At 40.9% G+C, this 72,089-nt stretch overlaps 1 protein-coding gene across 1 annotated transcript; it reads right to left on the minus strand.

The window, feature by feature from the left end:
* Positions 1-27,808: 27,808 nt before the first annotated feature.
* LOC148032967 (L-type lectin-domain containing receptor kinase S.4-like) lies at positions 27,809-29,321 on the minus strand. The gene has a single exon (XM_087683663.1). The coding sequence runs from the start codon at positions 29,134-29,136 to the stop codon at positions 28,147-28,149; it is 990 nt and encodes a 329-aa protein (XP_087539789.1). The 5' UTR covers positions 29,137-29,321; the 3' UTR covers positions 27,809-28,146.
* Between the last annotated feature and the right edge of the window lie 42,768 nt (positions 29,322-72,089).

Genomic DNA, 72,089 nt, shown 5'->3' on the forward strand with positions numbered 1-72,089 from the left:
GGTATTCATATTAACCAATGATCCAAAAATGAAACCCCATTCATCTTATATATACAGCCACTATAGCCGATATTGTTTTCCTATTTTCCTTGGGTAGTCATATGTCCCTTTCTTTACATTTAGGAGCCTTGGTAGGAGGAGGTCTAATTGGAGGTAATCGTGCCAATTTAGCATCTTGTCACTTAAATCTATGCAAATTTTAGGGACCCAAGGTCAAATTTGGAGCTCTAGGGGTTAGAGAAGTTTTTAGCCATAGTCACTTTTTGAAAGAAGACTTTCTCTTTCCTCTTCATCCACAAGCTACCATGGAATCATAGCCCAAGATCCCTTTAGATTTTTCTTCCTCCTCCTCCAATGCATCAAGGGCATTCATTAATAAACTCTTTGCACATCTAGCTTGAGTTTGAGATGTGGAGTGTGGTGGTCTTGCTAATTTGGGCCTTCTAGGCAACCCTCATAAATTATAGAAAAAATTGTGATGCTACTCACTTCTTAGTTTAGCTCCATTCCTTATTGCATTGATCAACTATGGTGCTTCATAAGGCTTCTAACCGTCATTCCTTGCCTCTTGCTCATTCTTCTTCAACATTTGAGCTCTCTCACTTTTGAAACCACATACATATTATATACTTGGCCATTGTAGCCGATATTGTTTTCCTATTTTCCTCGGGTAGTCATATTTCCCCTTCTTAACATTATAGTAGAAGCAATTCAAAAAAATATGGGTCTTGTTGTTGTGTATGATATCCTTGATTTTGAGGAGAAAAAACAATGTGGACTACTAGTATGCTCCCTATCACCCACATGGCATTATAGAAAAATCATCGGGTGGTACTCTTATTAGCTCCACAAGATGTCGTAGCTGTAGTAGAATGCTTGAGATGAAGCATATAAGCCATAGCTACTTAGTAATGGAGCATTCTCATCATGAAGAGAGCTATCATAGAATGTATGAAAGTCCATGTGGCTTGAAAGCTCCACAAAATGGTGCTCTTCCTCAAGCTTGGGAGGCCAAGAGTTTCTTTCTTCAATCCTTTGTTATTGGTAGATGAGATTCAAGAGAGAGGAAGACATTTCTTCTTGTAGCTTCTATGGAAGCTCTCAAGAATGAAGAAAAAGAACTCTCTTTTGAAAAAATAACTATAGTTAAAACTCTCTCCAACTCTTGTGAGTGTTCTTCAACCAAAAACCCCTAAAATTTTACCTCAAAGTTGAAAATGAGCTGCTAAATTTGACTTGACTACCTCCAATTGGCCATAGCTCTTGTGAGATCTCCAAGAAAGGTTGCTAGCACCTTGTGGTACTCCATAACTACTTCTTATAGCTCTTGTCCCTACTATACTTGTTTGAACTTTTTTTTTTTTTGTAAAATGCAATTGGCTATGAGAAAAGAGAAAGAAGAAGGGACCAAAGGTCAAGATTCTGATACCAACTATACTAAAGGATGTTGAGCAAAGAGAGAGAGAATGAGTAGAAGAGAGAGAAAGAGAGGAAGAAGAGAGAGAATGCCCAAAAGAGGAGAGAGAAGGGAGAGGAGGCCATGAAAGCTAAAGGAGAAGAATACGAAGATAAAAGAGTATTCGTATTAGCTGATGATCCAAAAATGAAACCCCATACATATTATATACCTAGCCACTATAGTAGGAAGTATTGCTTTCCTATTTTCCCCAAGTAGTCATATTTCCCCTTCTTTACACTATGTGCCTAGGTGCTTTTGGTTCTTTGCATTGGTATGGTTTAGGAACACTTCACATTCCAAGACACTTCATGTGGCAAGAGGGTTCTTGCATAAGCATCATGTTCTAGTATTGTGACTTGCACACTAATCAGTTTCATGGCTAACACTCTAAATCACACAAAAGCTATCAAAAGAAATGATATGTATAATATAATATCATGCTTCTATAATAGTTTCATTATAGTTTTATTATACCCATTGCTTGAAGCAGAAGGTAGTGTTTAGTAGTCTTCCACTAGGGTATATCCCAATTACTATCATCTATACTCCAAAAGAATAATCAGACATTGGTCTAATTGGCTGACCCTAGGTCCACCTCATAGTGAAGCACTTGGTCTTGGCCCATGAGGATCAACCTAAGGGTTCCTATGGACCTAATAGTCACTAGTAGAATTCTAGCACTTGATGAGGATAATCACATTGTAATCAACCAAGACAGAGGGTAGATCACTCATCGCACTTGGTTTATAGTGAGTGAGAGATGAGGGGAGTTGGACCCGACCCCTTTTCCCACCACAAGGCCAAATCTCATCTCCATTCCCTAAAATGATGCTTGACCACGTTCTATGACCAAACATTAGGGAAGTCATAGATCAACTTTTGTCCTAAATTTTCCATAATTGGAAAGCACCCAACTAATTGGGTCCACCTAGCCTTTGAGAATCTTTCATTGGAAAAAATTCACTCACCCACTTTCCATTGTAAACATGGAATTCTTTATTTATCTAAACATAACATGCAACAGATATTGTTTAATCACTTTAAAACAACTCTTTGATTAATTGTTATCACAAGGTCCATTTCACATTTTCTTTAGTTTATGTACATAAAAACATGTAAACCATTCCTTTCCAAAAAAAATTGATTGATCTTATTACATTAATAGATCCCTTCATAAGAGTCATGAGTACAAAAAGTTTGCCCTATTGGAGGGCATTCACCCTATCTAAAGCTCGCGCACAGGATGCATTGCTACATTGTAAGCCATATAGATTTCATCCTCTATGATAGGACCAGCAACAAAATTATGATTACTAGACCATATCCCCTTGGTTTCCATGTTGCCATAAGAAGGAAACTTCCATATGAGACCCCATATCTAGGCATAGGTCAAGTGTCCATAGATAGGTCAAAACTAGCTTGGATGTAGGAGTCTCCAGATATTGCCCTTGGGGAGGCACAATGCTAGTTATATCCACCCTTCATCTTGATATAAACTATTATTGGTCAATTTTTAAAATCACGTCCAAGTCTTTGTTCAAGACATATGCCACACAATCTTTCCCAAATAGTATATTATATTACGATCTTTTGAAATAATGTACCACTCTTTAAATGATTGAGAACATTAGCATCTTTTGAAGAGTTAACTACTTAGCACAACACTTGAAATAGATATTCGTTATTCCCATTGACCTTAACCTAACTCAATCTCTCTAGTTTGATTCTTTTGAACTTTATTGATCATGTGAAGGTCTCAATCTTCTATATTTACTATGATTTTTGTGATGAGTTTATAGGCACAATTTATTTGTAGGTGTTTTGCTTAGGAACCCTAGGTATTAATGAGGTCCTAGTCTTCCGATGCTTGCGGCATTCAATTACTTCTTGAGGAGACATTGATACTAGATAAATAATCCATTTTTAGAAATACATTTCTAGGGTTTGGATGTTTATCAAGACCTCATTTTGTAATCATAAGGACTATTCCTTTGCAATGTCTTTCCCAATGACTAATACTTATATCCTAATCTATTTCATATGCTTAAGTATTGAAGAGTTATAGGGAAGTTTATACATACTCGAATCCCCTAATGACATACTTCGTTATCAACTTCTCGATTTGTCTTGGTTTTTCAGAAGGAAATTGTCTCTTCTTCTACTAAATGGATGGGCCTTTAGGTTACAGATCACATGTTTTTCTTCTTATAACTAGTAGCATTTCAGCCACATATATGGTAATGACCACAATACGTACATCACTCTCACATACATAGAGTGAGTTATGAGCTTGTGCTTTGCAAAATCTAATGCTGACAATGTATTCTGCAATCCTCTCATGCCATGCCATGGGTGCTTACTTTAGCCCATACAGGGCCTTACAAAGCCTACATACATAATTAGGATGAGTCTCATCTACATAACCTGCTCCACATAAATTTCCTCTTGTAACTCCCCATGCAAGAAGGCATTTCTAACATTCATTTGATGCATGATCCAAACTTTTGATGTAGCCACTGATATGACAACACTTATAGTGGCCAGTTTAGCCACTAGAGTAAAATCCTCATCATAATCAATACCATGAGAACCAATCATACCTTATAGTGCTCAATAGATCCATATGCTTGACCTTGTACATCCATTTATAGCCAATAACTTTCTTGCCTTTAGGTAAAGACATCAACTCCCATGTGTCATTATCCTTAAATGCATCCATTTCTTCATCTGTAGCATGATCCCAATAGTCATTACTCACTACATCCACAAAATAAGTGGGTTTCACATCCTCCATAACCTTAGCCATGTATGCATAGTGATGAGCTGTGTAGCTATCATATGTTAATTGATGCATTGGTTTTCTTACTCTACTTGACCTGTGTAGACATGGATCACTATTAGATGCTTTAGCATCCTCTTGTGCCTTCCACAAACGAGTTGTTTTAATAGTTGGAATCCCAAAATCCTCATCCAAGCTTGTTTAGAGCCATCCAAATCAACATCAACATGAGAAAATCCTGATGATACATACATCATAATAGGGGAGTCCCCAACTTTTTCTTTACCTTTTCTTGACATTTGTGATGTACTTGGTGGAGTAACCTGTGATCGCAATCTACCACTCCAAGGTTTATCAACAAAACCACGACTAGGAAACTCTTATGGCCTACTCAATATCTATGATTGTTGACCTATTTTTTGCACAACCACACTCTCATGCTCATCAGCCCCGAGTGCATTTTTCACATTACTCTACCAGCTACTCATTTCATCAAAAACAACATCCTTGCTAATTATTAGCTCATGTATAATAGGGTTATATTGCTCAAGAGAATATCCCACAAATATACTTTTTTTGCTTTGAGATCTACTTTATTGCACAACTCATTAAAAATATGCATATAAGTAATACATCCAAATCCTTTCAAAAGGGATATATTTGGCTTTCTACCTATAAACTTCTCTTCGGGTGTCATACCATGTACAACAGAAGTGGGTGTCCTATTCATAATGTATACAATAGTAACAATTGCTTCAACCGAATAGTAATAAGGCAAGTTTCTTTTTTACATTAATGTACAAGCCACCTCTGCAATATGCCTATCTTTTCGGTCAGCAACTCCATTTTGTTACAGAGTATATCTACATGTATACTACCTCTATATACTTTTTTTTTTGTAAAAAAATAGAAAACTCATTGGAGAGATATTCTCCCCCTCCATTTGACCTTTGGTATTTAATATGCTACCTTGTCCTTCTCAACCAAAGCTTTAAAGCTTTTAAAGTGAGTGAACACCTCACTTTTCTCATGCATAAAGTAAACCTATACTTTAAGAGTATGATAATCAATGAAAGAAACATAATACTTGCAACCACTCAAAGTTATAGTCTTTGTATCCTACACATCAGAATGTATCACTTCAAGTGGTTGTATCCTACACATCAAAACGTATCACTTCAAGTGGTGTCTTACATGCATGCCTTTCATATGGAAATGCATGCCTTTCTTACTTTCCAAATTGACATGCTTCACATACTTTATGCATCCCACCAACTCTAAACTTAGGTAAGCTATCCATAATATGTTTTGACTAAATATATTTCAATGGCTATATATTCACATGTGACCAATTATCTTATGCCAAATCTCAATATCATCCATAACACTTGAACCATGTGAAAACTATCCACCAGTAGAAAGCCCAACTGGGTCCTTCCTCAACCCCTAAACATAGCATTTTACTTGTGAATGCACTCCCTCTCAAAGTGACCAAATTGCCCACAATAATGACATGCACCATCTCTATGGACTAGAACATCCTCTACCACTAGAGTAGGATCTCCCCCCTGTCTCTAGGCATAAAAGCATCATGTCCAAATGTGCTATGACCATGTGCAAAGATATCTACACAACCATATGATGATCCTCTAGGTCTAGATGAGATACCACAACCTCTCTAATGATAGAATACACTATCTTGACTTGCATTCTTTCCACTATTAGATTCATTGAGACCCAATTTAATCTCTTCCATAAGTAGCAAAGCAATAAACTCTTTAAAACTAGGCATATAGCCTCCTCTCACAAAAATGGAGATGTTAAGGGGCATGTATGCATGTCCAAGTCCATTTAAAGCAACAGATACCAAATCATCATCATCATCAAACTGGTGCATTATTTGCAACACGATCCTCTACAACCTATTTTATTTCTTCCACGTAGTCATCATTGATGCTTCTATTTTCATACCATACACCATGCAATCTATGCTTTAGCTGTATCTTCCTAGCCCCCGTTCAAGTACCATACATTTTTGCATTGATTTTCCAATCATCTTTGCATATACTAGCCTTTTTAATGTGTAGAATCAATATCTATGAGATGCATATAAATATCCAGTGCAAGAACTTCCAATTTTTACTTGTCCAATCCTTGTACACCTTCTTTTGTTCGTGCACGAGCTCATCAAGAAGTTATGTGCATGCATCTTCACCTATAATGAGGTCCCATAGACCTCTCCCCATCAAAAAATTCTTCATATGGTAGAACCATACATTGTAGTTGTCCTTAGTCAATTTGTCACCTAGAATTTATGTAATCTATGCAGTTTCCAACTTTATGACAACTACAAATTTAAAAAAACTAGCAATGTGTAATGTATCAAATCACTATCCAAGTATGTGAACAAGTCCAAGCATCAATTGCTCAAAATCGAAACCAAAAAGCATTCAAAATGCCTAAGAAAATATACATAAATTGAGTTTCATTGCTATGTCTGTCATACATGTGTCCAACTATTGTCACATGCACCCATACATCATGCCCATATATCAAACATCAGTTGTCTTGCAAGAACAGATAAAAACATGGCTCAAATGGATGGTGCCTATATAACCCAAAGAATCAAAATACATGTCTAAAAATGACCAATTTTCCTACTATTTTTCTATAGTTTTTCATGCTAAGAATGAAGTCCCAGACAAGCTCAATCCACGATACTTTTCTTGGAAATTTTTTGATACTTTTTCCTTTTCAAATTGGCACCCAAAAATGGCATGAAAAATGATCTTCTAACCACAAAACAGCTAGTTCCCCAAGCCTACAATGTGAACATAGAATAGTGAACTAGTTTCAAATTTTAATTAGTTCATTGTTTACTTTAGTGTGAAGAGATATTTAACATAACCAGTTTCTTCATTCAAGTGTGAACACCCCAATGTTTGAACTAGTTCAATCATTTGCTAGTGTCAAAAGGGATAATTAAGGAGGAGTTAATTTAGGCCTTTGTACTAAGGCTTTTGAGCCATAGTACAAATGATCAAAATCCTTTTTGAAAAATAAGCTAATCAAATTAGATGACATCATGAACTGATGGTGACAAATCTAACAAGGTCTTAGGGCTATTCTGTATGGCAATGATTATTGCAAGGATGTCCTCTTGTCATGCTTCATGGAGTCTTTGAGCTTTAAGCTCTCTCTTTTAACCAATACCAAGCTTCAATTCTTCTCTTTGTCTCTTTGGCAGCATAAACTCCCTGCTTCTCAAACAAACAACTCATGTGCTCAGCTCATAAGCTACCCATGTGCTTATGGGTGCAAGCAGGCCCCTTGGTTAAGTTGTTGCAAATCAGAGTTGGAGGCTTGATAGAGTGTGCACAAGGGGGAGAGAGAGAGCTCAAGTACAAGACAAGATCTTGTTTAGTTAGTTGCTCAAAGTACAACTAGTACACTCTCCTCTCAATTGAGTGTGTACTTTAGGCTATTTATATAGCCACTTGAGGAGTTAGGGTTAGGGTTTCCCCTATCCTCTAGCCCTTTTACACCTAGCTACCCTTATCCTCTCTAATGTAGGGAGAGTTCCTATGCTTACCTTTCAACATAAGTAGACCCCAAGCTTAAGCAACCCCCTTGCTTTCGACAATCAATACAGGACTCAATTTAAACTTGAAGACAATCAAAAATTTACTGCTATACATTCCTTTGCAGCCTTCCATGGCTCCCAAAATGCATTCCAAGTGAGCTCAATAGCTCCTAAATCCAATCTAAAATAGTTATTGAATCCATGTACTTGCATTTGGATGGATTAGATGAGGATTTGTACATAATTTAATGACAAATAGCAAGCTTTCAATCCAATGGACACCTCAATTGTCACACCCCTCAATTCGATATTTCGATCCCACACTCCCGCTCTGATACCAATTGAAATAGATATGAATGTGCAACAAAAGAGAGAATGGCACAAGATATGGAAGCTCGTTCAATCTTCTTCTTCTTCATGTCCATTTTTCTTCATCTTCCATTGTCAATAAAGTATACACTAAGTATCTCTCAAAAGTTATAGATACCTTTTTACCTTTAAGTTACTTCACATAGCTTCTACTTTATTTATGCATACATAGGATATAGACTTAGCCTTTGTCTATTTTTCAACAAATAATTACACTAAAATTTTTAAAAATTATACTAATTCAACAAAATGTAGGCAATTAAATTTAGTTTTTTTACAAAATTAAGCAAGGAAATACTAATAGTACATAGATTGAGTAATAATTCCAATTCATGTGTCCAGCCCAACACCATGTTTATGTATAAATTTTGTGTTTCCTTTTTCACATACTTGGAATTTAAAGTTGGTTTGGTTGGAAGCTTCATTTGAAATCGACAAGCTAAACCATGCATAATAAATATGTTAATGGTCAAAAATATCATGGCATGAGGTGTCTTAGTATTATGAGCCTTGATGAGGTGCAATATGATTGATGCACACAAACTCCACGTGGAACCACCTAGTCACTTCTAATTGGGTGTCCATAGGAGTTGAATCCTAGACTATATTGTGAGGTTGAGTCTTGTGTGGGTGGTATCTTACCAATCTCACAATTTGAAGGAGATTCCTTTAATAAGGAATATGGTTGCACTGTTCTCAATTAGGGCTTTTGCATCCTTTATGATGTGCATCAAATCAATTGTAGTCTTCAAAAGGCATACTTCCTCATCTCCTCAAACATGAAAACCCCCCTTGTCACTCTTGTTCCTATCTAGGAATCCCTAAAAAGCCTTGGATAAAGTGATGTGCAAAGAACTACTCTAGTTGTAGTTTATTACTTGCCAATATCTCAAGTATCATAGTACTAGGCACTACTTTTTTTTCTTAGCGTAATCCCTCTTAAATATTATGCTGAACAAGAATCATGTTGATTCTTCATCATGCTATCTAAACATGCACAATTAAAAATAAGAGACTTCTATATTTTTAGTTGTATATAGGTGGGCCAATGTTTTCTTGAACAATGATGAAGAGTTTAGAAGATTGGGTGAATGTTAAGAGAAACCCCTATTTTTTAGTTGTTTTGGGTGAATTTTAGGACAAAATATGTAGGTTTGCATACATACGTACATACATGCATGCATGCATGCATATATATATATATATATATATATATATATATATATATATATATATATATATATATATATATATATATATATATATATATATATATATATATATATGGAGAGAGAGTGTGTGTGTGTTTGTGTGTGTGTGCATGCGTGTGTGTGTGCGTGCGTGCGTGCGTGTGTTGGGGGGGGGGGGATTGCTAATATAGCTCAATCAAATATCCTAAATATAAGCAAGCTCTAACACTCAAACATTGCACAACGAATCAATCCAAATAGTACTTGGCCCCAAGATGGAAAACATGATCAATCTTTCTCATTGTCTATGGATCAATGAGCAAAAAAAGCTCCCTCAATATATATATATATATATATATATATATAAAACTAACTTTAACCTTGGCAACATGGTTATTAGTTCAAAGATTTATGCTTAGTACCTTCATCTTATAAAATTATCTTTGTTTGTTTAATGTCTTCAAATTGTATAATAGTAGCAATTTGTTCCATAACCATTCTCTTTAAACCTTCTTTGTTGTATTTTCCCATGTGCAAGGTGTTTTGCCAAGCCAATTATGTCACCTAATGTAATAAAGACCAACAATTACAATACAAGTACTTGAGGTATGTATGCTGAGTTTGAAGTGGCTTATTTTACTTGTTATTATACAATTATGATTAGCATTTAAGTACAATTTACCTAAGTATTGCACTTGCACATACAACACGAATGTAGAGCTTTAGTCCATGAATGCTCTCTACTCAATTTCAATAAACTATTACTCTTTGTTTGTGATCATGGCTTTTCTTATCGCTTCATTTTGATGCTGTTAACCCTCAAACGAACGAAGGTGGAAAATCCGGAAAAGCTAAAGTAGAAGACAAAGACAAAGGCCAAGGCAAAGAGAAACGGAAGACAAAGACGCACAAGGAGAAGAGTCCTAAATAAGGGAGAAAGATGCACAAGGAAAAGCACAAGTCAAAACTTTTGTAAAAGAGCACAAGCGCATCATGGTTTAATTCGAGGAGCGTCGGGCTCTCACCCGTGCAATTTATAAATGTAGATGGGCGGTGGAAAGGAAGCTAGGAAGATAGAAGGACAATGGGAAAAAGGGCCTAGGCTATAGCCGGCCATGTAAAAAAAGGGAAAAAGGGGATGACCGCCCAAAAGGGATTTAGGGTTTTGTATATAAAGTTGAAAAGTGAATGAGAAGCTCATTCTTGTATGTGGCCAAAAGTAGCTCTCCTCTTCTTCTTCTTCTTCTTGTTCTTACTTGCTTGAGCTTGTGCTTGAGAGAGGGAGTGTGAGAGTGTGAGGGAGTGAGTGTGTGAGGGTGAGGGATCAGGGAGGAGAAGCTCTCCATCTTCTCCTCTCTTCTTCTCTTCTCTTCTCTTCTCTTCTCTTGCTCGCGCCAATGGAGCTTGGAGCGTGGAGCTTGGGGATGGATCTTGCTTGAAGCTTGCACTTGGATCGTGGAGCTACCGGAGTGTGCAGGAGAGGAGGTAACTCGATCGGCATGGAGGTAAGCTCACTACACCCATGGATATGGTTGGCGCGTCGGCTATGTGAGAGGTAGCCATTAGTGCTTGGCTTGGAACGCTTGAAGCAATAAGCGGTCCATGGGTCTTGGCGGTTGAGCAAAAGCTCCCACATTTTGGTTCCATTTGCCGGGACCAACGGATTCAAGCCTTGAGCACTTGCGCACTTCAAATCGAGCATCAAAGTAAGGGCTTTCCCCGAACTGGTGTTTGAGATAGGTAGGAAGTGAGGGGGTTGAAGATGGTATTCGATCTCCTTGGCAAGTAGGTCTTTTGCTTTTTTGAGATTTATGTTGTGAAATGAAGTAGTATAGGTATTAACCTTGTGAATTGGATGCATTAGAGTAGGAGAAAACAAAGAAAAACAAAGAAAATAAGCATTAGGGTTTATTGTTGCAAAACAGGGTAAAACATGGCAAAAATTGTGCAAAAAATGGCAAAAAGCTCGCTTGTGATGCCCAAGATCAGCATGTGAGTGATTGGGGGCATCAGCACCTTACCGGGAAGCGGCATAAGAGCCAAGAGGCCAAGGGAGAGCTCATTTGTGACCATTTCAGTGAGAGAGAGAGAGAGGGAGAGAGAGAGCCATCGCACGATCCGCTCCAATCTCACCATTGAAGAGCCTACCACACTAGTCAGGTACATGAATTCCTTCCCCTATCCCCCTAGATAGGATCTGGAGGTTTGTCCTTGGTATGATTGGGTAAATCGCAAGAATCGGGCAAGATCGACATCGCGCTATTATCGTCGCGCCGCACTTGGCCCGTCCGAGTGGCCTTTTCTGGGCCGAGTCCCAGAATCGGCCCTCGGCCCCTTACCATTCGGCCCACTCGGCCCGAAACCCTAATCGGCGTCCAAGTCCAACATTCAGCCCGTCCAAGTCAAACCGTCTGAGCCTATTGATTCGGCCCTCAGCCCATCCGAGTTCAACATTCGGCCCTCAGCCCATCCGAGTTCAACATTCGGCCCTCGGCCCAAGTGCCTCGGCCTGTCCGAGTCTGCTCTGCCCGAGTCAGGAATTCGGCCCTGTGTCTCGGCCCGTCTGAGTGATCCACTCAGACCCTGCAATTCAGACCAACTGGGCTGAGTGTAAATTTTTACCAAATTCTCAGAAAGTTGACCTGACCCGGCTAGAGCTCAGCAGCGCAAACTGTCGAAAGTCCTTCGAACACTCAGAACCTGATTTTGGCACACGGAATAGACAAAATCGTAGGGAGCAACCGCTTAGCAGCTTGAATTAGGCAGCAGCAAGACCCAGAGACCTAGACGCAAAGTGCTGAGCACTTAAAACCTGATTGGCCAAAAACGAACGCGGCAACATATTAGAAAGGCGCTGAACCCTGTCAAGGCGGCCAGAAAAGTGACCAACAAGCCTATTAGGCCCGAACAAAGCGGGAGTGCATAAGACGCTTCGAGTAGTTTGCTGCACTCACAGCGAATTTCTGCACTTGAATGCACTTAAAGAAATTGAAAGCCTGACTGAGCACAAGTGCACGAGGAGCGACACGCACACTAAGTGACCATAAAGTAAGGGTTGCATTCAATAACTGAAGGAACTCGCTCAGATAAACCACTCAAGGACCCCGTCAGTAGAAGAGGACCCCCGCAGAGGGGGCTCTGCCCCTCCGCACCTCCCCCAAGTAGGTTGGAGAGAAAACGCGCACCGTGACAAATCCCCCAAATTAGACCCTAGTGTAGTAATGGCTCTACATGAACATGAATTCTCACTGACAAAAGAGAAACCAAAAGCCCATACCTGAACCGAGAGAAACAGAGACCCTAGACCCTCAATGGGCCAATCTAGCCAACAAGGGCAAAAAGGCCACACTGCAAAAACACATATGTGTTGCGTTCGGACTGCATCTAGTCAAAGCGGAAAGCAACAACATCAAGCTACAATAGCGAGAATGACTAGATCCTTGAATAGCACTGCACTGACGAGCCAAAACATTAGTGGAGAATCCACATCTGGTCATGCAGTTGGGGACTCAAGGGCGTTTGTCAAAAGGCTTAAATTTACAAGCCAAGACCCGGAATATGAAGACATAGTACCACCTGCCTATCTTAGGGTCAAACTCACCGCAAAAAGAGAGCATACTATCGATGCTTTGATTGATGAAGGAGCAGATTTTAATGTCTTAACCTATGAGGCATGGACCCTACTAGGCCAACCAGAGCTGACACCAACTAATGCAACTCTTAGCCCTTATGGGGGGACCTCCACAAGCACTCATAGGAAAGTGCAATATCCTTGCAACAATTGAAACTGAAAGCTTGCCTATCCTATTTCATGTTCCTCCAAATAGTGCTAAATATGGTAAGGAAACCCTCCTGGGAAGACCCTTCAAAAGGGCAACCAAATGCGAGGCTGACTATGTAGCACAGAGGATACACCTAACATTACCGGGTGTGAGGATAGTCACAACCTTTAGCAAGGGTGACCCCATCAAACCTCGAGGCAAAGACAAGGAAGGTGCTGACGTAACAGTCAAGCCTACTATCGAGAGCAAGGACTTGTTGGAAGAGCTAATACAAGCACAGGTCGAACAACAAGAACCAGTGAGTAAGGCCATGCTTGAAACAAGAAGGTCAAGAGACAATGCCAAGGACGGGCTCTGGACCTACAAATATCGTAAAAGACCCCAAAAGAAGCCCAAGCCTTATAGACGAATGCATCGATGGAGAGTCAGCACAATTCCGCGATGGATATCCAAAGTGTTGCTACGTGCTCAAGGGTATTACGTAGGTAACCGATGGATTTGGGTACCAAAATCCCCTGCTAAACCATCTCTATCAGCTCAAAGTAAGATTGTATCAAAAGCAACAAAGCACAGGAGGAAATGTAAGAGAAACTCTAGGTCCCAAGGCAAGAGACCGGACATGAGTGTTCGAAAGAAAGAGCCTCAGCCCAACATGCTTACTAAGCAAATGTCATGTGTGACAATTGAGCGTGCACAAAGGCCATTAGTACCCAAAGAGCCTTTGATTCTCCAAGAGGATAACAAGCATCATAGTCACGACATTGATCATGGCAAGGCTGATCGTTCAACAAAGCAAATGGCACCATCGTCTAATTCCTCGAGCAAATCATTCAGCTAGTGCCAAGCCCACTAAAGAATCCTAGATCTCCTACATTCTCTTTTTCCAAACAGGCACAAGAAGCACAACAGCGGTCGTCGATAGTGGCTGCTCACTCCCAATCTCCATCTCCATCAAAGCTTCCAGATGTCCAAGAGACAGGACACGACACCACCCTTAGCTCACAACCTAAGGATATGCCTGTGCAATTCACCGTGGCTAGCTCAACTGATGCTCGACCTACGCTAGTGAGGGCTCTAAGGGCAACAAAAGACACGACCACTTCCAATTGCCCTAAGGACTTGACGCCGCAATCCACCAATAGTAGCAAGTCCACTAAAGTAGGTGCTAGTACTTCAAATCAAGAATCACAGCAGTCACATCCCTTGGCCGTGATAATACCCCTGGCAGAACGTGTCCTTAGTAGTGTACCTGTGGAGGAGGTGTCGAACCAACTTCATTAACAACTCCAACACTTCCAAAGCACATAAAGCCTAGACTGGAGGACTTAAACAGAAGGGAAGAACTAGACTCTCCAAAAAGGGAGACAATTGTACCCTCACAACCTGGCAAGGCTATTCAGCAGGCCATGGCTATGTCCCTTGAGGACACGCTAGAGAAAGGAAGTACTAAGGCCCAACCAAGCGCATCAACGGTTGACCTAGTTCAGGGTCCTGAGTCATTAAGAGAGGCACCTTCACTTACCAAAAAAAAAGGAGGAAACAGCGAAAACAACAATAGTTGCTGGCGGTTGTGGACCACAAGAACATTGGGACGCAGAGCGCCGGAGAGCTGATGAATAATGCATCGAGTCCATCCACCAATGAACCCATTAACGCCTCTTCTAATAGCGGTGAAACCTCAAACACATCCATGTGCTCTGAAAAATCAAAGTAGTCATTGCCATCAATGGCTGCTTGCACCACTTAATCCACCGACAATAGAACTTACATTGACCAATCAAGAGTGGATATAACTCTGTCACAACAGGGTGACAAATCTATACCGGTCACATTCAAGAAGAACCATGAAAAAATAGCAGCAAAACCTCAAGAAAAACGTGCAATCCCCGAGAGCATAAGCAATCCTATTGTTGACCAATCTTGCTCATCTAGGCCTGAGCCCCCAGCTATGCTAAAGCCTAGGCAAACTCCTAGAACCTTGCATGAGATAGCAACTAAGCAAGCCCTCGTGGAACATAGAAGTGTCGCAGAATGCTTAACTGAGTTGGATGCTAAGCTCAAGGTGTTTGCCCGTGTCTATGTCCTTGCGGACATGGGCGCATTCCCTAAAGAGCAGCTCGAAGAATACTTGCCAATTCCCTTATCTTGGGAAGAGCAAGAACATCTTGATGAGCACTATACCAGGCTCCTATACGAATGCATGCGACTCATCTCTAGCGAGGAAGCCGACGAACTGTGCTTGACCGTCACATTCAATGATGCACTCTGCCAACCAAATCTCTTAGAGTTAGAGAAATTAAGGCGACTATCAGAGGGCCGAAGTCAATTTGAATTGCGTTGGTGTGAGAACCGCGTTGCAATGGCTGAACTAGGAGCCCAGATCATGACAGTCTCAGAGGAGCGATTGGCCAAATGTCCGTCTCAAAGAGACCCAACCTATGTGGCACCAACTTCCCTTCGAGTGCTGACTGCCATTCGGGGTACGGACTTAGCTGAACCTAGCCAAGAGGACTCACTGTTTGATAAGGTTCTCACTGAGGAGGAGCTACATGTTGCCAATAGACTCGGACAAGGTTCCATGCTACTCAATGTTTCAAAATATCTATCAGTATTGAGTAAGCTGCCACGAGTACTGGATGTGTGTGCCACGCTCCAGTACAACCTGGAGTTCTATAGCTGGTTTTTATCCTCATAAAGCGACATGGATCCATGGATATGTATATAAATAAACAATAACTTTTGTTACCCTGTATAGATACTATCAACACACACAAGCAATAATAGTCAAGCGCAGATAGAAGAGTTGGGGCCAACAGGCTAGGCTCGTCCGGTCCCCCTCTCACATGACCATTTCCACCTCCGGGCAAAGGGCATGCACCCCGCATTGCAACCGTGGAAAGCCTTGACCAACATCTCTGATGATGTAAGCAGGGTGCAGTCCCTTTCTATACACCTTTCCCTTTCCGGTCCATCCTTCCGAGGATGAGCCCTGCCCAAATCCATGACCACCAGCTGATGTAACTCGGCGTGAGCCAAAATCTGCTAATGGCGGGAGGCTAAGTCAATATCATCACAGGGGGCATCCCGCTACAATGAGCATAGCACATCCCACTCCTCCTCTTCTAGTCATATGCATTTGATAACCCACACTATAATCCCTCCTATGCAAACGGTCTTATTCCGTATCAAGGCCTAACCCTTGGTTTGCATATTGCAGGTCCCCCTACAAGAAAAACATGGAGAACCTAGGGCAGCTGGCTTGCAGAGACGCTCTCCGCGGACGACGAGAACATGCAGCACACGCCCCTCCGCCGGTGCGCTACGTGCCCACTCTCAAAAGGTATGCAAAGAAACGAGGTCCTAAGCGACATCGCCCCGGAAGAAGGCCGAAGAATCCCTGGGCCAGGAAAGTCGAAGCTCAAAGAAGTGCGCAAGGTGTGGCAACACCAGTTGCACAAACCCCCAACGTATGCTCGGGAACCAGGTGCTCAAGGGCAGAAAGGGCAACTAGGGACAGGGAGGAATTTAATGAATTGTTCAAAGGCATTTTGGAAACGGTGGCGGCCCGAGACTACACCATTCATGTCCCGGCCGACATGTTCCCTGCCCAACCTCACAGGAGCCCTGCACCAGTAGAGTCCCAGTCGCATAACCACCTGGACTCACCCACCTAGTGCAAATCGACTAAGCCCCTATGATATACAAGCAGTTTAACAAGCCATCCTACCATAACTTTTTGTCTTTTGATGATTAAAGGGGTAGGATCCCCACTTGTACACACTTCCTTTACCTATCGTTAGTATATGCCATGTCTTTAACAAGCACTGGAATAGGCATTGCAATCAGCATCATAGCATTTTGAAAAGTTATGTCTTAACATGATTGCATTTGTTCGATGTACTTGACGCAAGCAAGCATATACTCTCATGAAGTGACAAGTGGATGCAGGATGACACAGGTCTTCGTGCAAGTGTATCCAACGCCCAAATCACCGCAAGACCACCACCGCACAAAGAACCGCAACAAAGCCTTGCTGCTGAACGCAGAAAATCACTCTTGCAAGTGTCCACATAGCACGAGCCACAGCATAGTCATGGGCTACACTCTCTTCTTGGGTCGAGCTCTACAGTGAGCTCACGACGGGTGTTACCTCAATCGCACCAATATTGCAACAACGGCTTCTCTAACAATGAGGCTAGGGCACAATCATCACTGTCATATCCATTTTCTGAGCCTTCGAAGCTTGATATCTCCCAACCCATTGAAAGGCTAATAGCCTCAACATATTGCAATGGTTGTACTCGGGCAAGTCAAAAAAAAAAAAGACAACAAAAGAATGAAAATATAAGAAGCACCCACGATCACAGCACCGCACCTAGGGGTCCTCAAATTAGGTGCGTCCAATGACCTTGGTCGGCTGGCTCCGTCCCTAGTCCCCTAGCCTCCTAGCATCCCACAATAGTTCAGGGCACATCAAGGGCAAGACAGACCTAGGGAGCTTGTCTCGCCTATGGTTAGACCTGTCACCCTGACCCATTCACACAATTCCCTCTCGTGCACTCTGCATTAATACCCTTGCAATCAATTGTGGTAAGCACTACACGAATGGCCATGAAAAGTACAATGTCCTCATCGCACAAGCCCAATATCTACCAGCTACCGATAGTGCATATCCCTGTGTTCTATTATGTTACGTCGTGCAATCACATTGCACAAGATGTCGCGTACACCTTCATATGTACTTCTTCCCACCATGGATGAATTTGCTTCATCCACACGTCGTTATGCAAAACCAGCCTACGGTCTTCTACCTACGTAATATCTAAGTATGCACGAGCACTCACATAATATTTGTACCGAAGTATATACACAGTTTGGGTTCTCAAGTGCAGGACAATACTCTCAGCTTGCTTAGAGTTCGACCTGCCTCCCAAACTAATTAAACTATGTCTTGTGCACGATAAAGAAGATTAGCACTACCCCTAGGGAGAAACCACCTATGAGAGGTTTTCAATTACAGGTATTGAAGACCCCAACGAAGGTGTCGTTTTCTCTTCATCAACACTCAACTCTGAATTCCTATCCTTATCACCCTGTAAGTCTGCCAAGAATCATCATGTACAGAATCCCCAACAAACTGCCACTTGTACTCCATCAGTGCAACCCCTCCAAAGAACAGCCTACCACCAACTCCCATTGCCCTACCACCTTCCACTTAACCCACCAACGTGCCCCCAACATCCTTCCTCCCCACCACTACCAACACTCCACCATGGCAACCACAGACGTCCTTGCCACCCACGTCTTCGATGCATGCTAATGCCTGCTACCTACGACGGTGAGTGCCATGGGACTGGCATTCGTCTAGGAGGGGGGTAATGTTAACCCTCAAATGAACGAATGTGGAAAATCCGGAAAAGCTAAAGCAGAAGACAAAGACAAAGGCCAAGGCAAAGAGAAACGAAAGACAAAGACGCACAAGGAGAAGAGTCCTAATAAATAAGGGAGAAAGGCGCACAAGGAAAAGCGCAAGTCAAAACTTTTGTAAAAGAGCGCAAGTGCATCATGGTTTAATTCAAGGAGTGCCGGGCTCTCACCCGTGCAATTTGTAAATGTAGATGGGCAGTGGAAAGGAAGCTAGGAAGATAGAAGGACAATGGGAAAAATGGCCTAGCTGGCCATGTAAAAAAAGGGAAAAAGGGGATGACCGCCCAAAAGGGATTTAGGGTTTTGTATATAAAGTTAAAAAGTGAATGAGAAGCTCATTCTTGTGTGTGGCCAAAAGTAGCTCTCCTCTTCTTCTTCTTCTTGCTTGCTTGAGCTTGTGCTTGAGAGAGGAAGTGTGAGAGTGTGAGGGAGTGAGTGTGTGAGGGTGAGGGATCGAGGAGGAGAAGCTCTCCATCTTCTCCTCTCTTCTTATCTTCTCTTCTCTTCTCTTCTCTTCTCTTGCTCATGGCAATGGAGCTTGGAGCGTGGAGCTTGGGGATGGAGCTTGCTTGAAGCTTGCACTTGGATCATGGAGCTACCAGAGTGCGCGGGAGAGGAGGTAACTCGATCGGCATGGAGGTAAGCTCACTACACCCATGGATATGGTTGGCGTGTCGACTATGTGAGAGGTAGCCATTAGTGCTCGGCTTGGAACGCTTGAAGCAATAAGCGGTCCGTGGGTCTGGGTGGTTGAGTGAGAGCTCCCACATATGCTATTAGGTTGTTGTTGAGGTCTAATGTGTTACTTAAGACCGCTCAACTTGAAACAAAATTGCTATTAGAAATAGTTCAAACAAGGAAGGTCTCCATATTGTTAGGTTTGATAAAATAAGAAAAGAAACAATGTCAATCATTAAAATCCGTATACATCAAAGTAGTTTAACTCTGCTTGTTGACAACTAATATTCTAGCCTTGAGCAATCTATTTTGCATCATTGTTTTATTTGTGCATCCTTGGATTTTTAGCTTTAGTCTAACCAAACATCAATTAAGCCCAACAAGACCACTACAAGTGTCTGCCTAGTACTAATGATTCAATACTAGAACATAAATTTCATATAGCAAAATATGGCTTTTATAGAATACACTCATATAAACATAAAATCAGGTAATTTCAAAATCATGTAGATCCAACCTTTTTAACTCTTATAATAAAATGGTAAAAATGATTAATACTATGTTATTTTTAAAAAACATTATATATGTATGATTTATATATATGTGTGTGTGTGTGTGTGTGTGTGTGTGTGTGTGTGTGTGTGTGTGTTATTTTTAATTAATATTTTTTTAATATAAATAGAATTAAATATTAAACATACTAGCATATTTAAGAGTGTGGTTCCTCTCTCCCCCTCCCCCTCCCCCTCCCCCTCCCCCTACTAGAACATAAATTTCATATAGCAAAATATGGCTTTTATAGAATACACTCATATAAACATAAAATCAGGTAATTTCAAAATCCTGTAGATCCAACCTTTTTAACTCTTATAATAAAATGGTAAAAATGATTAATACTATGTTATTTTTAAAAAACATTATATATGTATGATTTATATGTGTGTGTGTGTGTGTGTGTGTGTGTGTGTGTGTGTGTGTGTGTGTGTGTGTGTGTGTTATTTTTAATTAATATTTTTTTAATATAAATAGAATTAAATATTAAACATACTAGCATATTTAAGAGTGTGGTTCCTCTCTCCCCCTCCCCCTCCCCCTCCCCCTCCCCCCTCTCTCTCTCTCTCTCTCTCTCTCTCTCTCTCTCTCTCTCTCTCTCTCTCTCTCTCTCTCTCTCTCTCTCTCTCTCTCTCTCTCTCTCTCTCTCTCTCTCTCTCATGTTTCAAAAGAAAAAGAAGGAAATCTAAATCTTATACATTCTAACTAATCAGTTTAGAAACATTTCATCAATTCTAAACTTTCAAATTAATTGGATTGACTTTCACTCACTCATCTCTGGGGCTCCTCTCATCATTGCTATAATCCTTCTCTTAAGAGTAGGAACAAAATATGCCCTTTACATGCCCCTTCAAGCAACCCTTATACTATTGAATGTTGAGAGGGAGAGCCCTACCATGTGTTTCTCCCCTTTACATACAAAGGGCAAGAGAAGGTTGCTACCACCTTGGACGACTATATATAAATATATATATATTTCTCCATCTTAAACACTATCTTCAATCCCCTACAAAAGAGCCATCACATATTCTCCCTTTATCATCTCCATTCGCCCACCCTTTCAATAGTATGATTTCAAATCTAAGGCTAACTTATATTTGTATTGCATGGGTTAGAAAGATGGTTACTACCATGCCTAACATTGCACAAAGAGGGTCACATATTTGTAACTTTTTGCACAATGCTAGTGTGAATTTTTACCATAAAGATTGTGGAAGATCAATGGTTCACCCTTAGGTAACTACATAGGTAATTTTTGACTCTATTTTTGTTAGCCCTTAGGCAACTACATAGGTAATTTTTTAATCTATTTTTGTGAGCCCCTCATATGAGGAGAATGCATTTGTAAGTAGTACACATGCCTAATAGGTTGTGGTTTCAATATTGGATCATGCTGGCCAAGCCAAGCGTGGTCAAATAGCTAAGGACAAATCCTAGATGGGGTTAGCACATTGCTAGCTTGGCTACATGTATATGTGGAGCCATTATTATGCTAGGATCTTATTTGGAGCACCTATCACAAAGCAGCTTTCTCACCATGCTTCTTAGGGGGAGGTGCAGAGTGGAACAAATTCCCTCTATTTGGGGGGTGGGGGGGATGGCCATGCCCTCCCCCCATGCATAGGCTATTGGTTGGAAGGGCCATTATGCTAAATATCATGCATGATTCATGGATCTACCAAATTTGCATTTGATGATCGATTTTGGGTAGCATGCATGCTCTTTTCAACATATCAATTTATGGTTAGTTTTACAAGCTTCAACCATGCTTTTTTGCATATACAACCTTTGCTCTCTCTTATTTTCTTCAGTGATATCAAAGCTTCCTAACAGAAGCACATGATTGGGAAGCATAAAGTATGTGTCATAATCATCCACAATAATCAAAGCTCTTGACTCTCCATATTTTATGTTCGTCACTTGCTTGGAAATTTATTATACTCTATTGCATTATCTTTCTTTCAAAGATGTGCTCGAGTGGTATAAGAGCGTAGATTTTGACTATGTGCACACTTTACTCCTTCCCTTCCTTAAGAGGTGTAAATTAAAAAAATAATGTTTCCTGTTTAGCATACAATCATTAGCAATTCAGACAGCTCATGTATGAGTCTAGGGCATGGCTAGCTTATTTATGCATTTTATTATGGTTATTATGATGCTTGTTTTGGACATTTTATGCTACTCAACTAGCATTAAATGTTGGTTGACCTACCCCTATTTTAGGCATTATTTTCTTCTTTATATACCCAGCTCCCTCCTCATTCAGTCACATCATCACCTACATGTTCTGTGAAGAGAGCAAGCTAGTGCCAGTGCCTTGGAGACAGAAACTCATTGTTGTATGTGTCATTCTCATGTTTCGTATATGAATTCCATTTCCCAAGAGCATCTCTGAGTTCTCTTCTTTTGTAGTGTTCTTTTGTTTTCTTTCTCTTCTGCCTTGTGTTCAACAATTTGCTTTAGCACCTATCTATGCTTCCATTGTTGCGCCACTTCTAACATGGTATTTGATTGTAGGCTCTAGGTTCTTGCTATGATTTTTCTACTGATTACATGTCTTTCTTCTCCCTGTTGATTAGGCCTGCGTTTTTAGCATGTGCTTGGATTCTAGCCTGCAATCGTCAATTTGCTGCATTAAATGCTCAACTAGTCTACGAAAGCTTCTGATGTTATATGAGGCACCTTCCCCCATGCCTGCTATGACCCTTTATGGACAACTTCAACAAATGAAGTTTGAGCCGACAGACACTATTCAGTCCTTTTTGCTCCATGTTACACAAGTACAATACCAGTTTCGACACATGTCAACCCTTCTAGAGGCACCTCCAGTGGGAATGGTACTCTACAAGCTCCTCTTGGAGTTTAATGGAGTGGCAAATGCTTCAAGGGTGTAGACATCCTCTACATCTATGAGGTTTACACATATATCCTCGATGTTGCTTGAGCATGAGGCATCTTTGTGTTTACATAGGAGGTTTCCATCTCATTATGGAGGTTCCAAGGAGCCCTTTACCACTTCAAAGAGGGGTGACAGGAAGAAGAAGTTGAAGCCCCAATGCTATCACTATGGTAAGAAGGGACACGTGCTGAAGGATTGCAATGAGTTAGCAGCCTCATAGAAGAAGGAGAAGAAGAAGAAGCGAGATGTGAACTCCTCTAACAAGTCATTCTCTTCCTCTAACTCCAACTCCAATCCTCCGGCCAAGGGTAAGTCCAAGGCACTGCAAGGATCAAGTTCTTCAAACTAAGGTAAGAGCTCAACTGCTCCTTTCTTTGTTGTATTCTAGTCTAGGTGATGTGGTCATCCCTCATGACTCTCCAATGCTCGAGAGGAGTGTGAGAGGGTGGTGAGATGGGGCGATTGAGCCTCATCTATACAAGTATATCGGTGCATAGGTTTCAGAGAGGGACATCCTTGACGTATCGACCGCAGTCTTGTAAGTTTAATTCTTGGAGCTGGGATTGACATCCAAGTTCATGATCTCATCTATACAAGTATATCGGTGCATAGGTTTCAGAGAGGGACATCCTTGACGTATCGACCGCAGTCTTGTAAGTTTAATTCTTGGAGCTAGGATTGACATCCAAGTTCATGATGGGATGTTTCTTTGGTAGAATGTGAGATTGGCTCCTAGCGAAGATCACATGAGGGGACACTTTGGTAGTCTTGGTTAAAGGTGCAAAATCCATGGTCACATATGTTTAGAGGCATTTTTGACAAGATGGTCTTGGCCAAAGGCGAGGAATCCATGGTCACATATGTTCAGAGGCATTTTTGAAAGGATGGTCTTGTATGCTACTGTGAGACATTGTTGAAAGACACTCAGATTTGTTATGACTCTTCTCTATTTTTAGGATCTAGTACGATGTTGATGTGTTCTCTCTGAGGCACCTTAATGGTAGCTTGATTATGCAGTGCTTGGATATCCATGGTTCTACTCTAGTGGTTCTTTGTTGTATGAACTATGATTAGTCTTTATCATTGTATCATTGTATTATATCAAATCACCCATAATCTAATACAGGATGTTAGCACTTCAGACAACTCATATGTGAGTTCAGGCATGGCTAGGTTATTTAGGCATTTTATCATGGTTATTATGATGCTCATTTGGGGCATTTTATGCTGGCCAACCAGCATTAAATCTTGGCCAACCTGCCCCTAAATTAGGAATTATTTTCTTATATATATACCCGACTCCTTCCTCATTCAATCATATCATCACCTACGAATTTTATGGTGCAAACCGATGCCAATGCCTTGGAGTTAGAGACTCACTATTGTACGCATCATTCTTGTGTTTGGTATATGGATTCCATTTCTCGAGCACATCTCCGAGTTCTCTTCTTCTGCAGTGTTCTTATGTTACATTTCTCTTCTATGGCATTATGCAGCCATCTTGTAGGCATGAACCACAACATCTCCTCCATGCCCTCAGGATACCAAACTGGCCACTAGTGTGTACTACGCTAATATTTTGATCACACTGCCTCACGTTCTCCTTTAGCTTACTCACACCTACTGAGCCACTTCTCTATGGATGCATGGTGAAACATAGAAAAATGATTCACTTTCTCTTCCATTGCGCCATCCATCATCTTTTCTATTGCATTGCCAACTACATCTCCTATTAGTTAATTTCCTTCTTTCTACATCCACAGCATCTTGTTATTTGTATCCATTGTCGATTTAATTAAGGACTTCATGGATTCTAATCTTGAGGACATCAAGGTGCAAGAGCATGATAACAAACACACAAAAAGGTAGAGGGTGTATTTGAATACATGCATTTCTTACATCGCATGCATGGTCTAGAAGGGCATGTAAGGTCATAAATGTGTTACATGTTTTATGCTAGAAATGAACATAACATTCACATTAGTTAAACACAATCTGAATTCGTTAAGGTGCCCTTTCACTTTTCCTTTTTGTTAGAATTAAACTTGGACAATGACTTCGATTCAAAATTCTACCTTTTCTTCTTCTTCTTCTTCTTCTTCCTTCCCTAATGATGATGCCACAAGAGCACTGTTGAGTATACCCACCCCAATTGAACTTGTCTCATTGTGACATACATCCTACTCTAAGTTCATCGGGACTAACTCATCCGATGTGAGCAATCATGACCCACTCTTAGGCAGCTCATGATCCTCATGAGCTACCTAAGAGTGATGAGAGACAAGAAAGCAAAGGCTTAAATATAGCCAATAATGCCGCATATTGGCTTACTAAGACTTGAAAAAATGTGTTGATAAAAGAGAAGTAATGAAATCACTTGAAAGTCACCCCAAAAAATGTGTTGGCAAAGAAAAAGTGAGAAAATTATTTGAAAGTCAACTAGATTGTGCAAGGGAATAATTCAGGGAAATGTTACTGGTTGACGGACACATCGTTTGTTTTTGTTAGGGTGGGTTGTTTGTTTTTCTTTCTTTGTGTGCGTGTGGCTAACTAGGACCTGAAAAAATGTGTTGATAAAAGAGAAGTAATGAAATCGCTTGAAGGTCAACCTAAAAATGTGTTGGCAAAGAAAAAGTAATAAAATTACTTGAAAGTCAACTAGATTGTGCAAGGGAATAATTGAGGGAAATGTTACTTGTTGACGGGCACGTTGTTTGTTTTTGTTGGGATGGGTTGTTTGTTTTTCTTTCTTTGGGTGTGCGTGTGCGTGTGCATGTGAACACACATTTATCTGTCTTTTTTTTGTTCATCTCTTGCCCATGAGCCTCAATGAGGACTCCTGGAGCTCTAACACTATTTTGTGTACCAATCTTTCTATAATGACAAGTGTCTTTGTCACACGCACATTAGGTGCAGATTAACATTTCTTAGCTTGCACAATCTAGACTATTCATGCATTCTTTTGTATTAATAAGTCCAAGATAATCCTATCTTTGAACCTATTTCACTTGAGTCCCATCCATTAGCACCATGTGGTTGCATGTTCTTAGGCTTAATGTCTTTATGGTACCACGGCCTATTGAGACTAGAGTAGGCAAAGATTCTTGCTTAAAAGTAGGTCCTTATTGTCACGGGATAGGTGAGGACTTGGTTGCTCTAGAAATTCTGTATCTACATTCTCATCTAGTCATTCAAGTATATAGTAAGATGTTAAGGTCAATTGCCATATCCACACACTTTCCTAAGGTCAATTGCCATATCCACACTTTCAAAATTCCTTTGTCAAACGATTTTGCTCCCACAATCATTCTATTTCCATCTCTGTCATCCAGCTTGATGGGCTTCATGCTCAAAAGAGCAAAGTTTGTAGCTTAAATAAAAGACATGCCTTGAAGAAAGGAGCTAAATGCCACAACATACTGACCCATTGATTCACTGTTTCAGCCCAACTGGTACAAGTCCTCCTACAAATACTCCCAACAACCATCAACTGCAGAAGTCCAACTGTTGATTGCTCAAATCTGCAGTTGTAAGCGACACAAGAAGAGGTGCAAGGAGCTGTCAGAGCACTGCACATGTCATCATATGTCCCTGATCAAGCACAAATTCCACCTCACTGATCAAGCACAAATTCCACTTCACTGTCAGTTAACAGTCGTGTGCTATCGCCACCATCCAAAACTGCCAGAAAAATACCTATTCATATGTCTGAACAGCTTTGTCCCCTTCACCATCCTTACTGCCCATACCCACACTCTGGCTGCTGGCGTCCAAGCTCTGCCCTTGAAGCATTTTGAGTTTGGAAATTAAACTGCTTGCACAAACATTCCAACACTACCTAGCCTTCTCCAGGAGTTGGTAGCTAAAGCTCTTCTAAGAAAATGGCGTCCTTCAGCAATCATCACTCTCACCAAAATTGTCCAGCCCTACAGTTAGATTTCCCCTAACAAAAGACCACATACTTAAGGGACATGTAGGTCAATATTTCTATGGAAAGAAGTAATAATGCTAGCCTAGTATTTCAAGCCTACAAAAGCTTGGGCCTTCCCTGCCAATGTGAAAGAAGTGACCTATAAATCAACACACCAATAGTCTTGACATGAACTGCCATAAGATATACTTAACTGGTCACTAGTGTGAAACATGCAACTGAGACACAGCATGCAGCAATTATTAGGTTGCAAAACTCAAAAATCTCATCAAAAGGCTTAAACTAGCATCTCACTAAATTAACGCCCTAAACAATATTCAGTTTTCCTAGCAAGCAATAAGAAGCTTGCGAATCAAGCTATTCTTGCATGCTCTTACATGCCATGTGCCACTTGCCTTAGAGCCAATCAGCCTGGTTTAGTACACCAACAGCTGCAATAATCTACAAAGATCAAGCGAAACAGGGCCTTGTTTCCAACCTTTTGGGCTTGGTGGATGTCTCAAAAACTAGGTGAATACTGTGAAGCTTGCACGAAAACAAATAATCTGCCAATTGGTTGAATGCCTTTAAAACAATTTGGCATAGTAACGATGGATAGGCAAAATGGAACCTTGTTTCTGAATTTTTTGGTCTACCAAACCAGTCAGTCAGACTAATTTGTACACCAAGAACCACAATAATCTGGCAATTTGTTGAATGCCACCAAAACAGTTTGGCATAGTCAAAAAAGACAGGTGCGATGGAATCTTTTCAGGTTGCATGATCCTCACAAACGACATGGGACTTCCACTGGTCCATCCCACTCCCCAGTTCCATGTGGAAATCTTGGCTTGCTTTTGGCTGTTACGTAAGCCTGTTCTGACCTAAACTTCTCATGTCTCTAGCTCATCCAACTCACTCTTACATCTCATCCCATTATTGGCCCATTCTTCCTTTCTGAACCAATTCAAGTGTTGTCTCTCAACTATTCACAATAAGTGTATGATGCATTCGTCATGCATCATCCCACCTCCATCCACTTTCTGTCATTATGGCCCTCATCTGCATCCACATCCCCACGTTTCTCTGTAGAGTAATCCAACTAAATTCTTACAAACAAAGCAAAAGCATAACCACCACAAAACATTCTTAACCCTTAAAACAATCATGTGCCGAGATGTAGACCAAATAACTTCAAATTAAACAAGAAGCTGCTTAACCTGTATGCCTAACATGCCAGAGTTACATAATTTTTCCTTCCCAAGACTGGAAACTATGTTAGTTGAAGGCTCTGAAATTCAAATCCATATAAACAGCTTTCCCTAATGTATAGACTACTAGATTCGAGATGTACAGCTGTTCCTAACGTGCAAACCCTGTAGAGAGGCAAACAGATTCAAAATTTACATGTAACGATGTCCAAGGCAGAGGTATAGAGGAGACAAACTGTTACGCCTTCCAAGCCTTGTGGCAAGCATTCTTTTACTCATGCAAATGCTCATCATGCTACAAGCATCTTCACTTGGACTCATTCGCTATGATCTGCTCATAGCCAAGCATCATTGGAAGCATTGCTATCTCCCTTGGCGATCTCCTCAATGCTCTCTGAACCAATGTCCACAAAGCCACAATAGAAACAGACGCACACACCACAGCTAATAGAACCACAAATGTGCCTGTCGAGGCTGCGCTTGCCTGATCAGAGCCATTCGGATCCACTGGAATCGAATGTTGGTCAGCATCCCACGACCGAAAATCCCATGAATGTATCAGATGCTTATGGGCCACGGCCCCTGTAGATGCAGCAAAGCCAATGTACCCTGCAGTATCGTCTAGCTTCTCTGCAAAATCGAAATGGATAGCCATGTGCGGTTCCAGGGGCTTCTGTGCCTGATGGAGGCCCAATCTTACTTGCAGGAGTTTGGAAGGGGCATGGTAATCTAACCACGAGAAGAGTATAGAGCCATTACTGGCCAAAAGCTTCAGATCAGAAGCATTCTGGCATGAAGAGAGCACCTCCTCCATGTCCACCGTCACATGGCCAAAGTCATTTAGAACCTGTACTCGCGGAGAACTGTCTTTGACCGATTGAGCGTGTTCGAAATCCTTCCTTGATGTGATGAGGAAGGCCAGGCTGTCTCCTTCGGGGGCTAGGGTTGAGAAAGAGAAAGAGAAAGACGTAGAGAAAGAGAGAGAAGGGGAGAGGAGAAGGGGAATGGAGAAGAGGAGAAGGCCAGAAGCATTCTGGTGAGATCCGCAAAGCTGGACCGAAGAAGATGATGATGACGGAGTAGAAGAGGGCGAGAGGCGGCCATCGCCCAAAAGCAGGAGCCTGTCGAGAGAGCGAAAATCAGAGAAAGAGAAGGAGAGAGGACAAGAGGAGGAGGAGGAGGAGGAGGAGGAGGAGGAAGGCAAGGTGTAGAAAAGCAGGAGGAGCAAGAGCGTGATACAAAGATGGTGTAGCCAGCGGGGTTTCGCCATGGCTCTTCTGCCCACCAATGGATGCATCTACCAGTTTTACTCGTATCCAACACAGGTGAAACTGTGTCTTATGAAGGCAAGATCTCCTTTCACTTCAGAAATAGACGCTTCGAGCAACTGTGATTCATCATGCCTACCAATCCCTACCAACATGTTTCTTAGCAACGTTTCTTCTTTACAAATAGAAAGCTCCAACAATCCCTACCGACATTTTTCTTAGCATTATGTTTTAGTGCGACGACCTAAGAGCTTTATCACGTGAGGTCTAGTGGGGGTAAGTGGAAGACAATGAGTTTCTCTTGGTTTCGCAAGCTGTTTTGGATGTTGAATTGTTACGTAATAAATGGCAACTGATTAAGATTCTTCTCATTGGCATCATTTTTGTCCATTGACATCCAAAGCTAGTTCTCATTGGTTAACGCTATTAAGAGCTACACCACACCCAAATCCATTGACTTGGCATGTAGTAACTAACGTAAAGGTATTAAAGCCACACTCTTCTAAACTTCACCTGGCCCCCACAACCGCCAACTAGGAGAGATGCTCTATGTACAGCCATAGAGAGAGAGAGAGAGGGAGGGAGGGAGGGAGGGAGGGAGGGAGACTTGAGGAGAAAGAGTTCAAAACTTACTAATGAATGACCACTTTGTCATTTTAACTCTAAGTAGTTCATAAAGTACCTCCATTTTCGTAGATACTCCATCAACTCCAATAGTTATGACATAAAATTTAAGTGTGGTTAGGTAAACCATTTGCACTCTTTTTTTGTAATGCACATCAAATATATACATATACATTATATAAGATTATCAAGCATAAGCCACAAACTTTAACTACTCTTGACTAGACTAGAATATGCCACTTTAAAAATGTTGCCTTTTTTGTAAGCATCTTAAGGAGAGCTAAGACTTCTTCTTTGCAAAACTTAACTAGATTGATGCTAAATATACCATTTTCCTTCCTCGTAAGGATTGTGTTTTTGTTGTTCCAAATATTCTTCATCGCAACAACTCTAATGATGTTCCACACCTTGAACGTTTCTTCAGCTATTTTTCCCGTCTCTAAGTATGACTCCCCTCATCCCGATCATCTCATTTAGCTCTACCTTCTTCATCCATTGTCTTATGTATCCTAGCCTTCCCATAGTGCCATAATATGTGGCTCACACTAATTCGGTGTGAATAGCCCAAGAGGCACAACATGGACTAAAGTTCTTGTACTTGACCACCTTGTCTTTGGTAGATAGCTTCCTAGCTATTTTGTTGAAAGCAACCCATATTCTCTTTATTCTACAGTCATTATGGTAGCTGCTTCTAGTGTTTCTAGCGGTAATGCTATCTTTAGCATTGACAAGTTGGATGGCAATAATGTCAACTACTAGAAAATACAAATCTAGTAAGTCTTGGTTCAAAAGAAGTAAGTTGTACTAGCTCGAGAAGCTTATGGACCTTCATATGAAGGAAGAAGCTCCTATGTCTAATCATTTGAATGAGTTCCATTCTATTGCAGCTAGCTTATATCACAAAATGTTATCTTTGATGACAAGATTAGGTCTTTGTTCTTACTTGTCACTCTCCCTAGGTCATGCAACACATTTTGTATTTCCATATGTACTAATGCTCTCCCTAAGTCATGAGACATGTTTTGTACTACCACAAGTACTAGTGCTCCTAAGGGTGGCTTTAAATGCTCATATGTAGAGGGATCTTTACTCATTAAAGAGGTTAATATGAAGAATGTTGATGCAACTCATGCCTCTCATGCTCTCACCGTTCAAGGCTGGCATGATGCTAGAGGCAATAGTGACCATCATACTAGAGGCAATAGGTCTAAGTCTAAATCTTGTGGATAGGCTTGCAGTAAATCTGTAGTCCTAAATCTTCACGTAAATGCCATTATGTGGGTAGCAAAGATACATATGGCCATAGTACCATAAGATGCGACAAGATAGGCGTAATAAAGGCAAAGAAAAAATGCAAGATAATGGTGATCATCAAATGATCAACACATCACTAAATCCACTATCAAGATTAAAGTGATTAATACATTGGAGTACCAGTCAGATTACTACATATTAGCTCCTTCTTCACTTGTTGCCACATAGTTGAATAATGATCAATTCTCATTTTCTCAACATTGGTTACATGATTCGAGGGCTTTTTTTCATGTGACCATGGATCCTTGTTGGTTTTACACCTTCCATACCATTTCAAGTTCTACATGACTGGGAGATGATCACATATGTGATGTAATTGGTATCTATAATGTTCACTTGCAACTTCCCATAGGTACTTCTTTTGTTTTGCATGATGTCCCTATTGGTTTTACACCTATCATACCATTTCAAGTTCAATATGACTAGGAGATGATCATATATGCTCAATTATGTAGGCTTACCCCACACATTTTGGGTTGAGACAATTATTATTGTAGTTCATTCGATTAACAGATTCCCATGCACTACTCTTGGTTGTAGCACAGAGGAGGTATGGTTTGGTAAATGTCTTTCATATGCACACTTGAGAGTCTTTGGATGTGAGACATTTTTCCATATTCCCAAAGACAAATACAACAAGTTGGATCCAAGGTCTGTCAAATGTATATTTCTTAGATATGGTGATGCAAGTGAGATGGGTGTATTTGGAATCCACAAGCTAGGAAAGTTATTCGTAACCATGATGTTGTATTCCATGAGGATAAGATGCATAAAAAACCTAAGCAAGTGATTGAGATGCACATGGTGATATTTCTGGAGGAACCTCTTGTTACTATGTAGCCAATCCCTGTTAGACAGCCTATAGTTGCTTATGATGCTCCATTGGCCTAAGATCCACCTATTGTGCATGAGCATATTGATGTTGGATTGAGACGACATGACATACAAGCTCCACATCCAATTTTGTGATGCTATATTAGATCCTTGTGTCCTACATTGCCCTTCACGATTTCCCAATGTTACTCGCAACATGTCATCACATAACAAGCCACAACTCTCACTACAAATACTACGTCATGTACATGGTATACATCAAGCTGCCCACTATGGATGTATATAAAATCTTGGCTATCTCGGCCTTCCCATCATTTGACTAGGGACAATCTACCTAATCAACCTTCACATGAAAAGGTAAAGGGGTGCCAATGGGTTTACCACCTTGCATATGGAATCACTTAAGTGTAAAAAAGTATTGTCTTGTCTACTGCTGAGGTTGAGTATATTATAGCCACTAAGACTCGCAAGGAGACCCATGGTTAGGTTGTCTGGTTGTAGACCTTGGTATTACTTTTATGACTTCTACCGTGCATTCAGATTTTATGAATGCCATCTATAGCACACAAATTGACCCTTCATGCAAAGACCAAGCAAATTGAGGTGCATTATCACTTCATTAGAGAGGTGATTGAAAGGATAAGCATATAGAGCTTGTCAATATCTTTGCAAACTAAAAACCCGATTATTTGCTCACTAAAAGTCTCCCAATGGAACATTATGCCTTCCTCAAGAAGTTGATGGGCATAGGATGATATGATGTCTTCCCTCATCTACTTCTACTCATATGTACATATTGTGCTTTTCTCTACACTTTGGGTGCATTTACCTTTAAGTGGGAGAGGTTGTTGGGGGTTAAAGGCCACATGTTCCTAGCTGCCTACATTTACCTTGTACTTAGTGCTCCCACACTTGTATATTGTAGGTGGTGGTCACCCATCACTATCATCTCTATTCCCTATTCTTTACTATGATAAAATAATTAAGGGAAGGCAGATCACACATGTGACTATTGGAAGTTCCCACACACCGATCTTGCTCTCTTTTGTGTAAATATTCATAGCTCTTGCTATTGCTTCCTCTTGTGCTCTTCTCTCTTATGCTTGCTCACCCTTTCACGTAACAACTAATAGGAAATCCCATATCAACCTATTGTATCCATTATCCATATCCATGTTTAACTAAACAAATTTGCATTTTCTTTTGAAAGTATGTTCTAGTGCAAGTACCATGTTAAGCATGGCATCTTGGGTTGTAGCAATGATAGTTTTTTTAGAAGGGGGGCATGGGTAACCCCACTCCCATGTGGTGAGAGAGGGATAAGAGGAAGGGGAGTTTGTTGAATATACCATCTTGGATGTTAAACATAGGTTTAAGATTATATTAATATCTATAACATCTCTAAAGAGACAATATTTCACGACCTATGTTGCTAAGTCCAAAGCATAATGAGTGTCTCATAATGCGAATGTACATACATGCTCTTTCAAACACTTTCTCTTTCTTGTGCTCTTTCTCATTCTACTATACTTGTGTAAAATCAATAGGATTAAGTTTTGTACTCAAAGACATTGGCTTAAAAAGAGGACTACATTAGATCTACTCTAACAATTAAGGACATAATTGTGACTTGTAAAGAGTTAGAGAGGTGAAATAAAAGAGGCAACAAAGATATCCATCCAAGGAAGATGAACTCCAATGTTCTATGATTCAACCATTAGTCATCGGACTAGTGCAACAACTCGACATTGGAAACATGTGGAAATTGTGACAATGGACTAATATAGCTTAGAATAATCTTGAATTGGGGGGGATGAATCAAAACCACCTTATATCCAACTGGATTAATTAATAGTAATAAATATCAGCAACTTAGTTTATAGGTAGTTAATAGTAGAGGGAAGAGAGAATAGCAAGTTTTGCTACTACCAAATAACAATTAGTGTAGAGAGTATTAATGAAAACCAAGGAGGAGAGAGTAGCTCAATCCACCAATTTAGAAAAGGAGAGGCAAGCAAGCCCCTTGCATTAGCCTAAAGGATGATGATCACCTAGCCATCTACATTTACTTGTACTTATTGCCTACACACTTGTACACGGCACATGGTGGCCTCCCATCACTATCATTTTATTGCTTATTTTTCACATGACAATAGAATAAGGGGAGGCATGCCACTCATTGTGACCTTTGGAGTTCCCATATATTGTCCTACTCTCTCTTGCTTGAACCTCCATAGCTTTTGCTTCTTTCTTACTTTCGCTTGTGCTATCTTACTTCACCTTTCAACTAGTCTCAGACTAAGCATTCAAGAAGCTTCACTAGCATTGTGTTAAACTTGGAAAGATTTACTTAATTTTTCATGGCCGTCCCATTTTAGTCCATTTGAGGTATGCATTGGCTTTTCTACCTTCAACACTTGTTTTAGCCTAGTCAAGGATCTTTCTAAGGCTTAGTTAAGCCCTTGTTAACACCTTATGAGCTGAGAAGCACTCATTTTGAGTAGATATAGAGCATGCTGCAAAAGTCATGGACAACCATGGCAACTTGATAGCACTTTCATATTTTGGCCATAACTTTTGCATACAATATCAGATTGAAGTGTTCTATAGCTCAAAACAAAGAGCGCAATGAGAACCATAGATTTGAGTACTCATAGAGTTGACTCTATGTAGTTTTTAGTTCTTTGTTTTACACAAAATAGAAAATTTCTGGTTTGGATAGTGAACATTCATAGTTAATGTCTATATATTGAATACTTACATGCTATTCAAGTATGCTACATGGTTATGTTGATGTTGGGCATCGTTTTTTATGTTTAGATTTTCCTACAACTTGGATTTGGGCTTAGTTGGTTGCATTTGGGAAATGGCTATTTACTTGAGTGATTTCCACTTATGGGCTCAAAAGCTTACAAAAGGTTTATGCTCCCAATATATATATGATATATTTTGGGCACTCAGATGTTATGAGCTCTATGCATTGATTTTCCTTTGCTACTTTTGATACTCCAAATTCTCTAGCAGGAGTACTTGGTATTTCTTGCATATAGATTAGTTCATTTGAGTTAGTGCGAGACTCTCTTATGCCTTATTGGTTTATGCATATACTATCACTGTAGAGGTTTGTGACTATGGACTGATTTGCATTTGATTTGGGTACCTTGTACTACTTATTGTTAGTGGATTGTCAATAGTGGATACATGCTTGGTCTGCATTCTAGTATGCGTCTGTATACCAGATACCTTGGATGTTTTGATAACCTTTGGTACTCAATGGTTTATGCTTTGTCTTTACACTGGTAGTTGAATTGTACATTCTAGTTTCTTTTTTAATCTGGTTGGTAGTGGGAGCTTACTCTTTACCATATTTTCCTACACTTACATGCTAATTTACTATAGTTTTACAGATAGCAATGCTAAAAATAATTTTTGAGCAGTATTTTTGAGAGTTGACACTTGTATTTAACAGTATTTTTGAGAGCAAACACTTGTATTTAGCACTTTGCTGCTTTCTACTTGTGGACAACAATGTATTGGCTCGGTCTTCTTCCTATTGCATGATTTTTGGCTTGGTTTTGGGGAAGTATTTTTTGTTATTATAGCAAGTTGTGCTTTCTTTATTTGGCAAATATAATGAGAGGTGCTTCAAATACTTCCAATGGAACTACTATTTTCAACATAGAGAAGTTGAATGGCAATAACTTCCATTATTCGAAGACTTAGATTTGATAGGTATTGGTGCAAATGAAGCAAGTTGAGCCGTTGTATTTGGAGGTCATAAAGCCAAAACTATATGTTGCAGAGGAATGGGAAGAGCTTGATGAGCTATACAAGTCTGCCATCATTTTGTCATTGTCAAAGCATGCATACTTCGAGTCATTGAGGACTGAGAGTGGTGTTTATGCATTATGAAAATAATTTTGTGATCTCTATGATAAGCAAAGTCTTAAGAAACTTATGAACTTTCACATGAAGGAAGGGACATCTATGTCTTCTCATTTGAATGAACTTCATTCCATTATTCGTCAACTTACATTGTAGGGTCTTAAGTTTGAGGAGGATGTCAAGCCTCTTTTCTTGCTTGTCACACTACTTGAGTCTTGGGATAAATTCCACACTACTATTAATGAAAACCCTCCTAATTGTGGCTTTTAGCTCAAGAATGTAGATGGTGCTTTGCTTACTAGAGGGAGTATTTGGAAATAATATTGATGCAGCTTGTACGTATGCTCTCACAATGAGAGGTAGACGAGATGGTAATGGGAATAATAATTGTAGTAAAGACTTGTAGCCCAACTCAGGCAAGTCTAAGTCTCATGGGCAATTACACAATAAGTCCCATGGTCCTAAGTCCTCTCTTAATTGTCATTATTGTGGACATTAGGGTCACATAAGGCCACCGTGCCATAAGATGCACAATGATAAGCCAAAAAAGGCAAATGGAAAGCACTGGATAATGCCAAGTCTTATGATGATTGGAGCATTGTTCCTAAGTCTAGTATTAATATAGAAGAGATAAATACATTAGACTATAGTTCAGATAAGTATATACTTGATGCTACTCATTTGATTCATGCTCTGTCTTCTTACTCTTAGTATTGGCTCCTTGATTTGGGGGCTTTATTTCATATTACCCTACATTATCATTAGTTTTATACATATCATACTATTATATGTTTGATTAGACTGGTAGATGACACTGCATTGGATATCATAAGCATATGTGATGTGAGATTACAGCTTGGTACTGATACTCCATTTGTGCTTCATGATGTACATGTCCCGACTTTGACTAAAATCCTTATCTCTGTTTGACAATTGGATGATGACAAGCATTATGTCTCTTTTGGTGATTTTGCGTAGAAGATTACTCATGGCAATCTTGTTTTTGCTCGAGGTGCCAAGGTTGGCAATCTTTATTCTTTGTTTATATTTAGACTTGTCAATCATGCCTTGGCTATGACTAATCTTCCTCATATATCTCTTTGGCATTGCCATCTTGGGCATATGTCTCTTAAAGGAATGAAGTACTCACTCATTTGTAGTATTTGTTGCCTCTTGACTACTCATGTTTTGACTCTTGTGATGATTGTTGATATGGTAGGTAGACATTATGTCTCTCATAAAAAGTTTGACTCTATGCACATGGGTGAGCCTTTGGCTCTTATTCAATTAGATGTTTGTGATCTCATGCCTTGTTAGTCATTAGGTGGTGCTAAGTAATTTGTGACGGTGATTGATGATTATTCATATAAAGTTTGGGCCTATTATTCATTTATGATTATTCACATAAAGTTTGAGCCTATCCTATTAAGCAGCTAGCTTACAATTTAACAATGGGGATGAATATCTCTCTAAGGCATTTGGCCAATTTTGTGATGAGAGGAGTATTAAGCATTAGCTAACCACCACATATATCCCACCCAAGAATGGTGTTGTAGAGTGCATGAATATGACTATTGAGGAAGGATTCCATAGTATTCTTAGTCAAACAAGCTTACCATAGTATTTTTAGGTTGAGATAGTTACTACTACTACTCATTTGATTAATAGATCCCCATGCGTTACTTTTGGTAGTAGAGTTGCTGAGGCGGTATGATATGGTAAATCTCCCATGTATGCATACTTATGTGTCTTTGGATATGGGATTTCTACCATATTCCCAAAGACAAATGCAATAAGTTGAATCCAAAGTTTGTCAAATGTATCTTTCTTTAATATGGTGATGCAAGTGAATGGCCAATCACCTTTGGGATGTATATAAGGAAAAGATGCATATCAAACCAGAGCAGGTAGTTGGGATATGTAGGGTGATCTTTCAAGAAGAGCCTCTTGTTAAAGACATCCAACCCTAGTCAAACAGTCTACTACCACTAATGATGCCGTGGCCTAGGATGCACCTATCATGTAGAATCATGATGTTGGATAGAGGTGACATGACATGCTGACCCCATATTGAGTTTTGAGATGCTTCATTAGAGCCTCACATTCTCTTGATTGTTTTGAGCCCTTTTTGCATTATGTTATGATGAGATGTTGTTCAACATTTCACTTATGATGAGGCTATGCATTGAGGTGATAGTCACTCTTGGGAGAGGGCCATGCAATCCGAGTATGATTCACTACAAAAAAACCTATATGGGATTTGGTTCCTTTTCCTAATGAAAAACATGCATTGCCATGCAATTGGGTGTATAAATTGAAGAGCATCCCTAGTTTCCCAAAGCTAACATATAAGGTCAAATTATTTGCTAAGGGTTTTAAGTAGGAGAAATGAGTTGATTTTGATGACATATTCTCTCATATCTGGTCAAAATGACTTGATATTGGCCTTGGTTGCTCAAATGGATCTCAACTTGTATCAAATGGATGTGAAAAAAGCTTTTCTTCATGGGAACTGGCATGAGGATATCTATGTAATAGCCTAAGGGCTTTGAGGAAAATGGTAGGGAACAACTAGTATGCATGTTGAGAAAGAGTCTTTATGGACTTCAGTAGGCACATATGAAGAAGGCCTGTGATAGTAGTCTTATAATTTCGGTATTATATGTTGATAACATGCCATTGCTCAAAGTGCTCATGATGAGCTAGATGCTTTGAAGATTCATCTCAACAAGAGCTTTGAGATGAAGGATATAGGGTATTCCTCTCACATACTTGGTATGCGTATTACATGCAATCACTCTAAATGACTCCTCTACTTGTCATCATAGAAGGAATACATTCATAAAGTCCCATTGACTATCCACAATTACCTTCTCATGTGAAGTTTAGTTAGGCAAATTGTCTCCAATCAGATGATGGGAAGGCCAAGATAGCCAAGATCCCATACGCATTCATGGTGAGTAGCTTGATGTATACCATGATAGCCACTAGACTTAACATAGAATTTTTAGTTGGAGTTGTGGCTCATTATATAGCGACATCTAGTACAAAGTATATAGAAATTGCAGTGGGATTTGTAGCTCATTATATAGTGACATCTAGTATGAAATATTGGACGCTATAAAGGGTTACTACAGATATGTGCATTTGTTACGTTGGCCAAGTTATTAGAGTTGTGGACTACATAGACTCTGATTATGTAAGACATGTAGATAGTAAGAAGTCCACCTTTGGCTATGTCTTCACTTTTGATGGAGGTGCTATTTCTTAGATGCCCAAGGTACTAAAGTGCATGTCCTTATCTACTACTAAGGCTAAGTACATTGCAACCACCATTGAAGCTTGCAAGGAGGTTCTATGGTAAGCCCATTTGGTGGTAGTAGACCTTGGTATAACTATGACTCCTACATTGCATTCGGACTCTATGAGTGCTAACCATTTGCATGTAATTCAGTCTTTCATGTGAATACCAAGCACATTGAGGTCCATTACTACTTTATTGAAGGGAGTGAGCTTGGAGTGGAAGCATGCGAGTGAAAGCAATAGTTATGATGGAAGGAGCAAGAGTAAGAGAGAGCAAGACACAAGATGTGGGAACTCCAATAATCACAATCTGTGACCAACCTTCCTTTTATTCAAATGTCATTGAAAAAAGTGATGTGGAAACTCCAATAATCACAATGTGTGACCAACCCTCCTTTTATTCAAATGTCATTGAAAAAATAAAGAATGAAGTGACAGTGATGGGTACCCCCTACCTACAGTGTACATGCGTGTGGTTACTGTCAGTGTAGTAATACACAAATGGCTAGGCATAAGCGCCTTTACCCCCAACATTCATCTCAAAAGAGATGATTGAGGACAAGTAGATAGATCTTGTCAAGATCTTAACAAATGAGAATCATACAAATTTGCTCATTAAAAGTCTCCCAGTGGAGCATGACACCTTCCTTAAGTCTCCTAGTGGAGCATGACACCTTCCTTAAGAAGATGATGGGTGTAGGATGAGATGATGTATATGCATCATCTTGTTGTACTTATATGTACACTCTACTTTATCAAAATTTTCTCATTTTATCCATACTTAGGCACATTCATCTTTAAGTGGGAGGTTGTTAGGGGGTTAGAGACCACCTATGCCTAGTCACCTATATTTACTGACTGCACACATGTACACTACATGTGGCAGCCATTACTCATTGTCACTTTATTGTTTATTTTTTTATATGACAACAGAATAAGGGATGGCATGTCACACATTGTGACTATTGGAGTTTCCACATAATGTCTTGCTCTCTCTTTCTTAAACCTCCATAACATTTTCTTCTTTATTGCTTATGCTTGTGCTTCCACTCTTGCTCTATCTTTCTATACTTACTCCCCAAATTTTTGTGGCAGAGTGCAATGGAGGTAATAGGTCTAAAAATGAAGCTGCTTTGATTTATTAAGGTGACTTTACCTCCATGTGATAGTAAACTCTAGATATATCGTTGAGAGAGAGAGAGAGAGAGAGAGAGAGAGAGAGAGAGAGAGAGAGAGAGAGACATTCCATAAGGCAACTAGCCCTAAAGGTTTTCTTTATCTATTTCACCATTGTCATTTTACTTAGATGTAGCACCATCTCTCCTTTAGTAGACCCCATGCTTAGTTAAGTTCTCTACCTATGCATGGTGTGATCTTACAATATGTTCCATACACTAGGGAGATGACAATTAATGATTTTGGCATGGCACTACACTACCACCATACATGTGGCTTCTTACTTGTGAAGGTCCTTCTTAGCCAAACATAACTCCATGACCCACTTGATAGCCTTTAAGCCTCTGTGTTAGACTACCTTTCATTGTTCTGATTCCCATCTCATGCAAGTGTGCCTTTCAGAAAACATCGAGATCACCCTTGGAAAAGAATGTTGGCTCTTTGAAACTACCTCACACCATCTTTTCAACTTCCTTCCCTTTGAAGGCAGAATCTTGAGTGGAAGCACGAGATAGCAGAAGCAAGAGAGATGTGAGCTATGGAGGATGGAGTAAGAGAGCAAGAGAGCAAGAGAGAGAGAGACACAAGATGTGAGAACTCCAATAGTCACAATATATGACTAGCCTTCCCTTATTTAATATTCATTAAAAAATAAAGAATAAAGTGACAATGATTAGTGCTCACCACATTTAATATGAAAGTATGTAGTCATGGTGTATATAGAAAATACAAGGTGGCATAGGCACAAGCATCTTTACCTTCAACAACCTTAAAGGTGAATGTGCCTTGGGTGAGGAGAGAACAAGAAAAAAGTGACAAAGTATAAATGTACATAAAGGACAATAGGATGAGGAATAGATATAATCTCATCCTATGTCCATCATCTTCCTAAGGAAGGTAAAACATTCCACCAAGAAACTTGTAGTGAGTAGATCTGTAAGTTTCTCATTAGTTGAGATCTTGACAAGCTCAATAGGCTTGTCCTCTACTACCTCCTTAATGAAGTGATAGCACATCTCAATGTGCTTTCTTGGACCCACTGAATAATACTCATAGAATCTGAATGCAGTAGTATAGGAGTAACAATGATGCAAAGCTCTACCTCTAAACAACCTAACCATAGGGCCTCCTTTCAAGTCTCAATGGTTGCAATATACTTTGCCTTAGTAGTAGATAAGGCTGTGTATTTTTGCACCATGGACACCCAAGAAATAGCACCTCTAGCAAAAGTGAAGACATACTTAGAGGTGGATTTCCTACTATCATAATGCACAAGATCCAAAGAGTCATCCATGCACATAATGCTAAACTTTTTATGAGAACTAGGTGTTTACCTACCATAAAGTCAATGGTCACAAGATTCAAAACATTCGTAATCAAGATACTGAAGATATTACAAATGAGTAAGCATTTTCATTCCCTTTAAGGACATGTTCCCAAGGTGACGATGCCATAAAGATACATGTGGCATGTCAGCCAACCATGGCCAAAATGTGGTCAAGGGGTCTAGATACAAATAAAGGATAGAGGCCACTAGCCTTGGCACCTCAAGCAAAAACAGGGTTCCTATGGGTAAGATTACTAAAAGATACATAATAATATGCATCATCTAGTTTCTAGTAGATAGAAGGCTTTTAGTTAAAGTCATTACGTAGAGTTAAAGATCTACTTAAAGGAAACTGCAATCATACATCCCCAATGCCAATAATATCCAATGTCAAGTCATTTCCTAGTCTCACAAAACCTATCATCCTACTATAGAACTGAATCAATCCCTATGCAAGGTAACATGAAAAGAAGCCCCTCAATCAAGTAGCCAACACTAAGAATATGTGGATGTGAAGCATTAGTTAATTGATAAGCATCAAGAGAGGAAGTTGTCAAGATGTACTCATCATCTAACTTAGGGTGCACTACATTTATCTCTTCAATCTTTACATTGGACTTACTAGGGACAATGCTACAATCATTATACTTTTCCTGTATTTTGCCCTTTTCTTTCTCTTTGCACTTATCATTGTGCATCTTACAGAATTGTGGCAGAATATGATCATGCTTCCCATAGTTATGATATATCAAAGAGTACTTATGACCATGCGACTTACTGTGAGACTGAGATCTCTGTGAGTCTCTACCACAGCTATCATTACTACTCTTACCATCGTGTCTTTCCCCCCTCAACAATCAAGAAGTACAAACTACATCCACATTCTTTATATTTATCTTGTTTATGAGTAAGCACCCTCAACATCTTGGAGTTTCAAGAAATCCTTAGGCATATTAGCATGCATGGCTATGTGAAAAGAGTCCCTTAACTTGAGAAGTGTCACAAGTAAGAACAATGGAGGTAGGTTATCCTTCAACTCAATGCCCTACCAAGTCAACTAGTTGAAAATTGAATGAAATTCATTCAAATGCATGGACATACTAGTCTCTTCCTTCATACAAAGGTCCATAAGTTGTTTCAACTAATATATATGTGATGCATGTATTTGCTTGTCATAAAGATTGCATATATTTTTTCATAATTTCTAGGTACAGCAACATTGAAATAAACATGTTTAGACAATGATAGCATAATGGTGGATTTATATAGCTCATCCAACTCATCCCAATCATCCTAATCCATGCCTTTGGGCTTACTTTCTTGGTTTTCAACAACCTAAGCTACTTCTTTTGGACTAGTACTTGTCATACTTGTGTCTTCCAATAGGTGAAATTTGTGCCATCAAGCTTTATTGAGAATAGCACTATCATTCAAAAAACCACCAAATGACAGTATACCAATGCAAAATCGAAGAGAATGGGATGCTATAAATGACTGTAAATGCTAACAATCCCAAAACTTGGCTGAAACAAGGGCAAAACAAGAGGGAATGCCAAAATATAGAGCTTCTACCAATTGCAAGCAATAGACTAAAGTACAATGTTTGCTCTCTAAGACAAGGCTGAAATTGTAAGTACATCACTATTGTAATAAATGGAGTAGTATTACCAAGACTACAGTGGGAGAATAATTTAAAAAATACCAAGCTTCCATTACCAAAAATATCCGGTATAACAACTAGGTTATGTAAAAGTTACTAATAGTGAATAGGCATACGACCGATACTCCATTCTATCATAAACTCAAGAGAGTTAGAAACCAATACAACCCATAGGCATAGACATCGTGTATGTAAGAGATCTCAAGTTCAAGTATATAGATCTGTCAAATACACAACTAACTGAGTAGAGAGTAATGAAACTCAATACATAACTAAGAAGCATTTATACATCATTGAATCCTATTGGTAGTGGTAAGTGCTCATGTCTAAAGCATGTAAATCAAATCATCCCACTAGTAGGTGTAATTGCATCCAAGAGTAGCTATGAGAACACCTATACATAATGCAAGAGTCCCACTATCTCAATAACTAAGCTCAATTGCATAGAAAAAACACAAAGCTCTAATACAAAGTATCCATGGAAATGCAAATATCTCAAAAGCACATCCACTCAAATATATACGGAGTGTAAAAGAGCAATGCAAAGCTTAGTATATCAAGTACATAACATCCAAGTGTCCAACCAATACATCCAAGAGCATAAAACCCAAATAAGAATGTCAGTCACACTTAAGTAACTAAAGCGTATAGGCAAAGCTCCAAGACATCAAGTGAATCTAAAAACCAAGTGCCAAAGCATTCCATAATCATTTCTGGGCTCATACATCAATGTTAGACATCATTGTAGACATATAGCATGCTTGAAATATCATGTAGACATAAGAGGCATTTAAAGCACAAGCTAAGTAAGCTCTAAACAATACAACTAACATCCCAAAGGATAACCATACCATTCGAGCACCAAAATAGCATCTTTGAAGTACCAAACATACATTTTATTCTTTGTAGTCCATAGAGTATACAGTAGTTCTGCACCAAATAGTATATCAATGGCTAAATTGATGCCAAGATCAAAGCTGAAAGAAGTCAAAAGGACCACAAATGTTGGGCCAAGCACTAGGCAAGGGGGTAGAACTAAAAGGAAGGAGGGGGAGTAGCAAGAAAGCCCCCTCAAAATGCACCAAAAATTGCATGAGCTCCTCTTGACTTACTGTAATTGAGCACAAAGCTCACTTGTTGGAGCTTAGTAAGTCACGGGGAAGACCTTGATCAATGCCAAAAAGAGTGGGGATGACTGGTTGAAGGAATAGGACTGATGCGTATCTCATTGAGTGATTGCCATGACACTTTGAGTTGAAGCTTTGTCATTGGCTAAAGTGAATGATGATGAAGCTCCTTTGATGGAGCAAGGGAGCAAGAGAGAGAGACACAAGATGTGGGAACTTGAACAGTCACAATGTGTGATCAACCTTCCCTTATTCAATATTCATTGAAAGAATAAAGAATAAAGTGATCGGTTATGTCCATTGACATCCAAAGCTAGTTCTCATTGGTTAACGCTATAAAGAGCTACACCACACCCAAATCCATTGACTTGGCATGTAGTAACTAACGTAAAGGTATTAAAGCCACACTCTTCTAAACTTCACCTGGCCCCCACAACCGCCAACTAGGAGAGATGCTCTATGTATAGCCATAGAGAGAGGGAGGGAGGGAGGAAGGGAGGGAGACTTGAGGAGAAAGAGTCCAAAACTTACTAATGAATGACCACTTTGTCATTTTAACTCTAGGTAGTTCATAGAGTACCTCAATTTTCGTAGATACTCCATCAACTCCAATAGTTATGATATAAAATTTAAGGATGGTTAGGTAAACCATTTGCACTCTTTTTTTGTAATGCAAATCAAATATATATTAACAAAGAAACATCTACATTATATAATATTATCAAGCATAAGCCACAAACTTTAACTACTCTTGACTAGACTAGAATATGCCACTTTAAAAATGTTGCCTTTTTTGTAAGCATCTTAAGGAGAGCTAAGACTTCTTCTTTGCAAAACTTCACTAGATTGATGCTAAATATACCCTTTTCCTTCCTCGTAAGGATTGTGTTTTTGTTGTTCCAAATATTCTTCATCACAACAACTCTAATGATGTTCCACACCTTGAACTATAAGTATGACTCCCCTCATCCTGATCACCTCATTTAGCTCTACCTTCTTCATCCATTGTCTTATGTATCCTAGACTTCCCATAGTGCCATAATATGTGGCTCACACTAATTCGGTGTGAATAGCCCAAGAGGCACAACATGGACTAAAGTTCTTGTACTTGACCACCTTGTCTTTGGTAGATAGCTTCCTAGCTATTTTGTTGAAAGCAACCCATATTCTCTTTATTCTACAGTCATTATGGTAGCTGCTTCTAGTGTTTCTAGCGATAATGCTATCTTTAGCATTGACAAGTTGGATGGCAATAATGTCAACTACTAGAAAATACAAATCTAGTAAGTCTTGGTTCAAAAGAAGTAAGTTGTACTAGCTCGAGAAGCTTATGGACCTTCATATGAAGGAAGAAGCTCCTATGTCTAATCATTTGAATGAGTTCCATTCTATTGCAGCTAGCTTATATCACAAAATGTTATCTTTGATGGCAAGATTAGGTCTTTGTTCTTACTTGTCACTCTTCCTAAGTCATGCAACACATTTTGTACTGCCATATGTACTAATGCTCTCCCTAAGTCATGAGACATATTTTGTACTACCACAAGTACTAGTGCTCCTAAGGGTGGCTTTAAATGCTCGTATGTAGAGGGATATTTACTCATTAAAGAGGTTAATAGGAAGAATGTCGATGCAACTCATGTCTCTCATGCTCTCACCGTTCGAGGCTGGCATGATGCTAGAGGCAATAGTGACCATCATACTAGAGGCAATAGGTCTAAGTCTAGATCTTGTGGGTAGGCTTGTAGTAAATCTGTAGTCCTAAATCTTCACGTAAATGCCATTATGTGGGTAGCAAAGATACATACGGCCATAGTACCATAAGATGCGACAAGATAGGCGTAATAAAGGCAAAGAAAAAATGCAAGATAATGGTGAATCATCAAATGATCAATGCATCACTAAATCCACTGTCAAGATTAAAGTGATTAATACATTAGAGTACCAGTCAAATGACTACATATTAGCTCCTTCTTCACTTGTTGCCACATAGTTGATTAATGATCAATTCTCATTTTCTCAACATTGGTTACATGATTCAGGGGCTTTTTTTCATGTGACCATGGGTCCTTGTTGGTTTTACACCTTCCATACCATTTCAAGTTCTATATGACTGGGAGATGATCACATATGTGATATCATTGGTATCTATGATGTTCACTTGCAACTTCCTATAGGTACTTCTTTTGTTTTGCACGATGTCCCCATTGGTTTTACGGTTATCATACCATTTCAAGTTCAATGTGACTGGGAGATGATCATATATGTTCAATTATGTAGGCTTACCCCATACATTTTGGGATGAGAATTATTATTGTAGCTCATTTGATTAACAGATTCCCATGCACTACTCTTGGTTGTAGGGTCACAGAGGAGGTATGGTTTGGTAAATGTCTTTCATATGCACACTTGAGAGTATTTGGATGTGAGACATTTTGCCATATTTCCAAAGACAAATACAACAAGTTGAATCCAACGTCTGTCAAATGTATCTTTCTTAGATATGGTGATGCAAGTGAGATGGGTGTCTTTGGAATCCACAAGCTAGGAAAGTTATTCATAACCATGATGCTGTATTCCATGAGAATAAGATGTAAGAAATCTAAGCAAGTGATTGAGTGGCACACCTCTTGTTACTATGTAGTCAATCCCCATTAGACAGCCTATAGTTGCTGATGATGCTCCATTGGCCTAGGATCCACCTATTGTGCATGAGTATATTGATGTTGGATCGAGACGACATGACATACAAGCTCTGCATTCAATTTTGTGATGCTCTATTAGATCCTTGTGTCCTATGTTGCCCTTCAGGATTTCCCAATGTCACTGGCAACATGTCACCAAGTAACAAGCCACAACTCTCATTGTAAATACTATGTCAGGTACATGATATACATCAAGCTGCCCACTATGGATGTATACAAAATCTTGCGTATCTCAGCCTTCCCATCATCCGACTAGGGACATGACTAGGGACAATCTACCTAACTAACCTTCACATGAAAAGGTAAAGGAGTGCCAATAGGTTTGTTGAGATGGCAAGCTCAACACGTGCAGACATTGATGATGGACCGCCTGGCTAGATGATTCCGCACGTCTATACTTAGCACATTGGTGGTCATTGTGATACATGGCCACTGACTTATCACTTATTATATTTAGTTTGTTACACCTACCTACAGCTGGCAAAGATATAGCGCCAGTCGATTAGTGTAGTCGGTTATGCATTGTTTGACTTAGAAGGCCACTTTCCTTTGTGTTGTATCTTATCTATACTTTGTGTACATTGTATAGTGTGTGGAAGAAGAAGAAGAAGCCAGCAAGAAAACGTTTTGGCCTCCATCTCTCTTCTTGTGTTCTTGAGTGAGCTTCCTCTTGTGTATAGAGTGTGTGTTTGGCGCAGCAGCTCAAGCAAGTCCCCCCACCACGCGATTCTTGACATGGTATCAGAGCCGTGTCACTAAGAGAGGTTGATTTTGAAGGCTCAAGTGAAGGAGAAGAATCAAGGTTCAAGCAAGCAAGCAACGGGTAAGAAGCTCTCCCATTCTTCTACTCTCTCTCTTGGATAGTGCTTGTAGAGGCACCGGAAGCAGGGTCGAGCAAAAATCTCAGATTGTTGTGAGATTTGGTGTGTGAGCAGATCACTGTATATTCTGCAGCTAAGCCCTTTATGGTTTTCCCACAGTTATTTTGGGCGACTGAGGCCGTTTCAGGCCCCGTTTTAGAGCCGCAAGGTTGCGGACAGCAGTTTTATGGTACACTATGATTTTGATTGTATTGACCGAAAGTGGGTGCACAAGTTACAGATTGCGAATCTGTAATTTTTGTGGTGTTTGCAAGAAGAAAACATAAGGTTTATCTGCAAAAAACAGGTTGCAGATTATATGTACTATTGAGCAATCAGTGAAAAAGGTTGCTTGGTGTATTGTTGTGTACGTGTTGTGAAAGATTGCAGAAGACTAGCTTGTTGTGTTATATCTTTGTTTGTGATAATGGCAGAGTGGAGCCCCGAGAGGAACACCAAGGAAAAGGGAATTCTCTTGCAAGAAAATCTATCTTGTAACATCAACAAGCTTGTTTATCATGTTTCATATGATCACAATGAAGAAAAGAACACCAGGCACAACAAATCTTCATGCAGCATCATGTAAATCTCCCACGGTTTTTAATAAAATCAACCATATTCTTCAACATCCTCATAGAATCCATCAATGAAACAAAGAAATCAAAGAAATACACCATCTTTGAATGGAAATACATCACATAGTATTCATCTTCAATATCTTCATAGTCTTCTCTCTCAATCTCTCATATACAATCACTCTGTTTGAGTAGAATTGGCTATCTCTGACTCTCTCTCTCTCACTCCATCAATAATACATCATATCCTCACTACAATCTCTCAAGAATTACTCTCAATAATCACTCTTAGGTCGTGGATACCCCTCCCAAGAGGTATGTCTGATATGAAAGGTCACCAGAGCCACTACAGTGTCTCTTCACAGCTCACTACTGTCACTTCACTCTAGTCTTCTCTTGAGTCTTCAGCAGCTACTTCTTCCACTTCTTTCAGCTCTTTTGCACTTGTATTCACCTCTTTCCAAGGCTAGAAAACTTTCCCCAAAATCACACATACATTCCACAGAACACTTACAGAACAGTCTACAGAACAGTACCAGAACAGAGACAGTACAGAAACAGAACAGAAACAGAACAGTCTACAGAAGCTCTACAGAAGACCTACAGAAGGTTACAAAAGGTTATCCAAACCACATAACTTACTCTCAAACCATTCCAAACTCTCACAAACCATTCACTAAGCTTTCACAATATCTCATTCTTCATCAATCTATACTCCATCCCTCCTTATAGAAGACAATCAGAACAAAACAGACCAAAACAGAACATGGCAATCATCCGAACTCCATCCCCTTCTTCTGGAAATCTGAGTATCAAAACCGGCACAGTCACTAACCAACTGAGGTGGTTGAGATATGGAAGTGTTAGGAGAGGGTAATGGAATAAGAGAAAGTGGATGTAGGGAAGGATAAGAAAAATCATAAAAGGAAGAAAAGGTTAAAGAAGGAGTGGCAGAAATTTGTAAGGAATCACTAAGGAAAGGTGTTAATTGATAAATAGGAAATGTGGAGGGTACATTTATGAGGGGTGAAGGACAGGGTGGAGAAGGGGAAAATACCCTATCCTCAATAAAGGAACAGTAAGTGAAAATAGGAATTTGAGGGAAATTGGAAGGTTGGAAAAGAAGTGGTAAAATTACTGTGGAATGAGTTTGACAAAGGGAAAAATATATAGCATAACGGTGAGCCAATTGTTGGTAATAGAGGAGGGTAAGAACAGAAGGTCCTAAGAGAGATCGTCTATGATAGGCATCAAAGAAAGTAGCATCAAACGGATTATGTTTGGAAAGATAGGTTAAGAGATCCATCCTCAGTTGGTTAGTACTCTGTACAAAGGTAGGAGCTGTGTTTTGTCTTTGATTTAGGACCACCGAATCAATCATGGGATGCCACGAACTATCCTGACAATCAGCTACTTTGGAGGAATAACTCTGAAACATATCAGCTATGCGCAACTCCAAATGATTGACATAGAGAACAGCCTGTAAGACCACATCCCCCACATACCATGCCATATCTATCTCATCTGGAATTAACAAATCTCCTCGGAGATACATGTATGACATCAGCATGGTGTCTGGCGTGACAGAATATTCAAAGAGCATTCTGACAACCTCTGTCAACAACTCAGCAGACCAAGCCCCACTCCAGCCATCCTCTGGAAAAGGTAAATCCATCGTGGAAAGCTTCATATAGAAAACCAACTTCTGCAAGTGGTAGTGGACAAAGAAAGAATGGTCAGGTAAGACATATTCTTGAAACTGTTCAAAGGTAGACCATAACAAGTCCATTCGGGACTGCAATCTTTCCACTTTGTCTTGGAATAGAGGGCACAAAGTAGCCTGTCTCTGTAGGGCAGCCAAGTCCTGCTGTGAAAGAGAGGGAATTAATGGAACAGGAGGGCTTGGAGGAACAGAGCGGGACTTTGCAAGCTGATCCTGCAACTGCTGGATTTGGGAGGCTTGGTTGGCCACTGTGTCATTAGACATTTGTAAAGCTGAAAGCTTGTCATCTAAGAGAATTTGGAATTCTTTCGCTTCGTTGGACATCCTCTCCTTCTCTGCTGAAAGGCTAGTAACCTGTGACTGAGCCTCGAATAACTGGGTTTTTAATGAAGAAATCTCATCACTTTGAATGGCAACCAGTTGGGTTTGCTGTTCCATTTGCTTAAATAGATCTGCTAGGGTATCCTTAGCAGATGCTAACTCAGATGTTGCTTTATGCAACTGGTCTTTGGACTGCATGAGCTCCTCATAGAAAGATGTGTACAGCTGTTGAACACAGGCTGTCACTGACAACTCAATGGAACTTTGAATATCCTTGCAGAGGAAAGGAATGGCATCTCCTGAGACGAGACTGTTCAGGGAAGGAACTGAGATCTCCAAGGATCCTTCTCTATGTGCCCTGAATAGGTTATTGCAAGTGAGAAACCCAGGGAGATCACTGCCAGAAGTAGCAGGGATAGGCACTGAGGGAAGTACAGCAGGGGCTTTATCCGCTACCCGCTTCAAGCGTTTGCGCTGTATGACCAGGGGAGGCGGAGAATCATCATCCTCAATGTCAATAGGTGCTGACTCTTCTGAAGGTGGAGGAGGAGGTACTGGATCTGATGGAGGAGGTGGAGGCACAGTCTTCTGTAAACCTGAATAGGTCAAGAAGGCAGACAAATATGATCCATAGGTAACATTGGTAACATTACCCCTCGTGACTTTAACAAAATGCTGATCCATCTTAGTAAGGAGGTATGTGCTCCAATCAATGGCAACTCCTTTTAGCACCATCCTGGAAGCTGTGAAAAGCTCTTTGGACAAATAGTGTGATGGCGTTTTGGCAGGCATGAACCTGTCCTGAAGGAACTGGCACATGGTCTTCCATACGGGATCAGTGATCATAGAAAACGAAACTCCTGAAGAGTTTATCACTTTCTTAATATCAAGGATTTCCCTTGTCTGCTTCTGCAACAGTTTGAGAATCTCTTCATTAGAGAAGAGCTGTCGAGTGGTCACAAAAGGTTCTCCTTTGGAGAGTAAGGACAGAGCCTTCCCTAAGCCTCGAGACGTCAATGTCATAGACATGCCTTGGACTACTCTTGTCTTCTTGCTGTAAGAGGCCAGGAACTCATCACATACGGACGGATCCTCTGGAAGCAATGGAAAAGGAGTGGCCACAAAAGCAGCAAGTCCTGCCTTCGTGAGGGGCTCAAAAGTAAGTAGGGACGAGTAATCCCTACTAACTAATGGGACATACTGGATAGGGGGAGGAGTATGAGAAGGCGCCATTCAGATGGTTACACACACACCACAAACACAGACAATCAAGGTGAATGCCTGCAAAGCAACAGACAAAAAAAACCAAGGATAAGAGAATAACCAATCAAACGTGACTCGACCTACTAACCCCAGGCAAACCACATCCTAGAAAAAATTTGACATGACCTCGAGACAAATGCGACCGAAAGCTTCATGCGATGCATCAGACAAACACCCTGAACCCCGTATCAGGCAATAAAAGAAAAAAACTACATACCGTACCCGTAACCGTAACCGTAACTAAAATAGGAAACCAAAACCATACCATAGCAATATATCATCTGTACGACATCTGTGATAGAACCAAGACTGGACCATGGAAAATAACACTAATGACTGCGTATACCCATCCCACGAAACGGTTCATTGAAAAGGGGAATTAAGTGCAGTGAGGGGGGAATTAATTTAATGAAGGGTTGATTTTAATCAATTATTAAAAATGGGTGAAGTTTTATTAGGTGATAAACCTTAATAAGAAAACGGCGGTTCCTTATTATAAATTTAATTACCAATTATTAGGTTAAACCGGTGCTTTTATTCGATTCCCGGACTTCGATTCCCGACTGGGTCTCTAAATGCAATTCATTGATTATAATTAAGGTGATGTGGAGCGCTTTTTTGCCAGCGCGTGCTCATGTGACGGCTGGTGTATTTTAATTAAAAATTTTAAAGTGCCTCTTTAGCGCACGTAGCGCGTGCGAAGTGAACGGCTGGTTGATTTTAATTTTTTTTAAAAAAATATGTGTGTTTAGCGCGAATGCGCGTGCCATGGTGGGTGAATTAAAGGGTTGATTTTAACAATTAATTGTGATTAAGGGGGAAAATAAATAAATAACATAACAGAAAATAAATACCTGGAAGGGTGTGTATGAAATGCAGGAATGCGCACAGAAGAGTCCCAGTAAAGGAAAAGCAAAAAGCACTGATGAAACAACAAACAACACCTGAGCAGATGTATTAATTTGATTGATGTTGGTTTTTTATTTTTATTTATTTTATTTTATTTTTAGGTGTGATTTTTTATGGTGGAATAAATGGAAAATGAGCAAGGGAGGTGAGGGAAATTTTTTAGAATGTTTTTAGAAATTTTTACAATTTTTTACAAGTTTTTAAATGATTTTTCATATTTTTTTTGGCAATTTATGGGTAATTTTAGGAAAGATGGATTTTTCTAAAATTAGAGGAAAGGCAATTCCTAGCAGACAATGGTCCAAAAATTGGCAAAAGACAGAAGGAATTTTTAGAAATTTTTAGAAAATTTTTTAGGGAAAAATTAATGTTGTGATTAATTAAGTCACATTAATCACATTAGTCATATTAGTCATAAGTCACTTAAGTCAGGTTAGTCATGTTAGTCAGGTAAATCTACCTAGGTTAGTTTGGTAAGTCAACCTAGGTTAGTTAAGTTAGGTCTTCCTAAGTTAGTTAAGTCTAACTAAGTTAGTCAGGGTCTAACTAAGTTAGTTAAGTTAGGTTTTAACTAAGTTAGTTAAGTTAAGTTTTAACTAAGTTAGTTAGGTGTTAATTAGGTTAGTTAGTGACCTGAGGAGGAGGTGGAGGTTGGAGGTGGAGGTGAGGGGAGGTGGAGGTGGGCGATGCCAGCGGCGACGGCTCTGGCGAGGCGGCAACCAGGCGAGGTGGCGTTGCGGCGCGGCGACGACGACCATGGCGGGTGGTCGGACGGCGACGGCGGGAGGTCGAACGGCAACGGCGGGAGGTCGAGCGGCGGGCAAGGAGAGGAAGGAGAAGGGGAGGAAGAGGTAGGAGGAGGGGAGGAGGAGGAGGGGGCAGCGAACTGGGGGAAGGGGAAGGAGGAGAGGAGGTCGGGCAGGGAAGGAGATGGAGGAAGGAAGGCGGTCGGCGGGAGAGAAAGGGAAGGAGGAGAGAAGGAGGAGGGAGGAGAAAGAAGGAGGAGGGAGGAGATGGAGGAAGAAGGAGGAGTAGGGAGGAGGGAGATGAAGGAGAGAGAAGGAAGGGAGAGGGAATGGAGGGAGAAGAGGGAGAAGGGAGAAGAAACGCACAGAGAGGGAGAGAGAGAGAGAAGGAGAGAGAGAAAGAAAGAGAAAGAGAGAAAGAAGAAGAGGGAGGAGAGAGGAGAAGTGGTTAAGAGTCGGGGGAGGGGAAGGGTGTCCGTTGGGTGGGTTTTTAAAAAAAATAAATTAATTGTTTATTATTTATTTTGTTGTTAAATAAAAGGTGGGCAGGGGTAAGGGAGGATGGGCGGGGTCAAGAGGGGACAGATCCCCGTCCCGCGCACGTGCGCGGGGCGGGGTAAAAAAATTTGCCGTGACGGGATTGACATGACGCTGGGATGACGGTACGGGGTACGCGGACACGACCGGGGCGCGTGGAGACGCGTTAAATCGAAAAATGGCGCATTCACGCGCAAAACGGGCGCGAGAAAAAACGTAAAAATAAAGAAAAATTAACAACTCCCAATCCGGATGTCAAAACGAAATACCGTAAAAACAAAAAGTGGGCAGGACGACAGGAGGGAAACAAGAAAAATATGGGACGGGGGTTCCGAGAGGGGTAAAGAGCGTTCACGTGCAAAAAATACAAAAAACGAACCAAAAACACAATTTTAAAAATTAATATCGAAAGATCAGTGCATCGGAATGAAGTGCTGCAAAAAGAAAAACGGTGCAGAAAGATGTGCCCGACAATCCTATCATGTCAAAACAGAATTCCGACTGAGATAAGACGCGTTCACATGGGAAAAACCCAAAAAACAAACCCAAAAATGGGATCGGAAATTAATATCGAACAAACCGTTCATCGGAATAACATGCAGTAAGAAGGAAAAATGTCCGCAGGAAGGAGTGGCACAGGGTTATCACGTTAAACCGCAGTTCCGGCGGAAGTAGGAGGGGTTCACATGTGAAAAACTCCAAAAATACTCCCGAAAAGTCATTTAAAAATTAATAAGTAAAAATCCAGAAGTCGAAAAAGGGTAGAGGAAAAAGGAAAAAGGGAGGGGAAGGCACAGGGGACACGGCTGTCAAATCAAATTGGAATTCCGATACCAATAGGGCAAGTTCACATGGAAAAATGTCAAAAATACGCACGAAAAAGTCGTGAAAACCCCGGAAAATTAATAACGGACAAACCATTTATCGGAATGATGCGGAATAAAAAGGAAAAATGTCAGGGGAGAAGTGGTTGGTAGGGCTATGACGTCAGATTACGGTTTTGAAGCAAGAAAAGCGCATTCACATGGAAAAACAGGCTAAATTGTGTAAAATGCTTCAAAAATTAATAACGCAAAAACCGTGCACCGGAACAGGGGTAGGTAAAAAGGAAAAATGATCAGTTCAAAGGGAGGAACAGGGCTATAAGGTTGGATTTGGACTTTAGTGAACGTAGGATGCATTCACATGGTAGGACCTCAAAATCAGGGAATGAAGAAAAACTGCAAGGGAACAGCCCCAAGGGTGGGTGGAACATAACCGAGCGGGTGGGAAGGGACCCTAGGAGGGTAAAAGCAAGGCAAGGCATTCATGCATGAGCAAGATAAGGCATATGCAGATGGGTATGCAATGTAGACGCGCAGGGACGCGTCCCCACACTTAAGACCTTAACGGATAGGGTTAACCGAACATTAGGGACCTAGAACCATGCCACAGACCATCCACTAACTTCCCCACACTTAAAACATGACCGGCATGAAAAAACCAAAGTGTAGGGTTAGAAAAACTTGGCCCATTTCGTCAAGAATCAAGGTTGAGTGTCGACGGCACGTCCAGTGTTGTTGTCGGCGCTGGAGGGACCAAGGCAGCTTCTCGGCACACGTTCGTCATGGAAGGGACCACGCAACAGCACCCAGGGAGGTAGCTGATGGAAGGAATCGCAGGAAATTCGTCGATGATGAGGGATATTGCACTCAACTCACAGTCACTCAAATGAAATGAAAGATCAGTCACTCGCCCCATGACTAATATCACTCGCGGAAGAATGATTAAAACCCATAACTCATATCCGGTTGAGGAATCAACAAGGGGGAGAAATGGCATAGAAGGAGTATGCCAGGGTGCACGGTTGATAGTGCATTAGTGCGTCCAACCCGTCTGGCATAGGTGCAAGGAGGAAGGCAAGGGAGCCTTATGGTGCATTGCACAGAACAGGGTGATGTGTTTTGTGTTGATTGTAAAGACCCATCCCGTGGGTGCATAGGGAAACGGGAACGTACCTGACTCCAAGTGTCGTAACGTCCCTCAATCTCACCTCTCGGTAATTGATTGAAGAAACTCCAGTCACACTCAACCCACCCTCTGTCTCACGCTCTGTGGATAGATACAGGAGGGCAACCTTTTCCTGAAACCCATTGATGTAATCCTCACAAGCACTTGTGCAAAGGGTGTATGCCTTGTGCGCATTTGATGGTGCAACTGTGCATCCCGCCCTGTGTCGGCATACGGTGCGAGAAGGAAGGCCAGGGAGCCTTATGGTGCAGTGCACAGGGACAAATTGTGCTTTGTGCATTGAGAGGCCCACCCCGTGCGTGCAACACTTCATTCACACTTCTCACCTCTCATTCGATTTGAAGGGAAAAGACTGGTCTCTCGCCCCACCCTCTGTCTCACGTTCGGTGGATAGATACAGAGGGCAACCATACTCACTTCCCCATCCGGTTAGGATGAAAGCTCACATTACTTAAGGGGTTGTCGATGAAGATCGCGTCATCAGTTGTTGAAGAGGCGTACCTAGGGAGGTAGCCATCAAATCGAACATTGTGTTGGATAGGAATATGTTGTCTACTAGAGGACAGTTAGTTACTTGCAAAGAGACCCATGACACAGCGTACCAAGGGAGGCAGCTTCGGAATTGGATCCGAGGGATATCAATCAATGAATCCACTTTCTGGACTGCTGGGTGTTACCACCTTTTCCACAGCCAGCTCCTCGCCCAAGGGTGTTTATCACCTTTTCTTGGAACGAGGCCTGCTATGACAGGGAATTGCTTCCTTTTCTCTCATAACAAATTTGTTTATTTGTTTTTTTTTTCTTTGGTTTTTTTTTTCTTTTTCTTCTTTTCTTTTTTTTCCCTATCCCCGAGGGTGTTTCCACCTTTTCTCGAAGAATAGGTCGGCATGACAGGGACCTAAGTCCTTTTCTCCCATGACCGATATGTTTTGTTTTTTTCTTTTTTTTTCTCTCTTTTTCTCTTTTCTTCAAATTGAACAAGGGAATGGTAGAAAGACCATGTGTCAGAACCCACCTCGCCACTGTCGCTGGTGGAAAATAGAGGATAAGAGATCAAGGCTAGAAGGGGGTTTTGAGGGGACAGAGGGTTGCGTCCACTTCATCAGGAGTGTTTGAAGAACGGCTAACAGAAGTAGCATCATAAGAAGTACAATGCCGTGCCAATGAGGGAAAAGATCAAGTGGCCGTAATTGTCAAGATCCCCAAGGAGGGAAGTACTTCTTTAGGCGATATCCATTGATCAGAAAGGGATCATCAGAGGCATCAACGGTCTGTATTTGGACAGAGCCATTAGGGTTGACTGCAAGTACCTTATAGGGGCCCATCCACCGCTGTTGGAGCTTGCTAGGAAACTTGCCAAAGCGTGAATCATAGGCTAGGACCAAATCACCTTCTTTGAACTCCTTGTGCTTGATGAAGCTGTCATGGTAAGCCTTGCGTCGGGCTTGCGTGGCTTCCATGCACTGTAGAGCCATCCGACGAATTTCGTCCAAACATTCCAAGTGCAGGAGATGGCGTTGTAGTGAATCATCATCCCCCAAACGCTCTTTGATCGCCACTCTCAAAGAGGGTAGTTCCAGTTCAACAGGAAAAACTGCTTTTGTACCATACACCAGCTGGAAAGGTGTCTGTCCTGTTGCTGCTTTATGGGAGGTTCTATACGCCCAGAGGGCCTCTGTAAGTCGATCATCCCAATCACGACGATGTGCGGCAATTGTTCTTGTCAGAATCGAGCAAAGGATGCGATTGGTGACTTCGACTTGGCCGTTGGCTCTGGGGTAATAAGGAGTGGACTTGCGATGGCGGATCTTATACAACTCTGTCAACTCGTCCATGACTTTGTTAAGGAAATGAGTGCCTCTGTCACTTACCAGCTCTAAGGGACTACCAAAACGGGTGATGATATTCTCGTACATGAACAGGGCCACGCTGTTACCATCGTCCCGCTTGAGGGCTTTAGCTTCACACCACTTTGTGACATAATCTGTACATACGAGGATGTATCTATTCTACTTCCTTCTGGTAGGAGGATCGATCGGACCTACGAAGTCGATGCCCCACTTCTCAAACGGCTTTAAGGGAAGGATAGGTTGCAGTGGCATGGCACTTGTCTTCGTGGGTTTCCCCATTCTTTGACAAGCATCACATCTTTTACAGTAATCATAGGAATCTTTATGGATGGTAGGCCACCAATATCCTGCTAGTAGAGCCTTCCTGGCTGTAGCTTCTCCTGCAAAGTGACCTCCACATGGCTCGTCGTGGCAAGCCTTCAGAACGATCCCAATCTCATCTCCTGCAACACATCTTCTGAGCACTTCATCTTTGCCTTTCTTGTACAGTGCACCGCCTAGCAGGGTGTATGGGGCTGATTCTAACATGAGCTGCTTCCTTTCCCGACTAAAAATACCAGGAGGGTACTTTTGGGTTGCCAGCAGATTGGCAATGTTTGCATACCACAGAGTTACAGTTTCCACCAAGAATAGGGAAGCATCAGGGAGGTCTGGATCATCCCGCTCCTCGTCTGCAGTTTGTGGGATACGCGACAGATGATCAGCCAGAACATGGGAACGACCAGGCTTAGTAATCACCTCAAAGTCAAACTCCTGGAATAAAAGGAGCCATCTCATCATTCGTCCTTTCACATCTGCTTTGTTCATTAAGAAGGACAGGGCCTCATGATCCACATAAAATTTAAAGTGGATAGATAGGAGGTAATGGCGAAACTTTTCCAAGGCAAACACCATTGCCAAGCACTCCAACTCTGTCACTGTATAGTTCCATTCCCTATCAGTGACTTTTCGACTTACATAATAGATCGGTTGATCCAGCTTCGAGGAGCCCTTTTGGCAAAGGACAGCACCTAAACCTTCAATTGATGCATCAGTGTGTACATGGAACTCTTTCGTCCAATCAGGAGGTTGCAGAATGGGTGCCTCTATCAGACACTGCTTCAGAGTGTGAAAGGCTTTGTCACATTCTTCTGTCCAAGTAAACTCTGCATCTTTCCTCAGGAGCTTGTGCAAGGAAGTTGCCTTTGTCGCAAAATGGGCTATGAACCTTCTGTAGTAACCCACATGGCCTAGGAATCCTCTCAACTGTTTGAGGTTGGTGGGTGCTTGCAGAGCTGAGATCTTTTCGATCTTTGCAGGGTCTGTTGATATCCCTTGTGCTGAGACAATGTGGCCCAACAAGACTCCAGAAGAGACCCCAAAGATGCATTTGTCGGGGTTGAGGGAAATCCCATACTCCCGGCATCGGTCAAAGCATTGTTCCAGATGTCCCCAGTGTTCACTGATCAAACTATAGACACAGAAGTCATCCAAATATACCTCAATGAAGTCGTGCAGATGATTTTGAAATGCAGCCATCATGACTCGTTGGAAAGTAGCAGGGGCATTGCAGAGCCCAAATGGCATCACTCGGTAAGCGTAGGTCCCCCATTCTGTGGTGAAGGTTGTTTTGGATTGGTCTTCTTCTGCAATCTGCACTTGATTGTATCCGCTGAATCCATCCAGAAGAGAATAAAGCTCATGTCCTGCCACTGTGTCCAACAGTTGGTCTGTGAAAGGGATAGGAAAGTGATCCTTCTTGGTCTTGGAATTAAGTTTTCGAAAATCCACACATATTCGCAATTTGCCATTCTTCTTGGGTACAACCACGATGGGTGAAACCCATTCACTGTTTGCCACTGGATAAATGAACTCGGCTTCCAGAAGCTTCAGCAGCTCCGCTTTCACCAATGTGGAATAATTCGGGTTCATTCGCCTCTGTCGTTGCCGTACTGGCTTGTCATCAGGCTCCAAGTCAATATGATGTTGACATATTGTGGGATCAATCCCCTTTAGGTCTTTGTAAGACCATGCAAACACGTCCAAATTTTCTTTCAACAAGTTGTACAAAGTTGACAACTCCTCTTCTGGGAGACTGCTACCCACCTTCAAGTGGCATTCAGTGCCTTCTGCATCCACAAAGGTTAACTGCCTTTCACCTTCTACTTCACGGATGAAGGTCCCCCGGACTACTTCTGGATACAGATCCGACTCCTTCAAGGGAGTGGTGTCCTCTTCTGATGTCCCACTAGAACCAATTTCTTCTTTTGATAGAGACTTAGGTTGCTCCTGAAGACGTTGGAATGGGATTAGGGCTGTTTCGGGTTTGGTTTCAAAATTAATTACCTCTTGGCTTGAAGACTCATCTTCTGAAGATACATCCAGGAAAGTCACATAACAGGGACCCTCTGATGCTTGTTGGGTTGATGGGACTGGTGTTTTTTGGCACGGTGCATCATCATCATCCTTCTTTGGCACGGATGGGTTAGGACGACATGAGCCACTACTGAAAGACGGCTTGTTCTTCTTAATCCACGTCTTATAAAGGTTTTGCATATGAGAAGATCCATTTACCAGACCAAATGGTACCATCACCATACTGTCCCATAGCATGAGCTCGTCGGCTTCTGATGCTTCTGGAACTTCTTCCTCAAATGTATCCTCTTCAGGTGGGATAGACTCTTCTGGCTCACTTTCATCATTCTCTTCGTCCATATCATATTCATCCTCTTCTGTCTCTGTCTCTGCTTCTGCTTCTGTTCCTGTTGCTGCTTCTGCTTCTGTCTCTGTAGGAGCTCTGTAACAGAAGAACAGATTCTCTGGTTCCTCTCCTGCCTCTGTCTCTGGCTCTGCTATGGCCATGTAACAGGGAGAGCAGTACATCCATGCCTCTATCTCACTATCAGAAGTGACTTCAGAAGTCATTCCCGGTTCAGGCAGGAAGTATTCACCCATTGATAATGGCTTTGCATCCTTTGGAAGTCGGCTTACTGTATCCACTGTTAAGGAATGTGCCACTGTTTTCTTAGGAAGGATTTGTTTGACAGCATCTTCGTCTGCTGATGTTCCATCCGTAGCCTCGTTAGGGGAATCAGAAGATAATTCCAAGGAGGTGGATCCATGTCCTTTTTGCGAACCATATAGTTTCAGCACCACTTTGTTGGGTCCTCTGCCCAAGGTCAAGGTTCCTTTGAACCAATCCGTCCTTGCTCTAGCTTCAAAAAGCCATGGTCTACCCAGTAACAAAGGATAGGATGTGCCATAAGAGTTTGGCTTCACCACTAAATAGGTTAGCCAATAATCTTTTCCAGCCACTATAGTCTTCACATATGGAAGAATGCCCAGAGGCTTGATTCTGCTCTGATCCGCCAGTCTGATGAGCCATTGGGTTGGTTGCACACCTTGTAGGCCTAGATCCTTCATTGTCACATCCGTCATAATGTTCACTGATGAACCTCCATCAATCAGTGCATTTGCAATGAAGCAGCCTTCTATCCATACGCCAGTCTCTGGAGTACCTGGATCTAGGAAAGCGTTAGCCACGTCCACTTCTTTGACAGGCTCTGGAGCCTTGCTGGACTTTGTTGCTGTTGGGGGAGCAATCCTTAAACCACGTCTTCTTGTCAGTATACTTTTGAACCTTTTCCGGCAACTGGGAGACAACATCAATAATTGTCGGAATGTGAGGTTTGGTTTAAAGGTATCTAGATCTCTAACTAGATCGTATTCCTTAATAGGATCCACTGGCTTTTCTAATCGGTTAGGGAATGGGGCAACACCCATTTTCATTTTCCCTCTTCCTTCCATCAGAGGGATTACAGGAACTTCTTCTGCCACTTGTGGCACTTCCTCCTCTTCTGTATCCTGGACCTCTGGTCCTATCTCTGTAACTGTCTCTGTAACTCTCTGTGGCTCTGTAGGGCTCTGTACGGCACTGTTAAGCTCTGTTCTGTTCTGTTCTTCTGGTGGAAGACTGAACTTCACTGTTCTGGCTGGAGGGTTATTTTCTTTCTGGATAGATGGTTCCTTCTGCTTTGCACGCGTGATGGCAGCAACTTCCAATTCCACCAAATTGGAGGTAGGCTCTTGGGCCTTGGACGGACTATTAGTAGCACTGTTTTTCACTGGGGCTGGGCTTGGACAGTCTTTTGCAGTGTGGCCTTCTCCTTTGCATCGACTGCATAAGGGCTTGTAATCCACTGACCTTCGAGGATTTGGACAATTTGGTGAGATGTGGCCCTTTTCTCCACATCTGTAACACTCCACTTCTGATCTCTGACCACCGCCAGACTGTCTGCCTCTGTAACTTTGAGAAGGAAATCTTCTGGGTCTGAAATTAGGACCAAACTCTCTAGGTTTGGGTCCAATATCTTGTGTTGTCATTTTGGATTCCAGCAAGTTAAATCTTGCGTCTTCTTCCTTTCTTCTCCTATCATGCATCTCCTTCAGTGAGCAAATGTCCTCTGTATGATTCTTCCGCAAACAGTAGGAACAGAAGGCTCCAGGGATGGTTGGTTTCCGTGTACATTCAGTGGCTAAATGACCTGCTTGATGACACTTACCACACCAAGTATTTGACCGCATCACATCTCTTCCTGCTCCTGCAACGTTGGATATGCTCGCTGTGTTCACTTTCAGCGTCTGTAGTTGCTCTGTAATCACATCCATCAACTCCTTTTTGATGTTTGCAACTGAGTTGGATAAATAATCCTTCAAGCTTTCTCCTCCAGACGTACTGGCAGGAGGGTTTTGAGGAGTCTCTGTAATCACTGCATAAACGGGTTGGGTTGGTACAGAGGGGTCTCTGTTCTGGTTCTGATTCAGAGCTCTTGTTTGAACTGTTGGCTGTTGACTCCAGTTGGTAGGGTTCCACTGTTGCTGCTGATTTTGCATTGAGGAGATTGGTTGGGACCATTGTTGTTGTGGTGGAACCACCATTTGAGGTATGGATTGTGGCCACTAAGGATTTGGTGCACTGTACTGTGATACCGGGGGCATTTGTTGGTAGGGATAGGGAACAGTCCCTGGGACTGCATTTGGTGGGTACATCATTCCTGGCACCAGAGGAGGTAGGACTCCTCTTCCTGTATTCATTGCTAATCTAGCTTCCACTTCATCGTACAGTCTGGCACCTTCTGTTGCAGCTTGCAGGGTGGCTGGTCTTTGTAGCTCCACAAACTTACGGACTTCTGGTTGTAATCCTCTGAGAAACACTCCCTTCTGAATGCCATCATCTAGATTATGGTTAGTCCATCTCTTCAGGATGGATTCCATTCGTGAGACATAGGCTTCTACTCTTTCTCCAGAGGACTGACTTAGGTTCATAAATTCCTCTCTCATCCGCTCTTCAAAACCTTCACGCCTGAATTTAGTGAGGAAGGCCAACTTCAGGTCGTCCCATGTGCCAAAAGTTCCTGCTGCTTGTCTCTCATACCACTGAAACGCCGCGCCCTTGAAAGTGGCGGGGAATATTGCTAACCAATGCTCAGGGGTTCTGGCATTGTTAGCCACACACGCTACCATAAACTCTGCTACATGAAGATCAGGGTCTTCATTGTACTCTCCCTTAAAAACTGGCAATGGGACTACATTCGCTGGCCTGTCATCAATATTTCCAGGACGGATCTGGCTTGGAAGTGGACCTCCAGCAGGAGGAGGAAGGGCTTGATGTGCCATTGGGACTTCTGTAAAGAGTTCCGCAAGGGCGTCAAAGGCGGCTTCTGCTGCGAGCTCGCTCTCGGCTTTGATTCTTGCTTTCTCTCTTCTCACGTACCTCTGGACTCGTTCCAACGCTTGCCTTTTTATTGCGTCATTCATCAGGGGGTTGACTCCACTATGTTGTTAGTGCTCCACAGAGGGTTAACAGAAGGCTTCAGTCTCTGGAGGACTCTCTTGCCAACATTTCTTCTACTTCTTTCCTCTCAACGTCCCTGAATTCTGCTTTCATGCCACTACACAGAGGAAGGTATTCGGTTCTGAAGGTGTCAAAATGCATACGTCTGAGCATTGTGGTGGTGCCATCATCATAGTAATGCCAGCTTCTGATGGTTTCAACAGTGTATGTTGTGAAAAACACTCTGTCTACCAACTTCCAGTGGGTTGCTAATTGAACAAACAGAAGATTATCAGTACACCAAGCATCCCATGTATCTTGCTGTTAAGCATCCACGAACAAATTCCAACTCTTTTCCTTCTTGTCCTTGTGAACCTCTACAGACCAAGACTCCTGAAGCTTCTTCACAATCTCCCACTTGATGTTGTCTGGAAACTTCTCAATGAATGCCAAATCTTCCATGGATGTTCATTCTCTCTGTTTCTGCTCTTCAGTTTGTTCCCAAACAGTTTGCCACCAAGATGCAAGTTTCTGCTGCTTCAATAGGAAGAGGAAACTGTCCACCACATAGAGCATGCATCATGATGGTGATGTGTTTCCGCCATTGTGGGATGAACTTTTTGTGAAAAGTGGCTTTGATTATGAGGAATTCCAATTCTTCAGTAGAAGAAGGAACTTTACAAACATCCATTGAATTCTTCTCTTCTTGGCAATGCCAATTCCTTCATTTTCAGCCTCTTTTGGTGCTTGTTGATGGCAAGTTTCCCCGGCTGCGCACCAAAAACATAGAGCCCCGAGAGGAACACCAAGGAAAAGGGAATTCTCTTGCAAGAAAATCTATCTTGTAACATCAACAAGCTTGTTTATCATGTTTCATATGATCACAATGAAGAAAAGAACACCAGGCACAACAAATCTTCATGCAGCATCATGTAAATCTCCCACGGTTTTTAATAAAATCTACCATATTCTTCAACATCCTCATAGAATCCATCAATGAAACAAAGAAATCAAAGAAATACACCATCTTTGAATGGAAATACATCACATAGTATTCATCTTCAATATCTTCATAGTCTTCTCTCTCAATCTCTCATATACAATCACTCTGTTTGAGTAGAATTGGCTATCTCTGACTCTCTCTCTCTCACTCCATCAATAATACATCATATCCTCACTACAATCTCTCAAGAATTACTCTCAATAATCACTCTTAGGTCGTGGATACCCCTCCCAAGAGGTATGTCTGATATGAAAGGTCACCAGAGCCACTACAGTGTCTCTTCACAGCTCACTACTGTCACTTCACTCTAGTCTTCTCTTGAGTCTTCAGCAGCTACTTCTTCCACTTCTTTCAGCTCTTTTGCACTTGTATTCACCTCTTTCCAAGGCTAGAAAACTTTCCCCAAAATCACACATACATTCCACAGAACACTTACAGAACAGTACCAGAACAGAGACAATACAGAAACAGAACAGAAACAGAACAGTCTACAGAAGCTCTACAGAAGACCTACAGAAGGTTATCCAAACCACATAACTTACTCTCAAACCATTCCAAACTCTCACAAACCATTCACTAAGCTTTCACAATATCTCATTCTTCATCAATCTATACTCCATCCCTCCTTATAGAAGACAATCAGAACAAAACAGACCAAAACAGAACAAAACAGAAGGTATACATAACCATTCAGAACCATTCAGAACCTATCAAAACATCACAAAACCATCAACAAACATCATGAACTTTCAAAACACAATCAATATCATCCAAAACCCTCTCAAACCACTTCCAAATCAATCAATCATCCCTTAAAATCAACCATTCAGCTCTCAAAAACAACAAAAATCAGCCAAAAAACAAGTCATTTCAACACTCAACACAGAGAACAGTGGAAATCCCATTATTGAGAAGCTCAACAAGAACAACTACCCTTCATAGAAGTTTCATGTGACGAACTTCCTCATTGGAAAGGGCCTTTATGAGTTTGTTTCAGGTGAAGAAAAGGAACCAGAGCTAGGTATCCCTCCAACTGCAGATGAGTTAAAAGCATGGAAAGAGTGGAATTCGAAAGACAAAAAGGTGATGTACTGGTTGTCTGCAGTCATTGATAATACTATGCTGGGACATATTAGGAATGCAGAAACTTTACATGTAGCTTGGACAATTTTTGAGAGCATGTTTTCAGTAAATACAAAGGCACAAAAGACTCAACTCATGCAAGAGTTGAATGCCTTGAAGAAAGAAAAAATGACTGTCAATGAGTATGTGTTGAAGATGAGGAGCATTGCAGATGCTTTAGTAGCGATTGATGCAATGCCGGATGATGATGATTTGGTTTTATCTACTCTGAGTGGTCTTAACAATGAGAAGGCATGGAAATCATTTGTTACTTCAGTATATGTACAGAAGTCATTTCCAGATTTTGATGAGCTGATCTCTCTCGTGATTACTGAAGAGATCAATATGCAGGGTGCATCTAAAAGAAATGGTGAACAAATCCAAGCATTTTACTCGAGTTCAGGAAGGGAACGTGGTAGATCCTCTTTGAGAGGTCGTGGTATTTGATGTACTGGCGATAACCAACAAATTAGGTTCAATCAACAGTTTGGTGAAACGCAGGTTTCTGGAGGCAGAGGAAACTTTAGAGGCAGGGGGAGCTCTAGAGGAAGAGGTGGATAGCAGAACAGAGGCTCTGGAAATTCTGCTATTGTTTGCCATTATTGTGACAAAACATGACATATTGCAACCGATTGTTATGCTAAAAAGGATGATATTCACAATGGTAAATTGCAGCAAGGAAACTATGCATCGTCTTCACAACAGAATGAAGATAAAAAGAAGCGTCTGTTTGTTATCCAGCATAGGATGAATGCAGTTACAGGAAAGGAGACACATGATGATGTATGGTATGTCGATTCAGGTGCATCTAATCATATGACCAGTCATGTTGAATGGTTTGGGGAGATGCAGGACTTACAAAATCCAGGTTATGTGCAGACGGGTGATGATTCATGCCACCCAATTTCACACATTGGAAAGGTTCCCTTGTCCTTGTATGATGGCTAGACAAAGAGTCCGATAGATGTATTACATGCGCCTTCAATTACAAAGAATCTAGTGTCTGTTGGCCAAATGGTAGAACAAGGGTTGCAGGTCCAATTCAATGCAAAAGGTTGTTTTGTAGAAGACTTTAATGATAAGTGCAGGTTGGTCCCAAAAGGAAGTAGAGTTGGCCGAATGTTCACCTTAGATGCTAGAATTCCTGCAATAAAGGAAAAGGAGTAGTTGTAGATATTGAAATATGGCATAAACATATTGGACATGCAAATGTGCAAAGGCTAAAATTAATGCAGTCCAAATGATTGGTTATAGGGTTGCCTTCTTTTAGAGTTGCAGAATTGCATAAAGTCTGTGAAGCATGCCAGTTTGGTAAGCAGGCAAGACAACCCTTCTCACATGATAGAGAAGTGAGTAGAAAAATACTTGATGTAGTGCATACAGATGTTTGGGGGCCTACACAGAATGTATCTCTTGGTGGTAGCAAATACTTTGTCACATTTATTGATGATTGTTCAAGGAAGTTATGGGTATACTTCATGAAGGAAAAAAGTGATGTGTTTGAGCACTTTAAATATTTTAAGGCAGCTATTGAAATAAAAAAGGCTTAAAAGTAAAGTGCTTGAGATCAGATGGAGGGGGAGAGTACCTCTCTAATGAGTTCAGTGGCTTCTTGAGGACTCATGGAATAAAAAGGCAATTTACTTATAGGTATACCCCACAGCAAAATGGTGTTGTAGAAAGAAAAAACATGCATATTATAGAAGTTGCATGGGCATTAATGACTGAAAAGAATATGCCAAACATTTTTAGTCTGAGGCTGTCCATACTGCTGTTTACATTATGAAAAGAACTCCCATAGCTGTCCATACTACTGTTTATATTAGTCTGAGGCTGTCCATACTGCTGTTTACATTATGAATAGAACTCCCACAGCTGCAGTTCATGGGATGACTCCTGAAGAATGCTTTACTGGCAAGAAGCCTGATGTATCGCACTTGAAGGTATTTGGATGTGTTGCATATGTTCATGTGCCAGATGAGCTACGGAAGAAGCTTGATCCAAAGGTAGAAAAATGTGTTTTTATTGGATACTCTTTAGAGGAGAAAGGGTATCGCTATTATAACCCTGTCACAGGTGAGTTCAGAGTGAGGAGGGATGTTATCTTTGATGAGATGGGAAGTTGGTATACACTTGCTGGTGATGTTTTGGATGATGATAATGATTAGGACAGTTATGTGCAGAAAGATAAACAAGAATCATGGAGTCTTAGTGGACTAGAAACATCATCTGGTACTACACCTACAGTGAGCTCTTGGTCTGGGAGACTAAGGAATAGCCCCACACCTTTAGGTGGATCTATAAGTGTTACAGGGAAGGACAAAGGAAAGAAGAAAGTGCTAGATGGCAATGATGCATCTACTAGTCATTTGGGATTTGATGGAGATTCTAGTGGTTCGGAGAGTTTGGATGATGAGCTTGTCATTCCTTGAGTTAGGACGCCAGGTGTACAGAGAGCTCATAGTAATGTAAAGGCTCCATTGAGTGATCCGGTGGTACGCAGATCTAGCAGGGTCAGATACCCTGTTAAAAGATTTGGTTTTGAAGGTTATGTAGCTCACCATTATGCTTATATGGTGAAACTAGTTGAGGATGTTGAGCCCACTTGTTTCGAGGGTGCTGTTGGTCATGCTCATTGGGATGCAGCAATGGATGAGGAGATAGCTGCATTAGAAGCCAATAAGACTTGGGATTTGGTACCCTTACCTAAGGGTAAGAAAGCCATTGGCTGTAAGTGGGTTTACAAAGTCAAGCATAAGGCAGATGGTTCAGTTAGCAGGTATAAGGCTAGGTTGGTTGCAAAAGGCTATGCTCAAACATATGGCATAGATTAGGAAGAGACATTCAGTCCAGTTGCTAGGATGGCAACTGCTAGGTGTATGATTGCCTTGGCAGCAGCCAAAGGTTGGAGTTTGCAGCAAATGGATGTTAAGAATGCCTTCTTGCATGGTGAATTGCAAGAAAAAGTGTATATGGAGCAGCTAGCAAGTTATGAGGATTTAGAGCATCCCACATATGTGTGCAGGTTAAAGAAAGCGCTCTATGGGCTGAAGCAAGCACCTAGAGGATGGTCTGACAAGATTGGAGAGTATCTTGTCAATATTGAATTTTGTATTTCTGATGCTGATCACTCACTATATGCAACCTACAGTTGCTTTATCGAGTACGGAGGCTAAGTATAAAGGTGCTGCTATGGTAGCATGTGAGGTGGTATGACTGCAAAAGTTATTAGGTGATTTGGGCGTGTAGGGAGATAGTCCAATTGTCATTGATTGTGACAACATGAGCAACATACAGCCAGCTAGGAATCCATTGTTCCATGCTAGGACAAAGCACATTGAGGTGCACTATCACTTTGTGAGAGAGAAGGTACTTGTGGGAGAGATTGACTTGGTATATGTCAGCACGCAGGATCAGATAGTTGACATTTTCACAAAGGCATTGGGTACAAAGAAGCTTCGAAAGTTCCAAAGCTTCTTGGAGTTGCAGAAATAGAATTGAGCTTGAGGGGGAGTGTTGAGATGGCAAGCTCAACACGTGCGGACATTGATGATGAACCAGCTAGATGATTTTGCACGTCCACACTTAGCACGTTGGTGGTCATTATGATACTCACATGGCCACTGACTTATCACTTATTATATTTAGCTTGTTACACCTACCTACAGCTAGCAAAGACAGAGCGCAAGTCGATTAGTGTAGTCGATTATGCACTGTTTGACTTAGAAGGCCACTTTCCTTTATGTTGTATCTTATCTATACTTTGTGTACATTGTATAGTGTGTGGAAGAAGAAGAAGAAACCAGCAAGAAAACGTTTTGTCCTCCATCTCTCTTCTTGTGTTCTTGAGTGAGCTTCCTCTTGTGTATAGAGTGTGTGTTTGGCACCCCCACCACACGATTCTTGACAGGGTTTACCACCTTGCATATGGAATCACTTAAGTGTAAAAAAGCATTGTCTTGTCTACTACTGAGGTTGAGTATACTACAATAACTAAGGTTCGCAAGGAGACCCTATGGTTAGGTTGCCTGGTTGTAGACCTTGGTATTACTTCTATGACTTCTACCTTGCATTCAGATTTTATGAATGCCATCTATAGCACACGATTTGGTCTTTCATGCAAAGACCAAGAAAATTGAGGTGCATTATCACTTCATTAGAGAGGCAATTGAGGAGGATAAGCACATAGAGCTTGTCAATATCTTTGCAAACTAAAAACCTGATTATTTGCTCACTAAAAGTCTCCCAATGGAACATTATGCCTTCCTCAAGAAGTTGATGGGCATAGGATGATATGATGTCGTCCCTCATCCAGTTCTACTCATATGTACATGTTGTGATTTTCTCCACACTTTGGGTGCATTCACCTTTAAGTGGGAGGTTGTTAGGTGTTAAAGGCCACATGTTCCTAGCTGCCTACATTTACCTTGTACTTAGTGCTCCCACACTTGTATATTGTAGGTGGTGGTCACCCATCACTATCATCTCTATTCCCTATTCTTTACTATGATAAAATAATTAAGGGAAGGCAGATCACACTCTAATGGAGCATCTCAAAACTCAATATGGGGTCTGCATGTCATGTCAGCTCCATCCAACATCATGATTCTACATGATAGGAACATCCTAGGCCACAACATCATTAGTGGTAGTAGACTATCTGACTAGGGTTGGATGTCTTTAACAAGAGGCTCTTCTTGAAAGATCACCCTACATATCCCAACTACCTGCTCTGGTTTCATATGCATCTTTTCCTTATACACATCCCAAAGGTGATTGGTCATTCACTTGCATCACCATATTTAAGAAAGATATATTTGACAAACTTTGGATTCGACTTATTGCATTTGTCTTTGGGAATATGGTAGAAAGCCCATATCCAAACACACATAAGTATGCATACATGGAAGATTTACCATATCATACCTCCTCGGCAACTCTACTACCAAAAGCAATGCATGGGGATCTATTAATCAAATTAGTAGTAGTAGTAGTAACTATCTCAGCCCAAAAATACTATGATAAGCCTGTTTGACTAAGAATACTATGGAATCCTTCCTCAATACTCATATTCATACACTCAACAACACCATTCTTGGGTGGGATATATGGGGTGGTTAGCTAATGCTTAATACTCCTCTCATCACAAAATTGGCCAAATGCCTTAGAGATATATTCATCCCCATTGTTAAATTGTAGGCTAGCTGCTTAATAGAATAGGCTCAAACTTTATGTGAATAATCATAAATGAATAATAGGCCCAAGCTTTATATGAATAATCATCAATCACCATCACAAAGTACTTAGCACCACCTAATGACTAACAAGGCATGAGATCACAAATATCTAAATGAATAAGAGCCAAAGGCTCACCCATGTGCATAGAGCCAAACTTTTTATGAGAGACATAGTGTCTACCTACCATATATACAATCATCACAAGAGTCAAAACATGAGTAGTCAAGAGGCAACAAATACTACAAATGAGTGGGTACTTCATTCCTTTAAGAGACATATGCCCAATATGGCAATGCCAAAGAGATATATGAGGAAGATCAGTCATAGTCAAGGCATGATCGACAAGTCCAAATACAAACAAAGAATAAAGATTGCCAACCTTGGCACCTCAAGAAAAAACAAGATTGCCATGAGTAATCTTCTAGGAAAAATCACCAAAAGAGACATGATACTTGTCAACATCTAATTGTCGAACAAAGATAAGGATTTTAGTCAAAGTCGGGGCATGTACATCACGAAGCACAAATGGAGCATTAGTACCAAGCTATAATCTCACATCACATATGTTTATAATATCCAATTCAGTGTCATTTACCTATCTAATCAAATCTATAATAGTATGATAGGTATAAAACTAATGATAATGCAGGGTAATATGAAATAAAGCCCCCAAATCAAGGAGCCAATACTAAGAGTAAGAAGATAGAGCATCGATCAATTGAGTAGCATCAAGTATATAATTATCTGAACTATATTCTAATGTATTTATCTCTTCTATATTAATACTAGACTTAGGAACAATACTCCAATCATCATAAGACTTGGCATTATCCAATGCTTTCCCTTTGCATTTTTTGGGCTATCATTGTGCATCTTATGGCACTATGGCCTTATGTGACCCTAATGTCCACAATAATGAAAATTAAGAGAGGACTTAGGACCATGGGACTTATTGTGTAATTTCCCATGAGACTTAGACTTGCCTGAGTTGGGCTACAAGTCTTTACTACAATTATTATTCCCATTACCATCTCGTCTACCTCTCACTGTGAGAGCAT

This window comes from Lygodium microphyllum, chromosome 8, assembly GCF_053477565.2.
Source record: "Lygodium microphyllum isolate KBCC chromosome 8, Lygodium_microphyllum_v1.1.10, whole genome shotgun sequence".
Classification (NCBI taxonomy): Eukaryota; Viridiplantae; Streptophyta; class Polypodiopsida; order Schizaeales; family Lygodiaceae; genus Lygodium; species Lygodium microphyllum.

Bases quoted from the DNA above. Each gene is read 5' to 3' on its own strand.
- LOC148032967 (XM_087683663.1), bottom strand. From the start codon at position 29,136: ATGCATCCATTGGTGGGCAGAAGAGCCATGGCGAAACCCCGCTGGCTA.